Raw genomic sequence first — 61,949 nt, 5'->3', positions numbered from 1 at the left:
ATCATTCTGTCGTTTTTGAGATTGCATCCAAGTACTGCATTTTGGACTCTTTTGTTGACCATGATGGCTACTCCATTTCTTCTGAGGGATTCTTGCCCACAGTAGTAGAGATAATGGTCATCTGAGTTAAATTCAGCCCTTCCAGTCCATTTTAGTTCGCTGATTTCTAGAATGTCGATGTTCACTCTTGCCATCTCCTGTTTGACCACTTCCAATTTGCCTTGATTCATGGATGTGACATTCCAGGTTCCTATGCAATATTGCTCTTTACAGCATCAGACCTTTCTTCTATCACCAGTCACATCCACAGCTGGGTATTGTTTTTGCTTTGGCTCCATCCCTTCATTCTTTCTGGAGTTATTTCTCCACTGATCTCCAGTAGCATATTGGGCACCTACTGACCTGGGGAGTACCTCTTTCAGTATCCTATCATTTTGCCTTTGGGGTTCTCAAGGCAAGAATACTGAAGTGGTTTGCCATTCCCTTCTCCAGCGGACCACATTCTGTCAGACCTCTCCACCATGACCTGCCTGTCTTGGGTGGCCCCATGGGCATGGCTTAGTTTCATTGAGTTAGACAAGGCTGTGGTCCTAGTGTGATTAGATTGACTAGTTTTCTGTGATTATCGTTTCAGTGTGTTTGCCCTCTGATGCCCTCTTGCAACACCTACCATCTTACTTGGGTTTCTCTTACCTTGGACGTGGGGTATCTCTTCATGGCTGCTCCAGCAAAGCGCAGCCGCTGCTGTTTACCTTGGACAAGGGGTATCTCCTCACCGCTGCCCCTCCTGACCTTGAAGGTGGAATAGCTCCTCTAGGCCCTCCTGTGCCAGGGCAGCCACCGCTCCTTGGACGTGGGGTTGCTCCTCCAGGCCACCGCCCCTGGCAAGTCATGGAAAGCGATCAAGTGGAGAAACACGTATACCAATCTTTTCAAGTTTTGGTGTGAAAGAGAACTGAAAATTGGGGTAGTAGGAAGAGAAAGTGGGAGCATACAATAGAAGTGGAGTTAAATGTGAGTTGAAGGGGATAATCCAGAAGAAAGAAAATTGTGATTCAGGAGATTTAGAAAAGAATAATAACAAGAGTAGAATCCCTGAAGAGACTAAGAAGATGAAATTCAATGAAAAAGTAAAGTGGTTGGCCTTCGATGACTGGCACCTGTCCCACACATTAACAGAAGTGAGGTTGAATACATCATTCATTACATAATTTGCGGGGACCAGTGCAAAATGACAATGTGGGCTCTCTTGTTCAAAAATTTCAGATTGCAGCAGAAGAGGATTAATCCAATCACAGAGTCCTTCTAAGTCCGGGGCCCCTGCGACTGCACAATTTATATAGAGCATGTGATGATGACGGAGGTAGACCGCTCTCTGCGCGAGTCCATTCTCCTTTTTTGGGGTCTCGATTGACTCGTGGGAGCGTTAGAGTAGATAACTAAGAACATTTCCCACTTCACCCTTCTACAAGCTGGGAAGTCACGGCCAAGGCGTAAGAACAAAGTCTGTGCCTTTTTTTCAGTTCCAACCTAGCCGGATTTGTGCCCAGACCTTTCTGGAAGGCTCCAAAAAGCGTCTGGTGACCATAGCAACTCACACCAAACTCTGGGGCCTTCCGTTCCGCCCACCGCTTCAGGAACGTGCTCTTTGATTGGCTCAGCAGGTCGACCAATGGCCGACAAAGCGGGCTATCTGCCCCGTGGTCAATGGCCGCAGGCTCGAAGCGGGGCGGGACGTGAGAGTGAGCGGGTGGGCCTGGGCGGCGCGGCGCCTGCGTGTTTCCGGCTCCGCTGCGGAAGGCGGAGGACTGGAGCCGTTGGACCGGACGCGATCCGAAGGGTCGGGGAGCGCGGGACGCCAGTGCGGAGCTCGGGTTTCGGAGCGTGGTTAGCAGCTGGCACGATGGGCGGGGAGCAGGAGGAAGATCGGTTCGACGGCATGTTGCTGGCCATGGCGCAGCAGCACGAGGGCGGCGTGCAGGAGGTAACGGCCCGCGCGGACTTGGCTGGGCCCGGCCTATCCGGGGGAAGGCCCCAGCCACGCTCTCTCCGTCCTTCTCTGCCTTCGAGAAGCCGAGATACACCCCTGGGCCTCACGGGCTCTGGGATTCCCCTCCACATTCTTACTGCACTCGAGCTTCCGGTCTGGCCTAGTCGTACCAGGGCTTTCACTCGTACCAGGCCTGGTCCCCCCTGAGACCTCTCAGTAGTTTCTGCCTTTGCAGCTCCGGCGTCGCTGCACCCGCCTCCGGAAAAGCCCCAGAGTTTGGGGATTTACCCCCCTATCCACCACCCCCCTCGCCCCCGCCACATGCTTTCGGCTCCGTTTCTTCGTTGGTGGCCGCCCCCAAAGAGCATCCCTTGGGATGAATCTTTCTAAACATTACGACTTGCCTGTACGGAGACTTGTAGCTAGCGGAAGAATGTGAGAGTGGGAGGCGATATTAACACGTGGTCTTTGAATGGGGGAACAGGAGGCCTATGTTCACGATTGTTCTACAGCGCACCTACCAACTTGGGACCCTTCGACGTCTCCCAGCCTCAGTTTCTTTGTTTGAGACACAGCTAGGAATCCTTATATTTCCTGAATTTGTAGGAGAGTAGTGTCTTGAAGGGAGGGACAGCGAGGAATTCTCAGTAACCAGGCTTGGGCAGTCAACAGGTATTTGTTCGAATGATTGATGTGTGCAGGAACATAATTTCCTGCATAGTGACCAGACCCAGTAACAGAGTGGGTGAAGGATAAGGACCAACTTAGAAGAGGTCCTGGAATTGTTTTGAGCCATGGAAAAGTTCAAAAGGTAGAAAAGCCTGTCAAGATCTGTCTTCTTATTAAAGACACTGAAGGAACTTGCCCAGGATCATCCAACAGGCTCCTGACCTGGAGGGGACCAGCATCCTTAGGCCAGTGTGTGCTTTCCACAGACCATTTCAGGTTCTGTGTCTCTCTGGGATAAAAGTTTGGAGCTTTCCATTCTGGTTCTCATTCAGGTGGGTACCCGTGGTGACCAAGGACTCCTAAGCCCTTTGAGGTCGGAAGAGTACTATTTGAGGATGTGAAAGGCTCCCTCTTCCCGCCCCTCCCCAAATTGTTGACACAACTGGATTTGGAGGGTATTCATTTTTGAGCAAACTGAAAAAATTGTTTAGAAGCAGGAATTGAAGCCATTGAGATAAAATCTAGCATCGGATTTAGAACCACTCTCTTGGGCAAATAAAAGGGCTTAGTTGTAGATGCTAACCTTAGGTCACCACTAGATCGTTTCGTTCATCAGAATGTTTATTGAGCATGTACTCGGAGTCAGGTCTGGTGCTGGGCGCTGAGGATGTTCATGGTGCATGCAATATGTACTTCAGTCTCCCACAGAGTGTCTGTTGCTCTGGACCAGACACTGCTAGGGACCTCACCCCCTTTACTTCCTTTGGTTCTCACAAAGGATCCTCACGTATATCCCTGGAAATAGGTCCTGCTGCTGTTTCTCCTTTGTGGAGTTAAGAAACTTTCCTAAGGTCACAGAGCTCATGTCTGTCAGTCTTGATACCCAGACTGATGTTCTTAAACCACTTGGCTACCCAGCCATAATTAGTTGGTCTGAACTTTCTTTCAAATGGCTTCATTTGTTCCCTTTCTTCTAGCTCTGCCCTAGTAACTCAGCCAGTGCCACTCTGGATGGGTTTTTTACCATGTGAAGAGGAAGGGTGGGCCCCAAGTGTTTCAAACCCTAGATGCCCATATCCTCAGGCTGCCTGCAGCACCACAAAAAAATGTGAAGTATATATACACGTGCACACGAGACAGTGAGAAATCTGGGACTTCCTGGTGGTCCAGTGGTTAAGAATCGGCCTGCCAGTGCAGAGGACATGGGTTCGATCCCTTGTCTGGGAAGGCCCCACGTGTCATGGAGTGCCTAAGGTTAAGCCTGTGTGCCACAGCTACTGAGTCCATGCCTGAGAGTCTGTGCTCCCCAAGAGAAGCTGCTGCAGTGAGAAGCCTGTGCACCACAATGAAGAGCAGCCCTTGCTCACCACAGCTTGGAGAAAGCCTGTGTGTCACAATGAAGACCCTGTGCAGCCAAAAATAAAAAGAAATGAGAAATCTGCCTTTCAGGTGATCTGGGTAAAGTTAGTTTAGGCTTCCTGGCAGGAGTGACAAAGCCTGGGCCTGTAGGGGGATGTGTCCTCAGTTGAGAGGCCAGGGGTGAAACAGTCTAGTCCAGGTTCCCTCCTAGCCTAAGAGAGTTCGCTTCTGTGCAGTTGAAGGGCCCCCAATATGGCATCTCTCCAGCCTCTGTCTTTGTCTCCTTTCAGCTGGTGAACACTTTCTTCAGCTTCCTTCGACGCAAAACAGACTTCTTTGTTGGAGGAGAAGAAGGCATGGCAGAAAAGGTGAGTGATGGGGGCCAGTGTCCTTTGGGCAGCTCTGTTTCTCCAGAAGAGCTGACCTGGCCTTCTTTGGCATACTAATAACTGTTAGCAGAAGTAAAATGCCAGGGGCAAAAAGTCGGGGAAGGGAAGCAAGCCATCCTTTATTAAAGCCCCTCACCTCGCCAACTGCATTACCTACTCTATTCCACATGGTCCTTGAACTGTTTGAGGGGCAGGTGTTACTGTCCCCATTTACAAATGAGGAAATCGGTGTGAGTTATAGGAAAGCCAGGGTTGTCCAGATTCTTGAGCTGAGTTATGGGAGAGCCAGGGTTGGAACCAGAGTCTCTTGTAAAACTGCTTTCTGCCCCTTACACAACGCTTCTTGGTTCCTTTTCTCCATTGAGGAAAGTGAAAGCGTTAGTCTCTCAGTTGTGTCCAACTCTTTGTGACCCCATGGACTGTAGCCCTCGGGCTCTTCTGTAAATTCTCCAGGCGAGCATACAGAGTGGGTAGCCATTCCCTTCTCCAGGGGATCTTCCCAACCCAGGGATCGAAGCCCGGTCTCCTGCATTGCAGGCAGATTCTTTACTGTGTGAGCCACCAGGGAAGCCCAGGTTTTATCTAATTACCTCACTGAGAGATGAGAGTAGGCAAATGTTAGTAATTGAGCTTAAAAGACAGAGGTATAGGAAAACTCAAAGCCAGCCAATCCTAGTCTTCTTGGATTCTGTGACCCAAAGTTCAGGGTCATATTTGAGAATAGTGGTGGTGGTTTTTTTTTTAATTGTCTATCATATATATATATGTATGTATGTATGTATCTTTTCTAGGTTCTTTTCCATTATAGGTTATTATAAGAAATTGAATATAGTCCCCTGTACTATACAGTAGGTCCTTGTTTTTTTGTTTTTTTTGTATTTTGTATATAGTAGTGTGTATCTGTTAATCCCGAATTCCCAATTTACCCCCCCCCCCTTGGTAACCATAAGTTTATTTTCTATGTTTGTGAATCTAGTTCTGTTTTGTAAATAAATTCACTTGTATCATTTTTTTTTTTTAGATTCCACATATAAGTGATATCATACAATATTTGTCTTTCTCTGACTTACTTTACTTAGTATGATAATCTCCAGGTCCATCCATGTTGTTGCAAATGGTATTATTTCATTTTTTTGAATAGCTGAGTGATATTCCTCTGTGTGTGTGTGTGTGTACACCACATCTTTGTGCATTCATCTGTCATTGGACATTTAGATTGCTTTCATGTCTTAGCTATTGTAAGTAGTGCTATTGTGAACATTGGAGTGCACATGTTTTTTCAAATTAGAATTTTTGTCTTTTCTGGATACATGCCTAGGAGTGGGATGGCTGGATCATATGGTAGCTCTACTTTTAGTTTTCTAAGGAACCCCCATACTGTTCTTCACGGTGGCTGCGCCAATTTACGTTTGCATCAACAGTGTTGGAGGGTTCCCTTTTCTCCACATCCTCTCCAGCATTTATTACTTGTAGACTTTTTGATGGTAGCCATTCTGACTGCTGTTAGGTGATCCCTGAGGATTGTGCTTTATGGTACAGGTTCCGAGAGTCTGAATGTCTTCTGATTCCCTAGGTTGTAATTATATTTTTGAAGATTCATAAATAATGAAGAAGATGTCATTTCACTGAACTGTGAAAACTGACAGTTGTTTTCAGTTAAACAGGAGACATAATAACCAAAAGGAGACATTTTAAAAACTGCTTTCTATGGCCTCAGAGTTCTAACCAGCTGAAATGCTTGATAATGTGCCTCATCTGAGGCTACTCTGTAGTAAGGACATGGTCCTGGAGTAGGAGTCCTGGGTTCTTGGTCTAGTTGTGGGATCTGGCTGATTTCCCACCAATTCTCTGGTCCTTTTCATCTTCACACCCGTCAAGCAGAAGCAGGTGGACTCACTGACCTTTAGGACCCTTTCTGGCTCAAATATGCTTTCTGTATTAGCGCTAGCACCTCCTGTTTTTCTGTGGGCCAGACTTCACCATAAAATATCAGCATTCATTCATTTAATTAATATGTATAAGACTGTGAGGAAGTGGTGGGTGTTTGGGCAGAAGTCCTAGGAGCGTAAAATGGTGACTAACCTAGGTTGAGCGCTCAGGGAGGACGCTGCGGAAGAGCTGCCTGCGGTATGCGGGTTGAGTGAGGTAGCAGGCAGAAGGGAGAGAGGTGAACAGCATTGAGCAGTGCTGTCTCGGGCGTATCACAAGGATGATGGTAGCTGTTCTGTGCTGGACGTCTGCTGGTTCCTCTGTTATGCTCCTTGCCTCTTTGTTCCCTTAGTCAGCTCTTTCCCAAGAGGTTGGTTGGAACTCTCAGGCAGGCAGAAATCTATCCAGCCCTCCCAACTGGTCTCCAGTTGTAACACCAGTAACTCCTTTGTGTTGACCTGCTGTGCACCAGGCTACCAGATGAATCCTTTCCAAGTGTGTTGGTTGAGAGCATGTTCTCTGGAGCTAGGCAGATGTGGCTGAATCCTAGTGTGCCCCTCTCCCTGCTTGACAGCTGCTTTGGATGAATCACATTCTGAGCCTCATTCCCCTCTGCCGCCCCCGGAAGAGGGGATAATCTTTCTCTCACAAGGCTGTTGTGAGGATAAAAAGAGTTAGGGTTAAATATGCACTGTATTGCCTCCTAAAATCCAAAAGAATTCTAATCCCAAAACACATCTGGCCCCAACAGGTTCAAAAAAGGGACTGTGAACTTGAATTCTTGGGCTTCTCTGGTGGCTCAGACGATAAATAATCTGCCTGCAATGCAGGACACCCTGGGTTGGATCCCTGGTCTGGAAGATCCCTCAGAAAAGGGAATCACTACCCACTACCTCCAGTATTCTCGCCTGCAGAATTCCATGGACAGAGGAACCTGGCGGGTTACAGTCCATGGGATTGCAAAAAGTCAGACACCACTGAGTGACTAACACTTTCACAGTGCATATACTGTATATAATATACTCTACTCCAGTCCAGGGGTCAGGAGCAGCATAATGTAATGAAACATTGATATTTCTGCAGAGAAGTGTATATCCATGTTTATGCCAAGATAGGAAGACTGTAAATACCTTCATGCTTCAAACTTAGAGAAACAGAAAAACACTAGTTTTTATAGCTTTTGAAGCTAGGCATTGTGGATTTGCATAAAGGCCATAATGATCAAATCAGTATGTTATTGACATAGGAAGAGACAAACAGACTAGTGAAACAGGGAACCCAGAAAAAGTCTAACTTTAAGATGTGTCCAGTATGGTAATTCAGTTCATAGGCAAAAGATGAGTTAATAAGTTGTGCTATTACAACTGTCTCTTTGTAAAGCACCAAAAGTGTAAAACCATCTGTTTCTTTCATATGTGCATGCTTGCTAAGTCACTTCAGTTGTGTCCGACTCTTTGCGACCCTATGGACTGTAGTCTGCTAGGCTCCTCTGTCCATGGGATTCTCCAGGCACCAATCCTGGAGTGGGTTGCCATGCCCTCCTCCAAGGGATCTTCCTGGCTCAGAGATAGAACCTGTGTGTCTTACGTCTCGTGTATTGCCAACTAGTGCCACCTGGGAAGCCTGTTGTACTCATATCTAAAAATAAATTGGCAGATCAAGAAGAGCTTAGTAAGGAAAGCTAGGAAACTGTATAACCTTGTGTGGAAGAGACCTAGCAAGGATAGAAACCTGGAAGCTATAGAATAAAAGATAGCTGTCTGTCTCTTCAGATATAGAAAATGTGGCAGAAGAGACGCAGTGACATAGAGTCATTTGAAAAACAATAGATCTGGGGAAAATGCAATGCAGAGGACAGATAAAATTTAGGAGTCAGTTTAATATGCAGGAACTCTTGTAAGTTGACAAAAAAAGGATAAATGGAAAAATGGGCCATTCCACGAGGAGCATATGAAAAGATGCTTACATTCAGTAGTAATCGAGGAAATGTAGATGAGCTAAACAGTAAGATGCCCTTTTTTTCTGGTCAAACTGACAAAAATATATATTTTTAATTGCTTACAGGGATGTGGGAAAAAAAAGGGTACTCTTCAGACATTGCTGGTAAAAGTGAATTATAGTTCTTTTTTGTTGTAAAAGACGCTCAATATCACTTGTCATTAGAGAAAGGCAAAAAAAACCACAGTGAAATGTTGTCACCTCACACTCGCTAGGATGGATTCTGTTGGAAACCCCCAGAAACACCAAGTGTTGGATAAGGTTGTAGAGAAACTGGGACTTGTGTGCACTACCAGTGGGAATTTAAAATAGTGCAGCTGCTGTGGAAACGGTATGGCAGTGCCTCAGAAAATTGAAAAACAGAGCTACCATGTGATCTAGCAATCCCATTACCCCCTGAAATCGGAGGCAAGATCTCTTTTTTTTTTTTAAGTTTTGGCTGTGCTGGGTCTTAATTACTGTGTGGACTTTCCTCTCGTTCGGCGAGTGGGGGCTACTCTCTAGTTGTGGAGCATGGGCTTCTCGTGGTGGGGGCTTTTCTTTCTGCGGAGCGTGGTCTCTAGGACAAGTGGGCTTCAATAGTTGCAGCACGTGGGCTCAGTAATTGCAGTGCCTAGGCTCTGGCGCCCAGGCTCAGTGGTTGTGGTGCATGGCCTGAGTTGCTACGCAGCATGTGGGATCTTCTTGGATCAGGGGTCAAACCTGTGTCTCCTGCCTTGGCAGGTGGGTTCTTTACCACTGAGCCAGCAGGGAAGCCCTGGAAGCAGGATCTTGAAGAGAGATTTGCACACCCATAGCAGCACTGTTCAAAAGAGCCGAAAACTGGGAGCAGTCCAAGCATTCATTGATAGATGAATCAACAAAATGTCATATATCCATGTAGTATAATATTTGGGCTTCCCCGATGGCTCAGCAGGTAAAGAATCTGCAGGAGACACAGGAGATGCAGGTTCAATCCCTGGGTCAGGAAGATCCCCTGGAGGAGGAAGTGGCAACCCACTCCAGTGTTCCTGCCTGGAAAATTCCAAGGACAGAGGAGTCTGGCAGGCTACAGTCCATGGAGTTGCAGAGTCGGGCATGACTGAGCACACACATACATACATATTATTCAGCCTGCTAAAGGAAGACAGACAAGAGCACATACTGAGTTAGTCCATTTATATGAAGTTCTAGAACAGGAATGGGTCTTCTCCCTCAGACGTGTTCCCCCCACTCCATGGTCAGGTCCAGGACCTCGTGCCTTTGGGTTTAGCTTAAATATCTCAAGAGTCTTCCTTGGCCAGTCTGGTGGCACCCACTCTTTACTCTCCTGTCACCCACGCTAGGTCAGGGAAAGCTGTGTTCAGGTATGCCCACCGAACACTCTGGGGGCCTCCCAGCCCTCCTCACCCATTCCTCACTCTGCTGGGCTCTGGTTCCCAAAGACATGTCCAGTGACAGAAGCTTGACTCTGACAGCCTGCCAGTTGGCACCCTGAGTAATCTCGTGGGGGTCTCTGCCTGGGCCTGGGCCCGGGTAAAGCCGGTGGGAGGAGACTGGGAGGAGGGGTCAGAGGCTGCTGTGACTGGCCTTGACTCTGCCTGGTGGTTCAGCTCTGCCCTCATCTGCCCTCCAGGAGCTGGGAAGGAACAGGACGAATGGGACGTGGTTCACTGGAGCTGGGAGAGGGGGCGGCCCGCTGCTGCCTCCCTTGGCCACTGGTTAGCAGATGGCCTGAGTTCAAGGTCTCCCTGATTAGAGTGGAACAGCCTCTGCTGGCGCAATTGGGCCATGACCAACCCCTTCTGTTGACAGCACAGTGGCCTTCAGGTGGCTCATTTCTTTCTTAGACACACCTCATTTTGTTAACCCATTTGGTTTCGGGGTGCCTTTGGTGCCCTTTAGCCTTGAAGAGTGTGGAGCTACTGTAATGTGGCATGAAGTTGGAGGTTTGAGGGTAACAGGAAGCATTGGCACCCAGTGAATGAAAGGCCGCAGGGCATTTGGCAGAACCCTAGGCCTAGGAGCCCATGGCTGACTTCGGTGACTCTGGCCCCACGTGGTTCCCCTCAACTCTTGCAGATCCATTTCCCTCTAGCTCTGGCTCAGAGATTCTTGAAAGATGGTTTGTTGACCACTGATCATGTGGCGGGTGTCCTGTGAGGGCTCCTCCAGGTGTGTGGGTTGACACAGAGTTGGGTTTCTTAAGTTGGGTAAATTCCTGAGTCTGCCAAAGGAGAAGAGGTGAAATTGAACAGACACTTGAGCTGGTCCTGGAGGATAAGAAGCTGTTTGTGAGGTGACCTGAGAGTAGAGGCAAGGATATTCTAGGCAAAGAACAGCTATGTAAGACTGCTTTTAGAAATAATACGATAGAAGCACAGAGAGATGACCTCAGGGTCGCGCAGGCAGAAGGAGTAGGCCAGGATCTCAGATGTAGGTGTGACTCAAGTATGCATGAGAATTGGCCAGGAGGGCCTGTCAAAAGTGCAAATTGCTGGGCCACACCCCTGGGATTTCTGACTCAGTAGGCCTGGAGTAGAGCCTGAGAGTCAGCATTTCTAACAAATTCTGGGTGATGCCAACATATTCTAGGGATCAGGGAACCACACTTCAGGAGTTTCTGATGTAAAACATGAGGTGTAACCATTCCTCCGGTCATTATCTTCATAGCAGAGAAGGTGCTTCTCCACCAGTTGACCCTGGGTTAGCCTCCACCAGGCAGGGGGTGTTGGGAAGCCAGCAGTTTATGTGCAGTTGGTTTGTGGCTAGGACTGTGCCAATCTCTTGACAAGTGTCATGTGCAGTCTTCGTGACAGCTGATGAAACTGAGGCTTAGAAAGGTCAAAGTTGTTTCCTTGTCCAAGGCCACAGAGCCAGACCCTGTGGTAACAGTATTGGGGTCGCTTTTGGGCCACAGAGGCAGGCAGCTAGCACAAAGCAGGTTAGAAGCATCCTAGGAAGGCGTCGTGGGAGAGGATGGATTTGAAATTGATAGCTTACAGGCCGAGGGGAGGAAGACGCTGACCTTTTCCCTCCAGAACGCTCTTTCTGGCCTGAGAGCTGAGGAAAAGCTTCTCAGAGGGGCTGAGGCTGGAGTTCTCCTGACAGCTTCACTCTGCTATGAAGGACTTTCAAAGCACTTATCATTTGGTCTGCCCGACATTCCTGCGAGGTAGGGACTCACCCTCGCTGATAAGGGCTCTGAAGCTTCCCGGGGATCTTCCCATCCCAGGGATCAAACCTGCATCCCTTACAGTGGCAGGTGGATTGTTTAACCACTGAGCCACCAGGGAAGCCCATTAACACCATTAATAGGTTAAGTAATTTGCCAAAAATAAAATAGCTAGTGTGTGACAAAGCTGGATTAGAATGCAGGTTGTCTAACTTCAGTGTTGGCTCTTATTCCCTGGACTGCCTTTTTTTTTTAAGTGATTGCTATTTATTGAAGCAGATACTTTGCAGGTATTCTCATTACAACTCAATGAGATAGATGTGTATTAAATCCCATTTTAAAGATGTGGAAACTGAGGTTCTAAGTGCAGTGCCTTGCCCAGGCACTCAGAGATGGGACTGGCTTCATGTCTTGGAACGTGTCTTCTCCCTCGATGCCTCTTAGTCTTCTCTTCCTTCCTCAGCTTATCACACAGACCTTCAACCACCACAACCAGCTGGCACAGAAGGCCCGGCGGGAGAAGCGAGCTCGGCAGGAGACTGAGCGGCGGGAGAAGGCGGAGCGGGCAGCCAGGTTGGCCAAGGAGGCCAAGTCAGAGACCTCCGGGCCCCAGATCAAGGAACTGACTGATGAGGAGGCTGAGAGGCTACAGCTGGAAATTGACCAGGTAGGAATGGGCTTCCCTCCCCTGCCTCCTGACCCCCATGGACACTAGAAGTGGGGCCCCTCTTGCCAGCTGTTTTCCCATTTGCCACAGAAAAAGGATGCCGAGAATCAGGAGGCCCAGCTCAAGAATGGCAGTCTTGGCTCACCAGGGAAGCAGGTGAGATGGACTGGAGGGGTTTGGGAACTTCTGGAGCTCTTGACCCACTCCCTTTCTCTGGAAAGCCCACCCTACCGTTCCCTTAGCTTTGGGGATCCTCCTCATACTCCAGGATCCCACATTGGACCAAAGGGGGTTAAAAAAAAGACTCCAAAGCTCATTGGCTTAATTTAAGCCTTGGCAGGAAAGCCAGAGAGACAGAGATGGGCAGTGCTGCACGGACACCATGAGGGTGGGCTCGGGTCTGCAGTGGGTTTCTCTGACACGCCCAGGGCATGTTCTCCTCAGGGCTCCTCCCGCTCCCACGGAATCCTTGGGGACATTCCTTTAGCTCTTCAGAAGTTCTAGTCTGAGGCTGGGTCCCCACCTTCCGAACGAAGCTGACCATTTGGCAGGCTGGTTTTCCTTTAGAGCAGCTCTGCTGGCGGCCGCCTGCTGACCTGCTCTGGGCTGGGCTTCCTTCCAGGTCCCTTGGCTGGGTCCCCGGGGTCTGTCTCTGACTGCCGCCTCCCCTCAGCTGCCCCACACTCTCCCCATCTGAGCCCCTCTCAGCAGAGCCGGCAGAGAGCCAGACAGGTTTTACCTCTGCCTCGCAGTGGGCCGTGGGCTGTGCAGGGACCTGGTCTGCTGTGTTGTCTGTGGCTGTATGTGCCGTGCCAGCCAGTGGGGTTCAGTCTGGGTCTGTCAGGGAAGTAGCTGAGCTCCCCAATTGTGAGCAGGAGGCCGAGGAGGACGAGGAGGAGGAGGATGAGAAGGACAAAGGGAAACTGAAGCCCAACCTCGGCAATGGGGCGGACCTGCCCAGTTACCGCTGGACCCAGACCCTGTCGGAGCTGGATGTGAGTGTGGGGGCTGGGGCGGCAGGGAGGGCGCTGGCCTGGGGCGCCCCCTGACTGCTCCTGCCCTGTGCAGCTGGCCGTGCCCTTCCGCGTGAACTTCCGGCTGAAGGGGAAGGACGTGGTGGTGGACATCCAGCGGCGGCATCTCCGGGTAGGGCTCAAGGGACAGCCAGCGATCGTGGACGGGGAGCTCTACAACGAGGTGAAGGTGGAGGAGAGCTCGTGGCTCATCGAGGACGGCAAGGTGGTGACGGTGCACCTGGAGAAGGTGCGAAAGGCCCCGCCCTCTGTCCTGATTGGCTGTTTCTGAACTTGGGGGCCCTGCTGGGGGCCTGCTGAGCATATCTTGTTTCATCCCCACAATAAGACTTTGATAGTAGGTCTGCCACATTTTAGAATCAGAAAAAGGGCAGCCCAAGAGATCTGCCCAACTTCTGCCTCTAGAAGAGGGTGGAGTTAAAGATCCGGGTTGTCTTTAGTACCAAAGCCTTTTCCTTTCCCTTAGGTTTCTGTTGTTGTTCTACCAGCTTATTCGTACCAGCCCATCTCCCTCCACCCTCATGCACGCATGCTCAGTCATGTAACCCCATGGACTGCAGCCCGCCAGGTTCCTCTGTCCATGGACTTTTCCAGGCAGGAATACACGGGTGGGTTGCCATTTCCTTCTCCAGGTCCATTAGGTTCTTTTCTGGTTTTTATTTTGGGTCTGAATTTTTATTATGGGTCTTAGTTGCCATGTGCGGGATCTTCCTTGTGGCATGTGGGATCTTTAGTTGCAGCACATTGGACCTAGTTCCCTGATTAGGGATCGAACCTGGCCCCCCTGCCTTGGGAGTTCAGAGTCTTAACCACTGGACCCACCAGGGAAGTCCCTCCATTAGGTTTGTATCAATACAAGCATTCAGTTCAGCAAATACTTGAACACCTACTCATGCCAGAGACTGTTCTAAGTGCTGGAGGGAAAACAGTGAACCAGACGTAGAAAGCTATGCCCCTCCGGAAGCCCGCGTTCTCCCCTCTCAGAGAACTGGGATGCAGACCCCAGTAAGTGAACATGGGCTCTGTGAAGCGCCAGGGTCCAAGGAAAGAGTCCCATGGCATGTACTGCCTGGCCCAGCCTACCTGACCCCCTTGGCTGCCTCTCACTCACCCCTCTGTGCCCTTGCCCTTGCATTTCCTCCCACCTGGAATGTCCTTCCCTGCTTTTTAACGTGGTTCACGCGTGTCGTTTAAGGCCCAGCCCTGTGTGTCATCCGAACCTCTCCCTCCACCTGATGAGTATCTCCCTCTGTACTTTATTCTTTCCGTTATCATGCTGACTGTCTCCGTGTCTGTCTCCCCCAGCCACCGGGGAGGGCAGAGGTCTTGCCTCTCCGCCCCTAGGTCCCAGTTCAGGCCTCTAAGTCCCTGATGCAGGATGTGGCTGGGAGAGAGTTTGGTTCTGGAAGAGCTGGGGGGTGGTCACCAGGGTCCAGAGTGAGCCACCACCCGTCCCCGGGTGGCCCTCCTCTTCCTCTCAGATTAACAAGATGGAGTGGTGGAGCCGCTTGGTATCCAGTGACCCCGAGATCAATACTAAGAAGATAAACCCCGAGAACTCCAAGGTGAGCCCAGGCTGCTTGGAGGAGCTGCGGTCGGGAGGTTTGGGGCCTGGGTGGCCCCAGGCCTTCACCCACCCTGTCACTGTCTGCCCCCAGCTGTCAGACCTGGACAGTGAGACCCGTAGCATGGTGGAGAAGATGATGTACGACCAGAGACAGAAGTCTATGGGGCTGCCTACCTCCGATGAGCAGAAGAAACAGGAGATTCTGAAGAAGTGAGCGATGCAGAGATGGGGGTTTGGGGGAGGTGTCTGCGGCTGGGACCTGGGTGACAGTGGCAAGTGTTTACTGAGCAGAACACAGGAGCTGCCCCGCCCCTTCCAGGATGAGCCAGCCAAGTTTATGGCTTTATAGCCTTGGCTTGCCTCCCCTAATCACTTACTGAGGTCATCTTGAGGGCAAGGCCACCACAGGATAGGAAAGGGTAACAGGCGGTCACAGTTTCCAACAGAAAAAGCAGTGCTGGTGTTGGCACCTCAGCATCCAGCCTTGGGGAGACCTTGGGGGCCCCACTCCTGTCTGGCATGGCTCCGGGTTGCTGAGAGTTGTAAACAGATGAGACCTCATGTTGGAGGCTGAGAGAAAGGGACAAATTTAGGGAGACGGATGGCCTGTCTCACCTTCCTGCTTTGTCTCTGCAGGTTCATGGATCAGCATCCAGAGATGGACTTTTCCAAGGCCAGATTCAACTAGCCCCTGTGTTTGCTCCCCTGAACTCTCTAGGCTGAGCTCCCGGCTCCCCACTTTCCTCTCCCACCCTCCCTGGGACTGGTGGGCCACAGGGCCAGGGCAGGCACGGGGCTGGCTGGCACACACAGGTCCCAGGCCATCATGGGAGAAGGGCTGGGGCCTTGGGGGGGGGGGGGGTCTTGTCCTCCCCAGCTGGCCTGCTGTTACACATTAAAACCATTTACCCAATTCCACTCACGTCTTCTCTTCCCTCTGGCCTTTCTCTGGGGTTCAGGCCTCTTAGGACTGCTGCTGTGACCTGGGGGCTTGACTGCTCACCCAGGCTCTGCTGTGTGATCTAGGGCAAGTCTTTGCCTCTCCCTGGGCTCAGTTTCTCATTACTTAAATAGAGGATCCCGACAAGGCTTTTAGTCTGTGTATGATTTTGAACAAAAGGGGTTGGTTATAGGCACCAAACAATGTCAGATTCTCCAAGGGGCCCATGACTCAGCAGCACTTAAGACCAGCCTGACTTGATTTCCGTTTTCATCTCTGAGACAATTTCCCACTGCACTGGGTCTGTCCTCTAGTCCTGGAGCAAGTGTTTCTAAAACTATACACTACTTCCCAGAGGCAGAGAGCAAGCAGCAAAGCCTAGGGGCACCGCCTAGGCCTCAGATGGGCTTTGTGTGTGGTGGGGATCTGGCTGGGAAGGCAGGGGGAAGCCCAACGGAGCCTGTTGTGTGTCTTTGACCTGGACCCTTGCAGATTTTAGGGCTTCTCAGGAGTGAGCCACTGAGGCTGGAGAGGTGTTCTCTTTTGCCCCAGTCCAGCCACCAGAGCTGACCCTTGCCCCGCTTTGGCAGGAAGTACAGGTCACAGTGCAGAGTGCCATAGAGGTTATGGTAACAAGACGAATGGGTTCACTTGCCCAGGGTGCTATGCCCTATGAGCCACGGGTGACTCCTGAATTTCTGGGACACAGCGTATGTGTCCTTTTGGCATCTCAGAATAGCTTGTTAAAGACTTCAGCTATGCAGTATTTGGCTTTGTCTGTTTATCAAACTTACCCCTTTTTCTGGGAATGCCAGTAGTGGTTCCCAAGGCTGAGCTTAGATAATGGGGCTCAAAAAAACTTTGGCCCCAGAGGCCCATTTTCTAAGCTCTCAGATTGCTTCTTGGCAGGAAAGCTGTGACAAACCTAGACAGTGTATTAAGGAGCAGAGGCATCGCTTTGCTGACAAAGGTCTGTATACTCAAGGCCACGTTCTTTCCAGTAGTCATGTATGGATATGAGAGGGGCACCATAACAAAGGCAGAGAACCAAACTTAGGTGCTGGAAACAACCCTTGAGAGGTCCCTTGGAAAGCAAGGAGATCAAAACAGTCAATCTTAAGGGAAATCAACCCTGAATATTCTCTGGAAGGACTGATGCTGAAGCTGCAATACGATGGCCAGCTGATGTAAACAGCTGACTCACTGGAAAAGACCCTGATGCTGGGAAAGATTGAGGGCAGGAGGAGAAGGGGACAACATGGATGGTGTCACCGATGCAATGGACATGAACTTGGGCAAACTGGGAGATGGTGAGGGACAGTGAGGCCTGTCGTGCTGCAGTCCGGGGAGGCAAACAGTCGGACACACTGAACAACAATAAGGGCCAAGGCTAAGGTGGAGGGGCTGTAGCATGACTCTGCTCTGTCCAGTGATATCCCTGGGCTCCAGTGCCCCACAGTCATTTTCCTCACCATTAAAAAAATTTTTTTTGGTGGCCACACTATGCAGCATGGCATGTGGAATCTTAGCTCCCTGATAGGAATTAACCCGTGCCCCTTGTAGTGAAAGTTGCTCCGTCATGTCTGACTCTGTGACCCCATGGACTGTAGCCCGTCAGGCTACTCTGTCCATGGAATTCTCCAGGCAAGAATACTGGAGTGGGTTGCCTTTCCCTTCTCCAGGGGATCTTCCTGACTCAGGGATTGAACCCTGGTCTCCCGCTTTGCAGATAGGTTCAGCCACCAGGGAAGCAGTGGAAGTGCAGAGTTCTAACTACTGGGCTGCCAGGGGATTCCTGGGCTGTGGTTATTTTCAATCACAGAGGGCCATGACCTGGATGGAACAGCAGAGCCTAAGGAGGGGGCAGCTGTGTCACCGGTACTGAGCCTGCGGTCATGGCCACAGGGACCATCCAGTGTGTCCAGTAGGAAACTGAACAGACACACAGTTTGTCTAGTCAGCTTCCAAGGGTGTCCCTGAGGATAGGAGAAAGGGTGATGGGGGCGGCTGCAGGTGAAGTGGGGCAGAGAGGGGCCCCGGACACCTAGCTTTATCAGTGGGACTTGGCCATCGGGCCTGCTCTGGTCTCACTGAGGACAGACACACCCCTGTGTGTGAGGAGTGGCAGGAGCCTAAAGAATCCGCCTGCAATGCAGGAGACCCTGGTTTGATCCCTGGGCTGGGAAGATTCCCCTGGAGAAGGGATAGGCTACCCACTCCAGTATTCTTGGGTTTCCCTTGTGGCTCAGCTGGTAAAGAATTCGCCTGCAGTGTGGGAGACCTGGGTTCGATCCCTGGGTTGGGAAGATCTGAAGAAGGGAAAGGCTACCCACTCCAGTATTCTGGCCTGCCGAGGTCCCAAAGAGTCGGACACGACTGAGTGACTTTCACTTTTCTGAACCCAGCTGAGCACTGATGTCCATACAGGGGATCTGGCTTCTACCCCACGTGGGTCAGTTTGCCAGCTTGGGGGCAAAAGTGCCAAGAGGCCAGCTTCTGGGTACAGAGCCACAGTTACTAGTATGTGACCCTCTTAACTCCTTAATGCACCTGAGCCTCAGCCCCTGTGAAATAATGACCCCACCCTAAGAAGACACCAGGGATGCTCGGTGCTGTTGGCTCCAGGGAGAGACGGAGGGAGCCGCAGGCCTGAGGCGGGGTGGGTGGGGGCCGGGTTTGAGGAAGCTGCAAGGATGGCCAGAAGCGGCCACATGTGGGCAGTGTATTGGGGCAAAAGGCTTGCCTAGACGGACCTCTCAACCATGACAGAAGCCACTTGATAAATCCTTCTAAGGTACAGACCCTGCACTTGTCTCGATCTGGAACTCAAGGTGAGGAGTCTGAGAGACGGGCCTTACCGCTCTCAGTTTAGCCTTCTGACCTCAACCCCACGATACTAAGCCAGGCTGGATGCTCTGCATGGTCTGCTCCAGACAGCAGTCAGGCAAATGCGACAGAAAGGACAGCATGACGGCCAAGATGAGCAGACAGATATCTATTAAGTTTGTACTATGGTCACGTTAGTATGTAGAACAACCAGCCAAGAACCTAACTGCTCAACAGAACATAACGTGGAGTGGGCACTGCCCACAGAGTTCCAGACAGAGGCCCTGCCTGCCCTCAAACCCAATACATGTAAGACAAGCTTCTTTGAGCTGTTACCCCCTCTGTCCTGGGGACGGGGAGGACTGCATGATAGATTATGGGTTGTATGTTACAGGGGAAGCATGCTATGGGGGTGGAGTCGGGATTCAATCCCAGAAGTCCCCTCCTCAGCTTTTGCCTTCCATGACCCAGGCCTCCTGAAGACTGGGCAGGAAGGAACAGGCCCAGGCAGGGGCCAGGCCAGCGGGGGACCCCGGGGGAACGTGGACACCTCAGCCCAGTGAAATGCATGTGGCTCGGGAACCATTCAGCCAAGGCGGGAGGAGCCAGAGTGGGCACTGCTTCTGGGCTCACGGCTTTGCCTCCCACAAAGCGGGGCTCTGGTCCCTCTCTTCATGCTGTAGACTATACTTCTCTTGGATGGGGTGGCAGCACTGGGCCTGGCGAGGGTTAGCAGTACACCTGGAGCAGGGGTGCCCCTGAAGAGTCTGTGTCGGTGCCCTGGAAGGATGAGTCGTGGCTGGCAGGGTATCCTAGGGGGGGAGGAAGGAGGAAACAGGGGCTCAGAGATGGGGAGGAGCTCATGCAAAGCACTCGGGCAGGGAACACCTGCTGAAAAGAAACAGAGGGGGACTTGAGCCTGGGTCAGGCTCATCCTGGCTGGGTGAGCCACTCAGCTTCTTCACCTCTCTCAACCCGTCTTGCTCCCTGTAAAGGGGAATGACCCTGTTTCCAGGGGCTTGTGAAAGCCAAGAAGATAGCAGTAGGGACCACACAGGGTGCCTTTTCAGCATCGGTGGGTGCCCGCCTCCCCTGCCCTCCACTTTCCTCTCCAGCGACTGGGGTTTCAATTCAGGCTCTGGGCACCTGCCCGCCTCCTGGCTCAGGGGCATCCCCCTGAATCTCTCCCAGCGGAATCTTGGAGCCAGCCTGCAGGATGGGGATAGGGTAAGAGGCTGCTCGGGCCTCTCCTCCCTTTCTGATCCCATCCTCACCCACCCCAGGAGGAAGCTGGGAGAGGGGCAGGTTGGGGGCCGCGAGGGCTGTCCCCTCTCCTCTCTGCACTCCTCATCACGTCAGGACCAAACCTGGGGCTCCATAGGGTCTCAGCTTCCTGGCAATGGCATCTGCGGTCGTCTCCTGGGAGATCTGCACTGTGAGTTCTAGGGAGGGAACACGAGGGGCAGTGGTCATTATCACGTCCCTTCAATCTCACTCCCCACACTTCTTGCCCTGGACTGGGCTAGAGAAACATCGTGTGTGTGTGTGTGTGTGTGTGTGTGTGTGTGTAGAGAAATGAAGTTTACAAAACAACACGGAGTGTGTGTGTGTGTGTACATGCACTGGATCAGAGAAACATCGTGTGTGTGTGTGTGTGTGCTGGGTTAGAGAAACATCATATGTGTGTGTGTAGAGAAATGATGTTTAAAAAGCAACATGGAGTGTGTGTGTGTGTGCACACATGCTGGGTTAGAGAAACATTTTGTGTGCGTGTGTGTGTGCGCACACACGTGTTGGGTTAGGGAAATGTGTGTGTCTGTGTGAGTGTGTAGAAAAACGTTTAAAAAAACGACACGGAGTATGTGTTTGTGTGTGCATGTGCGCTGGGTTAGAGAAACATCATGTATGTGTGTGTGTGTGTGTGTGTGTGTGTATAGAGAAATGATGTTTAAAAAGTGACACAGAGGGTATGTGTGTCTGTCTGTCTGTACAATGGTGGATGGGGGGTTTGGTTAGGCCAGCACAGGTCAGAGGTCCAAATTCATATGGGTACCTGGGTCCTGTTAATCAGACTAGCTGGCTAGGCCTGGAAGCCCCTCTGGCAGGTAGCAGCGGGGGACAGAAGGAGCCTGTGAGGGAATGTAGAGAGCTGGAGAACCAGGTGGAGAAAGAGCTGGGACCAGCTGAGGGGTGGATCCACAGTGGCCAAAGAGCCCAGTGTAACCCTCCCTGGCGAAAGCCTCTTCCACTCCGCCCCTCGGGCCGTGCACCCCACCTACCATCCTGGCTGAGCCCTGAGGCCACCATGGTCTCGTGGCCGCTGTCTGGGGGAGCCGCAGCTGGGGCGGCCACCCGGCTTGAGCGCCCCTCTGCCGTCTGCGGTCGGGCGCGGCTCTTGCGGGTACTGATGCGAATGATGCCGCGCACCAGGCGGCCCTCAGCGTCCTGCTCATCCAGGTGGTAGTCCTGGGTGATGCTGCTGATAAGGTCCGAGATCTTACTGGTCTTCTCCAGGAACACAGTGTCTGAGGTGCACTTGGCCAGCTCGTCGATCTGGTGTACGCTGAACAGCTCTGTCAGCTTCTTGAAGATGAGCACGTCGATCTCTCGGCTGGACATGGAGCCACTGCCTATCTCAGGCAGGTCCAGGTCCGACTCGTGGAAGGAGTAGTACTCCTCAGAGCCCCGGGGACTGCTGGCGAGGGTGCTGGGCAGGCTGTGCCGCATGGGCGGGGGGTCAGCCAGTGGCTCCTTGCAGCAGGAGTCCGCGTCGGGGGCGGGGGAGGTGGTGCTGCGGTAGGGGTACACCGGGATGCCTTTGAGCTTGACGTCGGGGTAGCTGAAGCTGCTCCCCATGGCCGACTTGAGCCGCTGGCCATCCCGCCGGCTGGGAGGTGCACGGTCAGGGCTGGGGGGCACGCCGTTGTGCTCCTTGACCCAGTTGGCTTCGGCAGCCCCTTCAGGGGAGTCCCCCGAGGACAAGCAGGGGCTGCAGCCGCGTGCACAGGCCCCGCAGCGCTGGAGGCAGTCCCGGCAGCGGCGGAAGCAGAAGGCCGCCCGGCACCAGTCCCATACCCACGGTCGCCAGAGCAGGCAGCAGGCAGGGGGCTCGGGAGCCTGCTCGGCAGAACCAGAGATAAACGTAAGGCTCTCGGGCCCGTGGTGCCCGGGGTCCTTGGGGTCTGGTCTGCGGGTGCGGCGGCTCGGTGGGGCCCGGGGTGGCTCATCGTAGGTCTCCAGGCATAGTTCTGTGGGCCGCTCCCAAGGTCCCAAGCGTGGGGGCCCGGATGATGGGCGGGGGTGTCCGGGGCGGGGCATGGCTCACTGCATGGTCTGCTGAAGCCAGACGCCTGTGAGGGAGAGGCCAGGAGGGAGACAGGGTCAGAGGCTGTGACACGTGCCTGCGCTGAGACCTAAGGAGCTTCCCACTTCTGGCTTCTGAGGTCTGTGATGTGGATGGGCCCAAGTATGGTCACGAATCCTGTCCCCTTGCTTCCCCAAACAGGAAATTCTCTCTGGGCTCTAACCTATATATCAAAATCTCCTGGGATTTCACACGCATTGGGATGGCTACTATTAAAAACAGAAAATGACAAGCCCTGGAGAAGATATGGAGAGGGTGGAACCTTTGTGCATTGCTGGTGGGAATGCAGAGTGGCACAGCTGCTCTGAAAAATAGCATGGTACTTCCTTGGAAAGTTAAATATAAAATTATCATATAATCCAGCTGGGTTACACCCAAAAGGATGGAAAAACAGGCACTCAAGCAGATATTTGTATACCAGTGTTCTAGCAGCATTACTCACAATAGGCAGAGATGGAAACAACCCAGTGCCGATTGATGGATGAATGAATAAAAAAAAAAGAAGAAGAAGAAGCTGTATACACACAATGGAATATTATTCAGCCCTGAAAAGGAATGAAATTCTGATACATGCTATAACAAGGAACAACTGCTTCAAAATTGAGAAAAGAGTAAAACAAGACTGTATATTGTCACCCTGCTTATTTAACTTATATGCAGAGTGTGTGTGCTCAATCACTCAGTTGTGTCTGACTCTTTACCACCCCTGTAGCCTGCCAGGCTCCTCTGTCCATAGAATTTTTCCAGCAAGAGTACTGGAGTGGGTTGCCATTGCCTCCTCCAGGGGATATTCTCGACCCAGGGATTGAATTGTCTCCTGCATCTCCTGCATTAGCAGGTGGATTCTTTACCATTGCACCAGTAGAGTACATCATGCAAAATGCTGGGCTGGATGAATAACAAGCTGAAATCAAGACTGCTGGGAGAAATATCAACAAGCTCAGATATGCAGATGATACCATTCTAATGGCAGAAAGTGAAAAAGGACCGAAGAGCCTCTTGATGAAGGTGAAAGAGGAGAATGAAAAAGCTGGCTTAAAACTCAACACTCAAAACACTAAGATCATAGCATCCAGTCCCATCACTTCATGGCAAATAGAAGGGGAAAAAGTGGAAGCAGTGACAGATTACAGAGAAGGCAATGGCACCCCACTCCAGTACTCTTGCCTGGAAAATCCCATGGACGGAGGAGCCTGGTGGACTACAGACCATGGGTTCCGAAGAGTTGGACACGACTGAGCGACTTCACTTTCACTTTTCACTTTCCTGCACTGGAGAAGGAAATGGCAACCCACTCCAGTGTTCTTGCCTGGAGAATCCCAGGGGCGGGGGAGCCTGGTGGGCTGCCGTCTATGGGATCGCAGAGTCGGACACGACTGAAGCGACCTAGCAGCAGCAGCAGCAGTAGCAGTGACAGATTTCATTTTCTTGAACTCCAAAAGCACTGTGGACAGTGACTGCAGCCATGAAATTAAAAGTTCCTTGCTCCTTGGAAGGAAAGCTATGACAAACCTAGACAGCATATTATAAAGCAGAGACATCACTTTGCAGACAAAGGTCTGTACAGTCAAAGTTATGGTCTTTGCAGTAGTCATGTATGGATGTGAGAGTTGGACCATAAAGAAAGCTGAGGGCCAAAGAACTGATGCGTTCGAATTGTGGTGCTGGAGAAGACTCTTGAGAGTCCCTTGGACGGCAAGGAGATCAAACCAGTCAATGCTAAAGGATATCAGTCCTGAATATTCATTGGAAGGACTGATGCTGAAGCTCCAATATTTTGGCCACCTGATGTGAAGAACCAACTCATTGGAAAAGACCCTAATGCTGAGAAAGACTGAAGGCAAAAGGAGAAAGGGGCTGCAGAAAGTTAGATGGTTAGATAGCATCACCAACTCAGTGGACATGAATCTGAGCAAACTGGGAGATAGTGAAGGACAGGGGAGCCTGGAATACTGTAGTCCATAGGGTCACAAAGAGTCAGACATGACTTAGCAACTAAACAGCAAATAACGTAGATGAGCCTTGAGACATTATGCTAGGTGAAATCAGCATGACACAAAAGGACAAACATTTTATGGTGCCACTTATAGGAAATATCCAGAATAGTAAAAACGTACACTGGTGGTGGCTGGAGGCAGGGGGAGAGTGGGAAGTTAGTATATAATGGGCAGTTTCAGTTTGGGAAAATGAAAACGTTCTGGAGATGGACGGTGGTGATGATTACACAACAATGTAAATGTATTTAATGTCACATACAGGCCTGTAACATCAAAACCACTTAAAAATTAAAATGGCATATTTTATCTTAGATATATTTTACAAAGAAAAAGTTCCTGGGATCTCACTTTTGGGGTAACGGTCTCCCTGAGTTTCTTCCTACTGTTGGTAAGCCCACCAGCACAGAGCCTGAGGCTGCTCAACAAATGCCTTTCCATCTGACTTGCTACAGAACCTGATCCTCACCACTTTCCCTTTCTTCCCCTCCTCCTTCAGATCAGACTTGGGAATCAACAGGTCCCCTGTCCATGTTTCAGTATGACTCAGACTGGCTCTCCTATCAACATTTAACATCAAGCACTGTTTTGCTGCCTTTGATTAGACAAGAAAGCAAGCCTCAAAATGCATCTTCTTTCCCGTTTTGACTTGGTTGCTAGCAAGCTCAGATTTCACTGAAACTGGCCCTGTGTTAGGCACAATAGAACCAAAAATGAGTGAACTATAGATGATATTCCTGTAATTCACACATGTTTTGTAGGGAAAACAGATGCTTAAAAGCTAGAACACACAGGATATACGCAGTATTATGGGAGAAAATAACTCTGTCTGTGGGAACATTATGTCATGATGTATTTGGGAAGGTCCCTGATCACATTTCTGGCTCTAGGTGAGTGATCACACCAAGATTATCACGACCAAGATAATCACAATGGTGTGATCACTCACCTAGAGCCAGACATCCTGGAATGTGAAGCCAAGTGGGCCTTAGAAAGCATCACTTCGAACAAAGCTAGTGGAGGTGATGGAATTCCAGTTGAGCTATTTCAAACCCTGGAAGATGATGCTGTGAAACTGCTGCACTCAATATGCCAGCAAATTTGGAAAACTCAGCAGTGGCCACAGGACTGGAAAAGGTCAGTTTTCATTCCAATCCCAAAGAAAGGCAATGCCAAAGAATGCTCAAACTACCGCACAATTGCACTCATCTCACATGCTAGTAAAGTAATGCTCAAAATTCTCCAAGCCAGGCTTCAGCAGTACATGAACCATGAACTTCCTGATGTTGAAGCTGGTTTTCGAAAAGGCAGAGGAACCAGAGATCAAATTGCCAACATCTGCTGGATCATGGAAAAAGCAAGAGAGTTCCAGAAAAACATCTATTTTTGCTTTATTGACTATGCCAAAGCCTTTGACTGTGTGGATCACAATAAACTGTGGAAAATTCTGAGAGAGGTGGGAATACCAGACCACCTGACCTGCCTCGAGAAACCTATATGCAGGTCAGGAAGCAACAGTTAGAACTGGACATGGAACAACAGACTGGTTCCAAATAGGAAAAGGAATCTGTCAAGGCTGTATATTGTCACCCTGTTTATTTAACTTCTATGCAGAGTACATCATGAGAAATGCTGGGCTGGAATCAAGATTGCCGGGAGAAATATCAATAACCTCAGATATGCAGATGACACCACCCTTATGGCAGAAAGTGAAGAGGAACTAAAAAGCCTCTTGAAAGTGAGAATGGAGAGTGAAAAAGTTGGCTTAAAGCTCAACATTCAGAAAACAAAGATCGTGGCATCTGATCCCATCACTTCATGGGAATTAGATGGAGTAACAGTGGAAACAGGGTCAAGACTTTATTTTCTTGGGCTCCAAAATCACTGCAGATGGTGACTGCAGCCATGAAATTAAAAGATGTTTACTCCTTGGAAGGAAAGTTATGACCAACCTAGATAGCATATTCAAAAGCAGAGACATTACTTTGCTGACTAAGGTCCGTCTAGTCAAGGCTATGGTTTTTCCAGTAGTCACATATGGATGTGAGAGTTGGACTGTGAAGAAAGCTGAGGGCCGAAGAATTGATGCTTTTGAACTGTGGTGTTGGAGAAGACTCTTGAGAGTCTCTTGAACTGCAAGGAGATCCAACCAGTCCATCCTAAAGGAGGTCAGTCCTGGGTGCTCTTTGGAAGGATTGATGCTAAAGCTGAAACTCCAATATTTTGGCCACCTCACACGAACAGCTGACCCATTGCAAAAGACTCTGATGCTGGGAGAGATTGGGGGCAGGAGGAGAAGGGGATGACAGAGGATGAGATGGTTGGATGGCATCACTGACTCGATGGACATGAGTCTGAGTGAACTCCTGGAGTTGGTGATGGACAGGGAGGCCTGGCGTGCTGCAATTCATGGGGTCACAAAGAGTCGGACACGACTGAGTGACTGAACTGAACTGAACTGATCACATGGAGGACTTCCCTGGTGGCTTAGACAGTAAAGCGTCCACCTACAATGTGGGAGACCCAGGTTCAATCCCTGGATCAGGAAGATCTGGAGAAAGAAATGGCAACCTACTCCAGTACTCTTGCCTGGAAAATCCCATGGATGGAGGAGCCTGGTAGGCTACAGTCCACGGGATCGCAAAGAGTTGGACATGACTGAGTGACTTCACGTTCTTTCTTTCTCTCTGATCACATGGAAGGGTTTGCTGGGCAGTAACTATCCTTGGCCTAGATTTTCTGAGACATTAATCTTTTACTAATGTCCTAGAACTGGTGATGTGAAGGGAACCTGGGACTGAATCTCAGGCTATCTGTATTCAAGTCCCAATTCTGGCTTTAACAGATGATGTTTTTTGGTCAGATCAATGCTACCTCCCTACAAACAGCTGCTATTATCTCTCACCCAGATACTATCAAGGCCCCCATTCTGGCCACCTCTATTCTCTTCTACTCACTGCAGCCAGTGACAATTTAAAAAGCAGCAACAATGACAAACAATCATGAATCTGGAGGAACTAAGCAGACACCACTTTAATCAAGTGATCAAAGTTAACATTATTAATAATGGGACAAACCAACAGGATGTGTCTCCTGTCGGTTAAAGGATACAGCATCGCTTATGGAGTATTCCTGCCAAAAATGTATAACCTGAATCTAGTCATGAAAAGATATCAGACAAGCCCAAATTAAGAGACATGATAAGTATATGGAATGTGCAATCCTGGATTGAATCTTGGATTCAATCTAGATAATCGGTAAAATTTAAAACTAGACTGCATATTATTTAATACCATTATGTCAATGTTAAATCACCAATGTTAAATTCACTGTGAAATAAGACAGTGTTCTGATTCTTAGGCAGTGTACACTGAAGCATTTAGGGGTAAAGACGCATGGTGTCTGCAACCTAATCTCAAAGGGTTCCTCCCAAAAGGAAAGGTATGCGTAGACAGAGAAAGGGAGGGAATGTTAGGTGTGATGAATGCGGATGAGCAGGATACAGGAGTTCTTTATTCCTGCAACTCTTCAACCCATTCCCCCAGCTCCACTCAGCGCTCCTTCTCCAAGGACTCTCCAGAACCTCAAGTCAGATGGGAGCCCCTCCCCCCACAGCATTCTGCTTGGCTCTGAGTCAGCTGAGTTGGCCTTGAACCCATTGTTTGAAGATAAGCCTATATGACCCAAGGGGACAGGGACTGTGTCTGACTCCTTTCCGCATCAGTGTCCAGAACAGGGTTGGCACAGTAAGTATTTCAGGAGACTGATACATTCTGCATGACCTCTGGGTAGAACCAAGTCCATTAGGTAGAAAGAGAAAGGGCTTGGGCTCCAGGCTGACCGGAGTGGGGGAAACAGCAGTCTGGTCACAGTAAGGTGAAGTCCCCCTCCAAAGGTTCCCAAACTGAAACTGTAATAGGTGGCTTGAAAGTCCCTCACAGTCCAGAGAGGCAAGTGGTTAAAAACCCTCTGCCTTGGTTTGAGCAATGCTGGGGTGGGTATGGATTTATTCATTCACTCAATTAATGAATATTTACTGAGAGCCTACTGTATGGCAGACACTTCTAAATTCTGTGGATGAAGTGGTAAAACAGATAAAATTTCCAAACCTCAGGAGTTTGATTCTAGTGAAAGAGTTAATTATTGTAGCTTACCTTGTTTTCAATGCTTAAATGTACTCAACCAATTAATTCTCAGAACCCTATTTGTAGGTATTATTGTTGTCATTATACTGAGGCTAAAGAGAGGTTAAATAAATTGTCAAAGCCACACATCTGTTTGAACGCAAGTGGCCCACTTCAATTCATATGCAACCCCATCTATTATTTGAGAGGAAAGGGGCAGTTAGAGTGGTCAGCTGCCAATTCCATGGATGAACCTGTGCCCAAGGAGTGCTTGCATGGGGAGAGCCTTGAGTCTTGGGCTTAGCCCTTGGATCAAGAGGGTAGGCATATCTACCCTGTTTGAACTACACTGATCTCTGGGGTACCCAGGATTTGTAAGAACAAGAGGTTTCTATTCATGGTTTCGGTTACTGTCTTTTTCTCTACCTCCAAGGTTTTTTGAGTTGTCAGAGCTAGTGGAAGTGATGGAATTCCAGCTGAGCTATTTCAAATCCTAAAAGATGCTGCTGTGAAAGTGCTGCACTTGGTATGGCAACAAATTTGGAAAACTCAGCAGTGGCCCTGGGACTGGAAAAGGTCAGTTTTCATTTGAATCCCAAAGAAGGACAATGCCAAAGAATGTTCAAACTACTGCACAACTGCACTCATTTCACATGCTAGCAAGGTAAAGCTCAAAATCCTTAGGCTAGGCTTCAACAATATATGAACTGAGAACTTCCAGATGTATAAGCTGGGCTTGGAAAAGGCAGAGGAACAAGAGATCAAATTGCCAACATCCATTGGATCATAAAAAAAGCAAGGGAATTCCAGAAAAGCATCTAATTATCCTTCATTGACTATGCTAAAACCTTTGACTGTGTGGATCACAACAAACTGTAGAAAATTCTTAAAGAGATGGGGATACCAGACCATTTTACCTGCCTCCTGAGAAATCTGTATGCAGGTCAAGAAACAACAGTTAGAACTGGACATGGGAAAAAAAAAAAAAAGAACTGGACATGGAACAACAAACTGGTTCCAAATTGGGAAAGGAGATCGTCAAGGATGTATATTGTCACCCTGCTTATTTAACTTAGATGCAGAGTGAAATACTAGGCTGGATAAAGTTCAAGCTGGAATCAAGACTGCAGAGAGAAATGTCAATAATCTCAGATATGTAGATGACACCACTGGTATGGAAGAAAGCAGAGGAACAAAAGAGCCTCTTGATGAAGGTGAAAGAGGAGAGTAAAAAATTTGGCTTAAAAGTCAACATTCTCCAGACCCATGAATTCCTTGGCAGTCTAGTAGTTAAGACTTCACTTTCCAGTACAGGGGGTGTGGGTCACATCCCTGGTCAGGGAGCTAAGATCCCTCATGCCTCAAAAAACCAAACCATAAAACATAAACAATATTGTAACAAATTCAATAAAGACCAAAAAAAAAAAAAAAACAAAAACCACTCAACATTCACGAAACTAAGATCATGGCATTTGGTCCTATCACTTCATAGCAAATAGATGGGGGGAAAAATGGAAACAGTGACAGACTCTATTTTCCTGGTCTCCAAAATCACTATGGACAGTGACCGCAGCCATGAAATTAAAAGACGCTTGCTTCTTGGAAGGAAAGCTACGACAAACCTAGACTGCATATTAAAAAGCAGAGACATCACTTTGCCAACAAAGATCCGTATAGTCAACACTATGGTTTCTCCGCTAGTCATGTATGGATGTGAGAGTTGGACAATAAAGAAGGATGATCGCTGAACAATCAATGCTTTTGAGTTATGGTGTTGGAGAAGACTCTTGAGAATCCCTTGGACAGCAAGATCAAACCAATCAATCCTATGGGAAATCAACCTTGAATATTCACTGGAAGGACTGATGGTGAAACTGAAGCTCCAATACTTTGGCCATCTGATTCGAAGAGCCAACTCAGTGGAAAACACTCTGATGCTGGGAAAGATTGAGGGGAGGAGAAGGGGACGACAGAGGGTGAGATGGTTGGATGGCATCGCTGACTCAATGGACATGGGTTTGAGCAAGCTCCAGGAGATCATGAAGGACAGGGGAGCCTGGCATGATGCAGTTCATGGGGTTGCAAAGAGCTGGCCATGACTGAGCGACTGAATAGCACCACCACCATTCATCAAATTCATCCAACAAATATTTACTGAGCACCTACCATGTGCCCAAGGCTGGGCTAAATGGGCCAGAAACAGGCTCTAGCTCAAGAGAATTTCTGCTTTCTTTAAGTGCTCATAATTGCCCTGTAAGTATTATATCTCCACTTTATAGATCAGGACTCTGAAGCTCAGAGAGGTGAAGTGACTTTCCCAGAGACCAGGGAGGGGATGGAGCTGGATTTGTACTGTGGTCTCTCAGACTCTGGAGCCCCTGTAGTTTGTTCCACACCACACATCTAGAAGGGAGAGTGGGATGGAGGAAAGGGGACAAGACCTGGGGTAAGGACAGTGCCTGGCTTCAGTTTCCCACTTCTTTCTAGACCCTGAACCCTCCTGAAGTCAATCTCAGGCCGTTTCGTCCTGGCTCTATTTCCCCCTTGCTGCTTTCGCCCCCACCTCCAAAATCCTAGGAACATCAGTCTCTTGCTTCAGTAGGAGTTCCTGCTGTGCCTGGGGTAAGGCTTCTGGCCTCAGTTTTCTCATCTTTACCAAGGGGAGAGAAGAATACCTTCAGGGGCCACCTTCAGGTTTAAATGAGATATTGCGTTCAGGGGCCTTAGAGTTTGTGCCTGGCACCTGGGAGGGGCTGGGTCTCTGGGCACCTCCAGGCACTGCAGGGATGGTCCTCAGGGTCAGAAGCCCCCAGACCCTGGCACGCCCTCCCCAAACTTCTAACTGGGGCTCTCCCACTCCCCCTTAATCCTTGAGAACACACACATCGGAGGTCTCTCTCTGTTCCATCCCCTTCCTCCGAAGGTGACCAGGAGAGGCCCGGCCGCACCAGCCCAGCTTCGTCTGGCACACCCAACCGGCCGAGAGGGTCTCCCCAACCCTGCTCACCAAAACAGCCGTCGACTCGCGTGCCCGGGCATCCGTGCACCCTTGATCTCCGGCCCCAAAGTCTCAGCCCCCGACTCCCGCCCCCTCGGGCACCTAGTCCTGGGGGCAAGGGAGAACCAGATCCCGGCTCTGCCGCTCGGGCTAGCACAGCCCCTACACCAGCGGTGCCCTCGGGGCAAGCACCACACTCTCCGGCTGCAGGGGCCCTCCGCCCGCGGGAGGATCCAGCCTATAGACAGGGCCCCTCGGGGTGTGCATGGCCCCCGCTCCCCGCCCGCCCCCGCCTCCCCAGCAAGCACGGCTCCCACCTCAAGCCAGCGCCACCCTAAGGGCGAACCCGGCCCCCTCACCCCCCAGTCTGCCCGCCCAGCCTAGGCGCCCGCTCAGGCCGCTCCCTGGCCGGGCCCGGCCCGCGCACCCCGGAAGTGGGAGGGTGGCCCCGGAGGAACCGGCCCCGGGACCCTCGCCCGCCCGGCCGTAGCCTCGGGAGGGGGTCTTCCCACACTGGGGCCGCCCTGATTCGCGCCCCCTCGGGCCCGCGCGGGGCTTACCTGTCCCGCCAGGTGAGCCGCCTCCAGCTCAGCCCCTCCCCCCGCCCCCCCTCGCTGCTCACCTGGGGCGCAGGTGAGCGTCTCGCGGGAGCGCTGCACGGGCCGCCGCTGGGGACACACTTCCTGCCTCCGCGAAGCGTCTCCGCCGCGCACCTGGGCCGAGGCCCCGCCCTGGGAGCTGGGCGGGCAAGTTGGCCGGGCTCTGGCGCTCGACCTGCGGTCTCGGAGAGCAGCGCTCGGCCTACTCCGGTTAAATGAGGCCTGGAGGGCACCGTGGACAGACACTGGGCTCAGTCTTCTTTTCTGTTAAATGGGCAGATGGGCCTAGCAGTCTCTAGCGCCTGCCAGGCCTTAAAGGCTCAGCCCAAAGGGCATGTCTCCAAAGACGCCTTCCTTTTGGCCTGCGTGCTAACTCGCTTCAGTGTCCAACTCTGCAACCCAGTGTACTGTAGCCCCGCCAGGCTCATCTGAAAATGGGATTCTCCAGGCAAGAATACTGGAGTGGGTTGCCATGCCCTTTTTCAGGGGATCTTCCCAACCCAGGAATCGAACCCACGTCTTTTATGTCTCCTGCATTGGCATGCGTGTTCTTTACCACTCTGGCCACCTGGGAAGCCTCCTCTTTTACAACTGTGCCCGTCTGGTTTTCTGTTATATAGAGCAGTTCTCTGCAGTCCTTATCAAAATATTCAGCACACTATTCTCTTCTGTCTCCTCCTTTAGCCTCTGACTAGGGTATAGTCCTGTTCCCCAATGTTCTGGGTGTCCAGAGCAGGACCGGATACATAGTAGATGCTGAGCAGATATTAGGGGCTTCCCTTGTGGCTCAACTGGTAAAGAATCTGCCCTCAGTGCTGGAGACCTGTGCTCAATCCCTGGGTTGAGAAGATCCCCTGGAGAAGGGAAAGGATACCTACTCCAGTATTCTGGCCTGGAGAATTCCACGGACAGTCCATGGAGTTGCAAAGAGTTGGACATGACTGAGTGACTTACACTTTCAGCAGATATTCTCTGCTGAGTGAACCGCTGGGCTCTGATGTCTCCCTTTGTCCTGAGGGGGCCTGGTTCGCCTGTTCTGATCAGTTCACTTTCTCTGTTCCAGGAAATCTGCAGAGGAAGACAAGGGCCTCTGCTCTGGGGCCTAGGAGCAGGATGGAAGAGCAGGCTGGGGTGTGCAGTCATGAAATACATCCCAGATAAGCAGAAGTGGCCAAAATGGGCCATGATCACTGCATCCCACGGGGTCTCTGTAAGAGGCAATGTCATTGGGCAGCAGATGTCAGGGGTCGGATTATTCTAGGTTCCTACTCCTCTTAATACCAACTTCATAGCAACAATAGCAGCAGTGAACAAGTGACTTTTAGGGAGCATCTCCAGGATCCATGCTTAACCCTTTACTTGCATAGTATTATTTAATCCTTCCACCTGAGAATAACACCTCAGGTGTTATCATTTTCATTTTACAAGTGAGGAAACTGAGGCTTAGGAGGGGGAAATTATTTGCTCAGGCATTTGACCCAAATGGTGTAACTTTGGGCAAGACTTCCTTCTCCAAATCTCATCTGTGGAAATAATAGTAGCTCTCTCCAACTGGGAGAATTTCAAAAGGGTACAGATGCAAAGTGAGATAAAGGCTATGGGAAGAGACCACTGAGGTAATATGAGTAAGTGGAATTCAGTACCACTGAGCCCCTTCCTCTCCAGATACACCAAAGATACACAACCTCCTAATCCCAGATGGAGATACTGCCAAATAGGAGAGAACCCTTTGTCTGCCTGCTTTGGTTTGCCAAGTCCTCCTCTTCCCCAGCCAGGGGGGACACTCCTTGGAAGCATGGTGACTGGGGGTGGTTTCCTTCCCTGTCTCACCTCTCAGGGCACCGTGGTCTATTCTGTAGGTGCCCTGCCATGTGCAGAGAGTAGTTGCTCAATTTCCACCACAGACCCTCCATGAGAGTCCTTCTCAGTACATCTTGTCCACATTCTCAGCTGGGGCAAGTGGCCACTGTAACTTCATTTGGGCCTCAGCAAGTGAGTCATATCGTGTACAGTTGAACATCTGTGTACCGTAAGACCCAATAAGTGTATTTCTGGGATACAGCCACGAGAATTTCACATATATACCAAGAGACATGTACAAGAACGGTGGCAGAAACATTGTTCACAGCTACCTCAAACCAAAAACATCCAAATGCTGTTGATAGGAGATAAAGAAATGTGAAATAATTATATAGCAGTAGAAAATGAATGGAAGATAGCAGTATGGCTAGATCACAGTGATATAATACTGAGTGAAAAAACTGCAAGTCAGAGAAGAGTGCGTGTGGAATGGTATCCTTTTCATAAAGTTCATAAAGTTCAAATACAACTGCAAGTACTATATTTAGGCATAATATTGAGTTGAACCATGTTGCATAGCTATTTTTTGACCAGTTTTTAAAAATTAGTTGATTGATTAATTTTTGGCTCTGCTGGAGCTTTATTGCTGCCCGGGCTTTCTCTAGCTGCAGAGAGCAGGGGCTATTCTCTAGCTGTGGTGTTCAGCCTTCTCCTTGTGGTGGCTTCTACTGTTGCAGAACACAGGCTCCAGAACCCTGTTGTGGTGCATGGGCTTAGCTGCCCCCTGGCATATGGGATCTTCCTGGATCGAGGACTGAACTCATGTCCCCTGCATTGTAAGGCGAATTCTTAACCACTGGACGGCCGGGGAAGCCCCTTTTGATCTAAAATATATATATATGTATACACACATACATATATATATATATATATATATATATATATATATATATATATATATATAATTCATAAGGTTAAGCCCATGGACAGAGGAACCTGATAGGCTACAGTCCTTGGGGTGACAAAGAGTTGAACACAACTGAGTAACTTTCACTTTCAGCCTAATTTATGTGTGGAAAAAAATTTTTTTTTTTTAAAAAGCAAGATAATGAGGAACACAAAATTCAGAATAATGATTATCTGGGGGTGGGGTAGTTGAGGGATCAGAAATGACAGGGACCCTGGAGAAGGAAATGGCAATCCCCTCTTGTGTTCTTGCCTGGGAAATCCCATGGACAGAGAAGCCTGGCGGGCCACAATCCATGGGGTCGCAAAACAGTTGGACGCCATCTAGCAACTAAACAATACTGCATGTTGCTCTTATTTCTATGCATGATGAAATATTTACTTGACTAAATAAAGTCTTGGGGGAAAAAAAAGAAATGATAGGGAAATCCATAAGCAGACTTCACTTTTAGTGGTATTCTGATTCTTGGATTGGACTCTAGGGCTTTCATTTTTATCATAAGTGAATGCATACATGAAAAAATAGCAATTTATGCTGTAACTAAATGATTAAGGACATTGTTACTTGTCAAGATTTCTTTCTTTTTTAAAAAACAATTTTTAGCCACACCCCAGGTAGCACATGGGACCTTACTTCCTCAATCAGGGATCAAACCCATGCCTCCTGAATTGGAAGGCAGTCTTAACCAGGGAAGTCCCTTGCCAAGATTTCAAGGTACCAAAAAAATCTAAGCGTCTAGAATCTTATTCAGTTTTCCCCCATTCGTTTATTCATTCAAAGATTAAGGTATAATTTACATACAGTGAAATTTATCCATTTTAGTGTACAGCTCTGTGAATTTTGAAAAATACATACATCGGCATAACCACTGCCACAATCAAAATTTAGATCAGTTTCATCACCACCACCCCCCGCAAATTTCCCTAAACTTTTCTGCAAGCTGTTCCTCCCCCCATCTCAGCCCCTGGCAACCACTGATCTTTTTTCTGTCTCCATAGTTTTGCTTTTTCCAGAACATGCTTAGTAAATGTGCACTACAAAATTCTGATTCTGTCCTACCTAAAACACGGCAGATTAATAAGTAGCAACATGAAGATTGAAGCAGCTCAGAACTACCTTCTCTGCCTAGAAAGGGAAAAAGCAGGGAGGGAAGGAAGGGAAATATAATCTCTGAACCTCTGGCCGCATTGTCTGATGTGTGAGGGGATCCTTTCTCTGGAGGTGCTGCCTTTCACCAGCTGTGTGGCCCTGGAGAAGCCACTTCCCTTCTCCTCATCTGTAAAATGGAGATGATAACATTTCTTCCTCTAGTGTGTTTTGTGGAGTACTTTGCAAAAAGCACAAGTTAGCTGGCATTCTAATCATGTGTGTGTATGTGTTCAGTTGTGTCCAATTCTTTGCAACCCCGTGGACTAAAGCCTGCCAGGCCCCTCTGTCCATGGAATTTTCCATTCCAGGAAAATTCTTACCTGGGATTTTCCAGGCAAGCAAGAATACTAGAGTGGGTTGCCATTTCCTCTTCCAGGGAATCTTCCTGACCCAGGGATCAAACCCGTGTCTCTTGCATCTCTGCACTGGCAGGCAGATTCTTTACTACTACGTGGGAAGCATGGCCACACTGAAACCTCTCTCGTCCTCTGCCCTTCTACCTCCCGCACTCAAACACACAGGGCCCTGTTCCCAAGGGCCCATTCCCCTGCCGTAGTGCATACTGAAAAACTTTGTCAAAAACTGATGACATTATAGACATTAATATATACCCCCCAAATTGAAACCAGGGACTCAAATAGGTACTTATACACCAGTATTCATTGCAGCGCTATTCACAAGAGCAGAAAGGTGGAAAACTCAAGTGTCTATCAACAGATGAATGGATAAACAAAATATGGTATATATGCACAATGGAGTGTTATTTAGCCATGAAAAGAATGAAATTTTTGTGATACATGCTACAACATAGATGAACCTTGAAGACATCATGCTAAGTAAAACAAGCCAGACACAGAAGAACAAATATTGTGATTCCACTTATATTCAGAACAAACAAATTCACAGAGACAGGGATTAGAGGTTTCCAGGGGCTGGAGAGAGGGAGGAGTTGGGAGTTACTGCTTAATGGGTACAGAGTTTCTATTTGGAATGATGAAAAATTTTGGAACTAGATAATGGTGATGGTTGCACAATAGTGTGAATGTAAATAATGGTGCTGAACTGTAACTTACAAATAGATAAAATGGCAAATTTTCTGTGTGTGTGTGTATATATATATATACCACAATTTAAAAATCATATATATTTTATATATATATATAAACCACAATTTAAAAACCCTCAAGCTGATGACATTCTTTGAGAACAAAACAAGTCACCGTACAGGTCCAGCATTCAACGTAACAAAGGAGAGAGAAGTCTATTGGAATGAAATTTCCAGATAATAACCCACTTCTGCTGTGCAGTTTACAAAGCAAACACTTAAATTTGATCCTTACAGAAGTACTAGACATAACTGTGGTCATATTCATTTTGCAGATGGGGGAACCGAGGCACATCAAGGACCCAAGGCCATATTGTCACTAAATAGTGGAGCTAGGTAGGAATCCAGTCCTTTTGGCTCAAATGGCAACCCACTCCAGTACTCTTGCCTGAAAAATTCCACGGACAGAGGAGCCTGGTGGGCTAGAGTCCATGGACTCGCCAAGTCAGACACGACTGAGCGACTTCACTTTCTCTTCTTTTCTTGCACAGTTTCTTACTGAGCCATTCTTCTGGCCCTTAAAGCTGTGTTCGGGCTTCTTTCTGTGCCTTTCTAACCACCTGCTGCTGCTGCTGCTGCTGCAAGTCGTGTCAGTCGTGTCCGACCCTGTGCGACCCCATAGATGGCAGCCCACCAGGCTCCGCCGTCCCTGGGATTCTCCAGGCAAGAGTACTGGAGTGGGTTGCCATTTCCTTCTCCAATGCATGAAAGTGAAAAGTGAAAGTGAAGTCGCTCAGTCGTGTCCGACTCTTCGCGACCGCATGGACTGCAGCCCACCAGGCTCCTCCATCCATGAGATTTTCCAGGCAAGAGGACTGGAGTGGGTTGCCATTGCTTTCTCTCTAACCACCTGAGCTCAGTTTTTCCTCTTGGCCACAATAGGAGACCGTTGTTCTGATTCCGCTTCCACATTTTTGCTCTGTTCTGATTGATGTTTATTTTTCGGGTCTGCTTCCTCGGCCGCCATTTTGCCCCTGGGATGGAGACAGAATGAGGAGGAGAGGGAGGTGTTGAGGACGGCTGGGGTTCTGGCTTGTGCTGCTGGGATGGATGGAGATGACTGGGCAGGGCAGGTTTGGGGTATGAAAGTGTAAACTTGGTATTGTCTCTCTCCTTAGTCGCTAAGTCATGTCCGACTCTTGCGACCCCTTGGACAGTAGCCTGCCAGGCTCCTCTGTCCACGGGATTCTCCAGGCAAGAATACTGGATCAGCTGAATTTAAGGATTTGTGAGACAACCAAGAAATGTCACGATTGTATATATGGATGACGTTCAGAATGATATTTAGAAGCTCTAAGACCTGCAGCTCTGGGGATGGGGAGAAGCAGTGGTTCAGAGGAGTGTGGGCAATGGACTGTGGGTCCGGGGTATCTGCGGCTTGCCTCTGGTGTGCTTCTCCCATGGAGGGCACTAGAGGGCAGCACTCAACAGCAGAAATTGCCAGAACTTGAGTCGCTGCTGCTGCTGCTGTTAAGTCGCTTCAGTCGTGTCCCACTCTGTGCGACCCCATAGAGGGCAGCCCACCAGGCTCCCCCGTCCCTGGGATTCTCCAGGCAAGAACACTGGAATAGGTTGCCATTTCCTTCTCCAAGGCATGAAAGTGAAAAGTGAAAGTGAAGTCGCTCAGTCGTGTCCGACTCTTCGCAACCCCATGGAATGCAGCCTACCAGGCTCCTCTGCCCATGGGATTTTCCAGGCAAGAATACTGGAGTGGGTTGCCATTGCCTTCTCCGAGTCACAGGATCCATCTATTAATCAAATGAAGTCCCAAATGCACCCCTGTTGAGCAGCATCAAGAACTTATTTCTCTGAACCTCAGCCTTTCTCATCCTAAAATGGGATTAACATGATGTAGGATAGAGCAGTGGTTCAGAGTTTGAACTCTGGAGTGAGAGCCTGAATTTATGCCCCAACTCTGCCACTTACTAGCTGTGTGACTTTGGCCAAGTTACAGAACTTCTTTGTGCTTCGGATGCGCCTTGTTCATAAAGTTAAATTAGTAATAGTTTCATACGGTGATCACTACAGGGGCTGGCACATGGTAGTTAGATGGTGGCTATTTTATTTTAACCTCTTCTTCTTGCCCCTTCTCTACCTCCCCTGCCATTATGAGGCCAGGACTCTTAGAGGCCAGATCACTGCCTCTGAGAATAAGCAGAACAAATTGCTATGACTACTATGATCGCCTACTATGTCTTAGATATATTATGAGCCTTATTCCCATATAATCCTCACAGTAACTCAGTGAATAGATCCCAAATCCTTATTTTGTAGCTAAGAAAACAGAGGTTCAGAGATTTAAGACTCTTGCCCAAAGTCACGCAACTAGTAAGGGGCAAAGCCCGGAACTGAGCCCAAGTTCTTCCTGTTCAGAGCCTGAGCTCTTTGCAGTGGCTCCTCTGGGTACCACTGAAATCCGGCCCCAGAGGATGCCCCAGGCTGCAGCAGAATGGGGGAATCCTCCTGCTGTAATCAGCTCTAATCCTACTCACCATACTTCTCTTTCCCAGATATAATTTCCTGGAATTCTGAATGTAGTAAATGGGATGGAACCACCTGAAAGGGAACCCTGTGGGCACAGAATGGTGGAGGATGAGCAGAACTGGAACATGGAAGTTGAGGCTATCTTGGATCCACCCAGTCCATCCTAAAGGAAATCAGTCCTGAATATTCTTTGGAAAGACTGATGCTGAAGATGAAACTCCAATACTTTGGCCACATGATGCGAAGAACTGACTCATTTGAAAAGACCTTTATGCTGGGAAAGATGGAAGGCAGGAGGAGAAGGGGACGACAGAAGATGAGAGGGTTGGATGGCATCACTGACACAATGGATATGAGTTTGAGTAAACTCGGGGTGTCGGCGATGGACAGGGGAGCCTGGCATGCTGCAGTCCATGGGGTTGTAACAGTCAGACACGACTGAGCGACTGAACTGAACTGGTTCTTCTGATTGGTCAGGTTTATCTGTATTGGTCAGACAATGGGCCAATGATCATTCAGAGCTGCCTATCCCCTTTCCTTCATTGGCTAAAGGATGGTGTTTCCTGGAGGCTGGAGAGAACCAGGGGAGTCCCAGAGTTACCCTGGAGAATGGTGGATAGATAAGCTGGGATCCAGGCTGGGCTAATAATGAAGTCGAGGTGTACTAGGAGCTTCGGAATTCTAAGGAGCTGCGCTGTATGGATTCTGGAACTGTAGACTGGGCTGTTGAAAGAGAGACCCCAGGGGGTCTGACACAGGGGCAATTACTGGGGCTCCCTGACTTTAGCTTGTATGATGCCCAGTTTAGGCCTGGAGGGAGCTGCAGGCTGAGAAACCATCCTGTACTGGTTGAGGCAGGTTCTGAATTTGGTTCCAAGTTCTAGTAGTGATATTTTCTGCAGAATCTTCATGCTGAAGGAAACTTGATCCAACTCCTTCAGTTTACTGATGAGGAAATAAGGCCCCTGAGGAGAATGGCTTTAGCTGAGGTCACATAGTGAAGAAGCAGTGGGCCCTGGAGGAGGTGGTGTCAGGATAGGCTTGGTTCAAATTCTGCCTTTATGGTGAACTGGGCAAGTGACTCAGCCTTTCTGGGCTTTAGATTCCACATCAGTAAATTCTATTCACTCAGCTTTCTCCTGCCTAAAGTCCACCTTACCCCTCATACTCTCCCTTACTCTCTTATACACACACACACACACACTCACAGCAGCTTGGACACACATGTCTGATGCTAAGTCTCCTGGTCACTTGCAGGGGACAATAGGCAGCTCTGACCCCTGAACAAACACCCCCACTTTCTGCCCCCCATGCTCCTCCCCCCAGCCAGCCTCATACTCCATGGGATGCCTTCCCAAAAGGCTGTCTGAGCCCCTCTGATGGCCTTGACCTCCTCTGCTTCTTTCCCTGTCCCTAGACTGGAGCTCCCAGAGAGAAAAATCTAGTCCAATTCATCTCTCTGAGTCCCCAGCACGCAGCCCAGGGCAGGGTCCAAAGGCTACCGCTGGGAGTGTTTGTGGAAGGAGTCAGTGAAAGAAGCCCCTCCAACCCCTCTCCTTTTTAGAAGCCCATGTCCTTCACCTTCCCAAACCACTGATGTGGCAGAAAGAGCCCTGGAGGGGAGACTCACACAAACCTAGGGTGAAAACTCAGCCCAGACTCTCCCTAATTGTGTGTACTTGGGAAATGACCTCACTTCTCCAAGCCTCAGTCCTCTCTTCTGTAAATAGCCTTTTAGGGGAGGGGACATGTAAGCTAAGAACTGGAAGACTTAGATGGAAAGACCTAGAGGAAGAGTCTTCTGGGCAGAGTAAAGAACTGATGCGAAGGCCCCAAGATGGAGATAAGCCTGGCATGTTCAAGAAACAGAAAGGAAACCAGAGTGGCTGGAGCACACTGAGCAAGGGGTGACTGGAGGTGGGGGTGGAGATGTGCAGGCCCTGGGCTGCACAGGGCCTCAAGGAGTCTGGGGTTTATTTTATTAATTATGTATGGCTACGCCGGCTCTTGGTTGCTGTGTGTGGGCTTTCTCTGGTTGCGGCAGGTGGTGGCTACTCTTCAGCAGTGGTGCATGGGCTTCTCCTTGTGGTGGCTTCTCTTGTTGGAGAGCGTGGGCTTTAGGGTGCGTGAACTCAGAAGTTGTGGCACATGGGCTTAGTCACCCCCCTGCCCTGCATGTGGAATCTTCCCGGACCAAGAATAGAACCCGGGTCCCCTGCAGGTGGACTTCTAACCACTAGACCACCAGAGAATTCTTGGGTCTTTCTTTTAATCTAAGTGATGTAGGAGGTCCCTGGAAGCTCTTAAGCAGGTGGGTGACTTGATCTGACTAATACCCTCGAAGTTTCCTTCTGGCCACTGTGTGATGAGTGCAGGAGAGTAAGAGTGAAGGCAGGGAGTCCAGTGAGGAGGCTTTGGGAATAATCCAGGGGGGACGGTGGCCTGGACTAGAGTGGTGCCTGGGAATGAGAGGAGAAGTGCTCAGATACATGATATATTCTGGAAGTGGACCCCACAAGACTGGATATGCAAGACGTGGGCAGAGAGGACTCAGGGTCGGCCCATGATTTCAGTTATCATTTGCTGAGAAATGATCATTGTTTAGTTGCTAAGTCGTGTCTGACTCTTGCAACCCCATGGACTGTAGCCTACCAGGCTCCTCTGTCCGTGGGATTTCCCAGACAAGAATACTGGAGTGAGTTGCCATTTCCTTCTCTAGGGGATCTTCTTGACCCAGGGATCGAACCTGAGTCTCCTGCATTGGCAGATTCTTTACCTCTGAGCCACCTGGGAAGCCCTTGCTGAGAAACAAACCACCCCAAAACTTAGTGGCTTAAAATGATATATTATTTCTAGAAATTCTGTGGTTCAGCTGGCGTTGGTTGGCCAGTTCTGCTGGTTTTGCCTGGTGTCTCTCGTGGGGCTGCATTCACCTGGGAGCAGTGGGGCTGGATTATCTCGATGGTGTCCCCTCTCCCTGGGCCCCTCTCCCTGGGCCCCTCTCCACCTGGCCTCTCATCTCGTTCAGAAGTCTCGATGCAGAGCCTCGTGAGTACACGCCTCAGGATGGCCCATAGCATGGATCCACTGGCAAAGAACATGTTTAAAGAAGTTTTAGTAGGTGAACACGTGGCCATTTTCTGGAGCATATTTTTTGTTTAAAAAGATGAACACAAGATTTCAAGCAAAAAATGAGCAAGAAATTCCCCTTCATCTTGGAAGTTTATTACAAATCCATTGAACACTGTGGAATATAATCAGAAAGCAAGATCAAAAAAGTGGCTAAACGGAGAAAGTTAGGAATTTGACTATCGGTCAAGGTTTGCTCTATTTCATAGTATTAGGTGAGATCAAAATTCCAGAGTTGACATGGATGAATTTTAGAATATTTAAGGTTAAATGTAAATTCTGATTAAGCCAGAGGTTTTGTTCTTTGGACTTAACTGAAGAAGTTGATGGAAATTTTGTTTACTATGTCATAAATAGAGTTTTGTTTACTATTCAATATAAAGTGGTTCTCCTTAAGGAAAAAAAAATCTCCCCTATAATTCTGAATATATAAACCTTTCAAAATACATAAAATAGTAAAACATCTATTCTTAATATTCTTTGCATTTTTTCTTTTCCATTATAATTTACTTCAAAATATTGAATATAGTACCCTGTGCTAAATATATGGTAGGACCTTGTTTATCTGATTTTTTCCCCCTCTGGTAATCATGGGTTTGCTTTTTATGTCCATGAGTCTGTTTCTGTTTCATAAATAAGTTCATTAATGTTTATTATAACTGACACATTGAAAATCCTATCATCTAAAAATATATTAACTAGAAATATTACTTTTACCCATTTTCACTTTACCTGAAACAATATTCAAACTCTACATCAATGACTCCAGTACTACTAGAGCCACTTTGGAATAAAATTCTTTCATAAAATTAGAGGAAAAAAAAAGACTAAAAAAAAGAAGTCTAGCTGACCTTCACAGCGAAGCAGCGGACTTCCAAGAGGACAGGGCCCACTGTGCAAGTGCTTATTGAACCTTTGCTTGCTTCACACTTCTTGACATCCCACTGGAGAGAGCAAGTCATATAGCCAAGGCCAGAGTCAGCACGGAGGAGATGCACGGGGCATGGATGTCTGGAGGCCTGCTTCGTTGGAGGCTGCCAGCATAACAGTTCAGCACAAACCCCTGGGTCTGTGGTCTGAGGATATGGGTGAAATTCAAGGGTAGAAGGCAAAGAGCAGGGTTTTCTGGAAGTGGTGGGGTGGTGGTACAGTGTCCTGCTCCTGGATTTTCCAAGTGAGCCCCTGAGGAGGCTCGGGAGAACCGGCAGCAGTGAACACTCAAAGTCCCTGGCAAGTATGGTGAGGGCGGGTAGGAGGCAGTAATCAAGGCAGAGGTCCTGGGAAGTCTCCAGGCCATCCCCTCATTTGGCAGCCTCACTGAGCCCCTCTGTGCCTGGTCCTGGTCTGACTGCTGCAGAACACAGAGAGGAAGAAGACTCGGTGTGTGACCTTGGGGGACCCAAAGGGTTTGAGGAAGACAGACCATACCCACAGGTTCCAACCCAGTGTGCGAGATGGCAGCTTAGTGCTGCAGTGGAAAGTTGTCCAGGGCCTTCGGGGGGCCCCAGGGGAGGAGTACTTGGGAGTAAATAGACAAGAGGGTGGAGCTGGAGCAGGTAGAGGTCAGCCAGGGCCCCAGCCCGGGCCTTGTAGCTGCCTTCCAGCCCTGACAGTGCAGAGATGAAAGCAGCTCCACCAGCAGGTGCTGGGAAGACCAGCTGCAGACGTTATTCTTCCCATTGTATGGATGAGCAAACTGAAAGTCAGGTGGGTAGGCTGTTCAAGCCAGATCCAGCTCATCACATCCTGGGCTTCTTTCCACCCTCTTCAGTTCTTGCTGAAATCTTAAGGACGGTGGAGGAGGGGAGGGCTCGCTCTCTCCCTTGCAGGGATGTGCCTTGTGGCTGGCCTGAGAGCTGCTGTGGATGGAACGCCCCTCCCTGGATCCTGGGTCTGTATCGCCTCCCCTAAGGAAGGCAGAGCCCTGTGAGGAGACATTAAGGGGAGTGGTGACACGGATGGGGGTTGGCCAGATCCAGACTTGAAGCCCCCAGTCTGAGCCGTCTGGCCCTCAGGCCCTTCCTGTGGAGTCCCACTCTCAGGGGCCCCTGTCTAAGGGATGAAAGATGGAGGGTAATTGTGGGGACAACAGAGGATGAGATGGTTGGATGGCATCACCGACTCAATGGACATGAGTTTGAGCAAGCTCCGGGAGTTGGTGATGGACAGGGAAGCCTGGAGTGCTGTAGTCTGTGGGAAAGCCCGGAGTGCTGTAGTCCATGGGATCGCAAAGAGTCGAACACAACTGAGCTGAACTGACTGAATTGTGTGGAGGTCAGAGGTCAGGGCCAGGGGAGAGAGCTTGGGGTACTTCTGACTAGGGCTGGGCTGTTGTTTAATCGCTAAGTCATGTCTGACTCTTGGCGAGCCCATGGACTTGTAGCCCAACCAGGCTCCATGATCCATGGGAGATCCATGATTTCCCGGGCGAGAATACTGGAGTGGGTTTCTATTTCCTTCTCTAGGGCGTCTTCCCGACCCAGGGATCGAACTCGGGTCTGCTGCATTGCAGGCAGACTCTTTGTGGTCTGAGCCACCAGGGCAATCCTAGGGCTGGGCTGGGTTCCCTATAAAGTGAGTAAGGGTGGAGTTGCCAGGTTTAGCCCTGGGGGCTCAGGTGAGGGGATAGGAAGGAGGCTGGGAGCTTAGGGCTTCGCCTAGCTCAGCCTGAATGACCTTGAGTTTGTCCTACTCTTCTAGACTGGTGGCGAGTGTCCCAGCACTCTGCCAAGTGGAGCCGCCAGCACAGGAGCTCAATAATTCATGAGCCATCTGAGCTCTGGCCTCCCCTCCAAAAGGAAAGGCAGCCCCACATCCAAGCTGATCCAGTCCAGCCGGAGTTCTATTCTTCCTCCCGTCCGGCTTGTCTGGGGGTGGCGGTGGGGGTGAGGGTGGCTGCTGAGTTCAGGTCTCAGATACAGCAGGAAGGGGGCATGGAAATGATGGAGGGAGTGGCAAGGGGAGGTCCTGGCATCTGATGCACTCACAGCAAAAGCTTCTTTTCTTGGAACCAGAGCTCTCTGTAGTAGGTGGGAGGCTGGGGAAGGGGAAGGCAGAATCAGAGAAAGACCTGGAAATGGAGATAGAGACAGACCCAGGGAAAGTCAGAAAGAGACAGAAGTGAGAAAAAAAGGCAGAAGCAGGTGTGGGTATGAATATGGGCGCACACAGACAGGTAGGGAAGATACAGGCTGCTTTTTAAAAACCCACTCAGAGCTCTCCTGCCATCTAGCTGGTGGGAAATCCAGTTTCCATTATTGCTGGACTCTCAACACAGAACAGCACTTAGGGTTGGGCCAAGGCCCAGGAGTATTACAGAATCAGACGTGAACAAGGTCCTTCAGTCTGGTCACCAGGCCTCCCTGGTCACCTGACCAGCATGACCCTTTCAGGTCAGGGACTGTGCCATTCAGTGCCAGCCATGCTGGGCACGCAGAATCTTTGGTCCTCTAGGGCACATTCAGTGTGGGGTCCAGTCTTCTGAATGCCACTTGTCCCCTTGAACCCAGGGCCTAGATCTATCCTTTTCCTGGGTTCAGGAAGCCTGAACTGACACCCTCACCCCTTATCTAAGAGGTTGGGAAAGAGCCTCTGACTGTGGTCCCTAGAAGATCTGGCTGGTTTTCTGTCCCAGAGCCAGACCCTTGTATCCCTCTGGATCTGGGAATCCATCCCTTAGCAGAGTCCTTGTTCCTTAGCATCCTACAGCTGAGCAGCTGGGGCCAACCCTGCATCCTTCTGGAGCCTGGAGGAGGATCCCCAGAACCTCCACCAGCCATGCCTGTGATGGTGGGGGGTGGTGGCAGACAGGCAGGCAGAGCTGGAGCTTCAGTGTGAGCACGAGGGTCTTGATCCAGAACCAGATGGTCGTTAAATGATTCAGAGCGAATTTCTGTGTGCTGTGGTGGGTGAGGCCCTACCCTGATCTTTAAGACGGACTCCCCCTCCCTCCCCGCATGACCTGGTCCATACATTGTTTTAAAATTATTTATTTATTTATTTGGGTGTGCTGGGTCTTACTTGTGACACTTGGGATCTTTAGTTGTGGCATGTGGGATCTAGTTCACTGACCAAGGATTGAACCCAGGCCCCCTGCGTTGGGAGCATGGAGTCTTAGCCACTGGACTACCAGGGAAGTCCTTGTCCTTACATTTTTTGTTGTAAAATCTTTACTGTGAAATGTCTTATATGTATAGAAGAATATATTGCGCATATCCATGTACATATACACATATAAAAATATATGTATTGTTTACAGAGTGAAAATGAAGATACTTACTACTAGTTTAATGGGACATTTTAGTACTTTTGAAGCCCTCTGTATCCCTCTGTATGATCCTCCTCCGTGGCCTCCCTTTTCCTCATCCTTCCAGAGAAAAATATTCTGAAAATGGTGTTAATCGTTTCTTTCAGTTCAGTCATTCAGTTGTGTCTGACTCTTTCTGACCCCATGGACTGCAGCATGCCAGGCTTCCCTGTCCTTCACTGTCTCCTGAAGCTTGCTCAAACTCACGTCCATGGAGTCAGTGATGCCATCCAACCATCTCATCCTCTGTTGTCCCCTTCTCCTGCCTTCATTCTTGCCTAACATCAGAGTATTTTCCAATGAGTCAGTTCTTTGCATCAGATGGCCAAAGTATTGGAGTTTCAGCTTCAGCATCAGTCCTTCCAATGAATAATCAGGACTGATTTCCTTTAGGACTGACTGGTTTGATCTCCTTGCAGTCCAAGGGACTCTCAAGAGTCTTCTCCAACACCACAGTTCAAAAGCATCAATTCTTCTGTGCTCAGCTTTCTCTATAGTCCAACTCTCATATGTATACATGACTACTGGAAAAACCATAGTTTTGACTAGTCAGCAAGGTAATGTCTCTGTTTTTTAGTATGATGTCTAGGTTGGTCATAGCTTTTTTTCCAAGGAGTAAGTGTCTTTTAATTTCATGGCTGCAATTACCATCTGCAGTGATTTTGGAGCCTAGAAAAATAAAGTCTCTCATTGTTTCCATTTTGTTTCCCCATCTATTTCCCATGAAGTGATGGGACTGGATGCCATGATTTTAGTATTCTGAATGTTGAATTTTAAGCCAGCTTTTTCACACTCCTCTTTCACTTATATCAAGAGGCTCTTCAGTTCCTCTTCACTTTCTGCTGTAAGGTTGATGTCATCTGCATATCTGAGGTTATTGATATTTCTCCCAGCAATCTTGATTCCAGCTTGTGCTTCATCCAGCCTGGCACATCGCATGATGTACTTTGCATATAAGTTAAATAAGCAGGGTGACAATATACAGCCTTGACGTACTCCTTTCCCAATTTGGAACCAGTCTGTTGTTCCATGTCTGCTTCTAACCGTCGCTTCTTGACCTGCATTAGATTTCTCAGGAGGCAGGTAAGGTGGTGTGGTATTCCCATCTCTTGAAGAATTTTCCACAGTCATTCCTTTAATGGTGTTAATCATTTGGGCTGATTTATCCACTGGGCACAAGAAGCATAGTACCTAGGGGTCTCAGTACTTTTCAGTTCAGTTCAGTCACTCAGTTGTGTCCGACTCTTTGCGACCCCATGAAGCGCAGCATGCCAGGCCTCCCTGTCCATCACCAACTCCCAGAGTTCACTCAGACTCACATCCATCGAGTCCGTGATGCCATCCAACCATCTCATCCTCTGTCGTCCCTTCACCTCCTGCCCCCAATCCCTCCCAGCATCAGAGTCTTTTCCAATGAGTCAACTCTTCGCATGAGGTGGCCAAAGTACTGAAGTTTCAGCTTTAGCATCATTCCTTCCAAAGAAATCCCAGGGCTGATCTCCTTCAGAATGGACCGATTGGATCTCCTTGCAGTCCAAGGGACTCTCAAGAGTCTTCTCCAACACCACAGTTCAAAAGCATCAATTCTGCGGCACTCAGCCTTCTTCACAGTCCAACTCTCACATCCATACATGACCACAGGAAAAACCATAGCCTTGACTAGACAGACCTTAGTCGGCAAAGTAATGTCTCTGCTTTTGAATATGCTATCTAGGTTGGTCATAACTTTCCTTCCAAGGAATAAGTGTCTTTTAATTTCATGACTGCAGTCACCATCTGCAGTGATTTTGGAGCCCCCCAAAATAAAGTCTGACACTGTTTCCACTGTTTCCCCATCTATTTCCCATGAATTGATGGGACTGGATGCCATGATCTTCATTTTCTGAATGTTGAGCTTTAAGCCAACTTTTTCACTCTCCACTTTCACTTTCATCAAGAGGCTTTTGAGTTCCTCTTCACTTTCTGCCATAAGGGTGGTGTCATCTGCATATCTGAGGTTATTGCTATTTCTCCCGGCAATCTTGATTCCAGCTTGTGTTTCTTCCAGTCCAGTGTTTCTCATGATGTACTCTGCATAGAAGTTAAATAAGCAGGGTGACAATATACAGCCTTGATGCACTCCTTTTCCTATTTGGAACCAGTCTGTTTTTCCATGTCCAGTTCTAACTGTGCTTCCTGACCTGCATACAGGTTTCTCAAGAGGCACGTCAGGTGGTCTGGTATTCCCATCTCTCTCAATACTTTTAGGGGTCCACAAAAATGTTTTAATTTATTTTATACATAGAGTTGATTTATTCTATACTCTTTAAACTTACACATGTATGTTAGTTATATCTCAATGAAGCAAAAAAATATATCAGAAATGACTGAATTAATAGGGAGAGCAGGCATTTTCCTTACAAAATTCCAAAATATGTAGAAACTCTCTCCTCCAGGAGGGGGCACTTTATCAGGTTAATGGTGCTTTATACCTAACTTGGGTGGCCCAGATGGTGACGAATCTGCCTGCAATGTGGGAGACCTAGGTTCAGTCCCTGGGTCTGGAAGACCCCCTGGAGAAGGAACTGACAACCCACTCCAGCATTCTTGCCTGGAGAATCCCCATGGACAGAGGAACCTGGCAGGTTACAGTCCATGGTGCCGCGAAGAGTCAGACACGCCTGAGCGACTAACCACAGCACAGCACTTCTAAGCCTGGCTCCTTTGCTCTTTTGTTTTCTCCATCAATCAGGACTTGTTCAATTATAAGTTCAAAATAGCCCAGAATAGCTTAAGAAACACAGGAGAATTGCTGGCTCACTTAACAGAGAAGTCCAAGGGTACCTTTAGGTGCAACTGGAATCAGCTGATTCAAGTGACTTCCACACTCACTAGGTCCCTGTTTCTGGGCTCTCCTGCCAGGCAGTAGGCACGCACTTCCTTTGTAGTGGCAAGATGACTGCCTGCAGCTCCAGGTTTATAATCTACTTAGTCAACAATTCCTGGACAAAGAAAGTTTCTCTTTCTCGGTAGTTCCGGGAAACTTCCTAGGGTTGAGTTTCCTTAGCCAGCCCAGGATCATAAACCCATTCCTGGAGATAGGCTGGGCTCAGCCCCACAAGAAACGTGCACTGAGCTTGTAGCAGCAGTGGTTTCCCCTGAAATATAAAGACATTGTTACTAAAAGTGGGACAAATGAATGGTGGGAAGGCAAAACCCACAGCTACCCCCCCCCCCCCCCCCCCCCCCCCGTCATCCTAGAGTTATCTATCTAAGGCATAGGCCCAAGCTACTCTCTATCACATCACCCTGTTTTCTTTCTTCAAAACATGTAACACAATCTGAAATGATCTTAATTGTTTTGATTCTTTATGGCCTTCCTCTCTTCCTTTGGATTGAAAGTGCTCAGAGGACAGGGATCTTGCTTATCTTGATCACCGCTATATTTCTAGCACATGAAAGTGTCTGGTACACAGTAAGTATTTGATAAAGGCTTGTGGTAGGAATGAACTTGCTGGAGAGCTCATCTTCTCTTGCTTTTTCAAGAATCTCCTACAAAAGAAAAAGAAAGAATTCCTACACGGGAACCTCCCTGGTGGTCCAGTGGTTAAGACCCCACAGTTTCACTGCAGAGGACTTGGGTTTGATTCTGGTCGGGGGACAAAGATTCCACAAGCTGCACAGGGTGGCCAAAAAAAAAAGAATCTCCCACATGAAGTTGATAATGCCAGGCAGCCTTATTTTCCCTTCTACTAGATCAACCCCATCAGCATACAAAGGTGCTCCTAGCAGCTCCCATCTTACAGAATCCCTATTCCACTCCACCTGGAGGAGGAAATGACAACCCACTTCAGTATTCTTGCCTGGAGAATCCCAAGGACAGGGGAGCCTGGCAGGCTGCAGTCCATGGGGTCACAAAGAATCAGACGTGACTTAGCAACTACACACATTCGACCCCACTTTCTTCCCAGCTACCACTCCATATTTCTCTGCTTTTCAAAACAAAGCTTACACAGAAGAATGGTCTGCATTTGCCATAACTGCTTCCTTAATTTCAACTTACTGCTCAGCTCTCTTTTCTGTTTCCCTCCTCTACTGACAACCGTCCCTGCTCAGGCTCCTTGGCTGGTCCCTCTCCATCATCACCACTTCTAAGCATGGTGTCTCTGACTTATGTCCACTTCTCCATCAACACCTTCTCCCAAGGCCATTCATCCTGTCCCATGGCTTTAAGTACCATCTATGGATGACTCCGCAGATTTAAGTCTCCAGCTGTGACTCTCCAGTGCTGACTTCCAGAAGCCTCTGTACACTTGCCTACTTATCATGGATATCCAGCATGGGTGTTGTGAAATAACGGGTTATATAGATGCCCCCAGTTCCTGACATAGAGTTCCTAAAACCCTTGGAAATTTCTGGGTCATAGGAACATCTTTTGTTCTAATGAGGTGACTCTTGGTGGGCACCTGAATAGCTTCAGAATGAGAGCTGGTCACCAGAAAGACCAAACCATGATTAGAAGTTTGGAACTTTCAGCCCCTGCCCCTACCCCATCCTTGGGGAAGGTGGTTGGAGATTGAGTTGATCATGTTCAAGTGATGAAGACTTCATAAAAATTCCCCAAAGTACAGAGTTTGGAGAGCTTCTAGGTTGGTGAACATACCCAACGCTGGCAGGGTGGTGCACCCCAACTCAGTGGGACAGAAACTCCTGTGCCCAGGACCTGCCCAGATCACACTCCTTACATCTTTTTAGGTGGTTGTTCAACTGTATCATTTATTATATAATAAACTGGTAAGTGTGTTGCCCTGAATTTTCTAGCTGTTCTAGCAAATTATTGAATCCTAGGGCTCAGAGGTTAAAGCATCTGCCTGCAGTGCGGGAGAGCTGGGTTCGATCCCTGGGTTGGGAAGATCCCCTGGAGAAGGAAATGGCAACCCACTCCAGTATTCTTGCCTGGAAAATCCCATGGACAGAGGAGACTGGTGGGCTATACTCCACGGGGTAGCAAAGAGTCGGACATGATTGAGTGACTTCACTTTCTTTCTTTCTTTCGGGGGGATTGTGGGAACCTCTGATTTCTAGGTGAGTTGAGAAACCTGTATGCAGGTCAGGAAGCAACAGTTAGAACTGGGCATGGAACAACAGACTGGTTCCAAATAGGGAAAGGAGTACATCAAGGCTGTATATTGTCACCCTGCGATTTCACTTATATGCAGAGTACATAATAAGAAACGCTGGGCTGGAAGAAGCACAAGCTGGAATCAAGACTGCCGGGAGAAATATCAATAACCTCAGATATGCAGATGACACCACCCTTATGGCAGAAAGTGAAGAACTAAAGAGCCTCTTGATGAAAGTGAAAGAGGAAAGTGAAAAGCTGGCTTAAAGCTCAACATTCAGAAAACTAAAATCATGGCATCCGGTCCCATCACTTCATGGCAAATAGATGGGGAAACAGTGCAAACAGTGGCTGACTTTGTTTTTCTGGGCTCCAAAATCACTGCAGATGGTGTCTGCAGCCATGAAATTAAAAGATGCTCACTCCTTGGAAGAAAAGTTATGACCAACCTAGATAGCGTATTCAAAAGCAGAGACATTGCTTTGCCAACAAAGGTCTGTCTAGTCAAGGCTATGGTTTTTCCAGTGGGCATGTATGGATGTAAGAGGTGGACTATAAAGAAAGCTGAGCACAGAAGAATTGATGCTTTTGAACTGTGGTGTTGGAGAAGACTCTTGAGAGTCCCTTGGACTGCAAGGAGATTCAACCAGTCCATCCTAAAGAAGATCAGTCCTGGGTGTTCATTGGAAGGACTGATGTTGAAGCTGAAACTCCAAAACTTTCACCACCTGATGAGAAGAGCTGACTCATTTGAAAAGACCCTGATTCTGGGAAAGATTGAGGGCAGGAGGAGAAGGGGACAACAGAGGATGAGATGGTTGGATGGCATCACCCAGTCGATGGACATGGGTTTGGGTGGACTCCGGGAGTTGGTGATGGACAGGGAGGCCTGGCGTGCTGTGGTTCATGGGGTTGCAAAGAGTTGGACTGAGCGACTGAACTGAACTGAACTGGACAGACAAAGTTGTGGTAACTTCGGGATCTACCACTTGTGACTGGTGTCTGAAGTGAAGGGCAGTCTTGTGGGAATAGGCCCTTTACCTGCGGGGTCTGCGTTAGTGTCAGAATCAAATTACACTGAATCACAGGACACCCAGCTAGTGTAGAATTGCTTGGAATAGGAAAACGCACGCACACATTTGGTGACCAAAAGCATCAGAAGTATTCTGTGAGTATTGAGAGGAAAGAAGAAAAACAGAAGACAGTTTCCAAAATAGGTATCCACAGCAAGATTGTTTCCAAAGGTTTCCTTATTCCGTATGTGTGTAGAGCTTTACTATCTAGTAAAATACGCTTTTCCGTTCTGTGTTACTTCTTTTTTAAACTGAGTTTTGCCTTTCTGTGTTAGATGGATGCAGAGAGCATGATTTTACAAGTCAGACTTTCATTTTCTAACACACAGTAACTCAAGCATAACATCTGAATGCTGCTGTGCTAATGTCAGTTATTTTAAAAAATCATTTCACCTTTGAACTGAACGTATACACCTTGCAAGGTATACTGTTCCTTGTCCATGGGTGCCCAGTCACTCAGTCCTGTCCGACCCTACGGACTCTAGCCCATTGGGTTCCTCTGTCCATGGAATTTTCCAGCCAAGAATACTGAAGTGGGTTGCCATTTTCTTCTCTAGAAGATCTTCCCGACCCAGGGATCGAACCTTCGTCTCTGTGTTTCCTGCACTGGCAGGGGGATTCTTTACCACTGACCCCCCCTGGGAAACCTTAGTTAGACTTAAAAAAAAGGGAAGATACATGGACCATTACTATAGATATTTCGATCCTTATTTTTGTAGTGAAGCAATTATCATGTAGGGGGTAAAAAAAATCCAAATACAAAAAAACCCTCTTAACCTTGATTTCTTTATTAAACCTGCTCTGCCCTTGGTCTTTTCCATCTCAGTCAAGGGCACCACAATTCAGTCTGCAGCTCTATCCGCAAAACCAGAGAGCATTCCCTCGCCCCCACACTAATCCATCCACAAGTCCTCTCAGTTCATCTCCAAATAAAATCCAAATCCATCCCTCCTCCCACCTCCTGCCATCACTCGGGGCCTGGCCTCCATCCTCTCTCGGCTGGATTACGGCAGTAATCTCCTAACCCATCCTCCTCTTGCTGCCTTTCAGTTTATCCCCTACACAGCTAACAGCAAAATCAGATCCCCACTTAAACCTTTCAAAAGCTTCCCCTGGCCTTAAGGTAAAACCCCAAATCCTCACCCTGACTCCCAGGCCCAGCTCCTCTGACTTCAGTTGTCCCCATTTTCCTGCTGGCTTAGTAGGCACTGAACACCCTGATCTTTCTGTCTCAGGACCTTTGCACATCCTATTTTTTCTACTGGGAAATCTCTCTCTCCAATTCCACATAACTGACTCCTGCTCCTCTTTCAGGTCTCAGCTCAAATGTCACCTCTTAAAAGAGAAGCCGTCCCTGACTCCCCTTTCTATCATGTCACCAGATTAGTCCTTGTTCATGATTTCTCGGGAAGCACTATGACCTCATGGTTGAAAACAGGCTCTGGAGGCAGATTGCCTGGGAGTTGAATCCTAGCTTTGCTGCTCCTGTACCATGTCACCTTGACCACAGTTGCTTAACCAATCTGTCCTTTGGATTCCTTATCTGTAAAATGGGAGTATGTTAATAATAGTACCTCAAAAGATAGGCACTCTGTGCCATGCAGAGAGTAAGCATTCAATAAATATCGACAGGTATTTTATTGTTCCTTCATGGCACATTTCTTGGGATTTAATTATTTTGGTTTCTGAAATGTAAGCTTTTGTGGGAACAGGAATTGTGCTTTTCTTATTCACTGCTGTACTCCCAGCACTTTGCACAGTGGCTGGTACACGGCATATGCTTAATTACATTGCTGAACGTAGGAAGGCAGATTCCAACTCATCCCTTTTGGAACTTACAATCTAGAAAGCATAGACTCTAACCTTGTCCTTCTTACCCTTCGACACTTTGCCATCTTTTTTTTTTTTAAGATTTTTTGAAGCGGACCATTTTTAAATTCTTTACTGAATTGGCTATAGTATTGCTTCTGTTTTATGTTGTGGGTTTTTGGCTGCCAGGCATGTGGAATCTTAGCTCCCCTACGAGGGACTGAAGCCACACCCTGCACTGAAAGGTGAAGTCTAAACCACTGGACCGCTAGGGAAGTCCCACCTGGCCGCTTTAGAGCTGTGAAAACAGAGACCCATAAAGGTGGGGTGATTTGAGCAAAGCTTCCAGGGGCAAGGGGCATTGCTCTTTCCAACATCCCACAGGGAAGTAAAATTGTTACTTTTCAGAAACGTGTTGGAGCCCTAAAAGCACATGAAACCTGCTACATCCATTGTGAACACAAGTCACAGCTGTTTATTCTAGGAATAAGATCCAGGGCAAAATTTTCATCACAAGAGGAGAAAAAAAAAAAAAAAGAAAACCTGTGAGGTCTCTGGATGGAGTGTGACTGAGATGGTTGACACTGCGCCTGTGCCTTCCTGGGGAAGGTATCCAGTCCCCATCCAAGTCACTGCCCTCCCTCTACCCAGGCATGTTGTTCATGCCACCTTTAGGAATCCAGGGGTCTCATTTAACAAATACGGGAACAGAGGCTTAGTGAGGAGAAGGGACTTGCTCAACACAGGTCCACATAATGAATTAAACCCAAATCTTCTGACTTCTAGCACAAGATTCCTTTAAGCCCTAATTAATACAAAAGCTCTTACTATGAGGTGAGAGGGAGGAGGAAGTTAGAAAAAGGAAGAGATTGTTGAATGAGGTGCCCACTGGCAGACAGGGACACTGACAGGTGTGCGGGGAGACCAGAGACCCTTGTGGAGAGGGCAGGGGAGTCTGTTGAGGAAAGAGGAGATGCAGGCTGAGGCCGAGCTGGGTTATTTTCAGAGCTGCTATCTTTATCTGCATCTGCTAAATTATTAAACTGATATCACATCCTAGAGGGTGCCAGGCCAGGTTGCCAGGAAGAGACTGAAATGGAGGTGTTGGATCTCTTAGCCGAGGCCTTGAATCTTCTAGCTGGGATGGAAGTCGACTTTTCAAGCCTTGACTTCCTACCCCAGCCCCCTCTCAGCTGACAGAGGGGATCCTGCTTTGGGCCGCATCTGCACTTGCCATTCCCTTTGGAAGGTCCTGTGTCCGCAGCTGCTGTCCTGAAAGGGGTGTGTATATAATGGATAAGACTCTGAAACCAGGTCCCCCCCCCCCCCCCCACCACCACCACCTCACCTCGCCGCCAGCCTGCCTCTTCTCTTTCAAGGTCTCTGACTCAGACCACAGACAGACATGACTAGCTGTGAAACCTTGGAGGAATCCTTGATCTTTGTATGTCTTTGTGCCATAGGTATTAATGGTTCCATTCCTCAGACCCCGAAGTTCACAGAAAAAGCACCTCTCTCAGGGTTATGCAGCTTGGAAAGAACTAAGCTTCAATTCAAATTCAGGTCTTGCCAATTCCAGCTGCCTTTCCTCTCTATCCTTTAAAAAATATATATTTTAGTATTTTCTCTATTTCCTGCAAAGAGAATGTACAACTTTGATAAGATCAGAAAGAAAAGAATAATCATTAGTTTAAAAATGTCTTTTCTAATTCCAAATGTTGTGTTAGCTGGGCTGGCTGTACCCTAAGAGATGGTTGGCTGTGGCCCTTGGCCACTCCTGGGAGCATGGAGCTCAGGGCAGTTAAGGAAGCTGGCAGATGCCAAAGGTCTCTCACCTCTGGTCCTGTACACGTGGTGTCCCCATCCTGAATCCTTCTCCCTTCTTGTCCCCCATCCCCTTCTGTGCATCTTGCACTTTGATTCATCCTTCAGACCTCTGTGTAAATGTCTTCTTCTTTGGGGAACTCTCCCTGATCCCCTCTCCATCTAGCTGGACTCAGTGTTGGCTCTGTGTTCCCACTGCCACTCTCTTTCTCCTATCCCAGGAGATAACTGCAGTCACCTGTGTCCCCCCTGGACTGTGTGCTCTCTGAGGGCAGGGCCCCATCTGATCACCCCTTTACCGCCAGCAGCCAGCTCAACAGAGAAGGTAATGATCAGATTTGTCAAGTGAGTGAAATAAAGGGTGAATGAACAAATGAATGAAGAAGAGGACCTCTCCACTCTTGATTAGCTCTGAATACCCTTGTATTATTTTTCAATTCAAACGAACACTATGTGAGCGACCTTATGGAGACAGGCACTTGAAGGACTCTCATGAAAAGCAAAAGCAGTCTGGGAAGAGACTATTAAGTAACTAAACAATAAACACACACACACACACACACACACACACACACATATATATATATATATATATATATATATATATATATAACTAGTGGGAAATGCCATAGAGGGTAGGAACAGGACGTATCAGAAAACAGCAGGGAGCAGAGCTATGCCTTCGGGGTGGGTCAGATCTGTGTTTGAATCTTTGTCTTGTCACTGATCTGTGGTGTGACCTTGAGCAATTATCTTCACTTCTCTGGGCTTCGGTTTCCCAGGAACAAAGGATCCTGATGCCCCTCCCTTAGGGATGCTGTGGAAAGATGAGAATGTTCATCTATTCGATAAATGTAGGCTGAATTCAGAGAAACAACTTGCCCAGAGTCACCCAGATGGGCAGTGTGTGTGGAATTCGAACTCAGATCTGACTGGTTCGCTGGATCTGGCCGATGGTGGAAGGTGGAGGTAAGTCCTAATATTTCCCCCCTTGATTCATCCCCCAGAAGTGGGGAGCTGTGATCTGCGTGATTATCACCTGTAGATCTCCCCACAGTGATGGGGGAGGGGTCTTCTGCACAGAGGACACAGGTTTGATGACACAAAGGAGACCATTCAAAGGGATGACACCAAGCAGCAGGGCATTCCGTCATCTCTTGAGCGCCTCTGACTCCCCAGGCCCCATCCTCCCCGCTGAACTTCCCTTCTCCTTCTTCCTCTGTGAGCCTCTAGCACCAATGCGCCCCCTAGACCCCTCTTGCCTCACTGAGTCCACCACATTGACTGAGTCCCTCCCCTCGCCCTCCTCCGCGCCTCCACCACTCCTGGTCACTGAACACCCTTCCCCTCACGCCCTCCTCCTGAGTCTTCCTCCCTTTCCGTTCACGGAGCTTGGCAGCCCCCTCATGGACCTCTCCTTCCTCTCCCAGCCCCTGCGGAGCTGCTTCTTGGGAGCCAAGCTGTCTCGCCCACGCCCACGAGTTCCCATCACTCAGTCAAAGGCACTTAAAAGCACTTAGAGAACATGACGGTGCGGGGGTGGGGCGGGGTGCAGTGTGTGGAGGCGGTGTGCCCCCAACCTCCTCTTCCTTCTCCACATCAAGGCAGCGCAGCGTCCCCTTCAGCCTCCTCTTCAGGCTGAGGCGGTAGTCACACCGGCCACACTTTGGGCACGTCCCCCCCATCCACCCCCACCCCCAGCCCCCGCCTGATCCCTCCTGTGAGCCCAGTGTCTGCTGCAGTTCTTCTCATTCGCTCTCAGCTGGTTTCCAGCCCTCCAGCCCCTGCCACCACTTAACACAGAGCCTTTTTATTTCTGATGGCACTTTCCAGTGGATGGCAGTGCCATGGTGTCTGGTCAATGCTTGGAGGGGGTATGGCAGGATCCACTGCGGCTGTGGAAAAAAAAACTAGAGCTCAGTTCTATCATTTTGCCAGTATGACTAAAGTCCCAGTTAAGCAAAGTCCCCTCAGTGACAGTGAGCCCAGGTTATCTGAGCTTCCCAAGGACATGAGTGGCTGAGCTGGTCCCATTCAGTGGTCCAGAATGAACCATGGACCACGGGCAAGGCTCCACTACACCTTCTGGGCCTGTTTGCTCCTCTCTGTGAAAGGTGTGGGGCTTGGAAAGAATTTTGCCCACTGAAGGGTGGGCTCCTCTGGGGGGAAGGGGGTGGGCGGGCACTAAGGTTTGCGAAAGCTGCGCCAAGTTCCGCAGCAAGTGCTGAGGTTTGCTCTGCAAGTGCAGGGCCTGGCTGGTGATTAGTCAGTCCTGCCAGATCTCCACCAGGAGGGGCCAGTTGCCCCTCTGCGTTAATCTCTCCATGGCCTCCGGGAGACTGGAGAAGGGTGTCCTGGTGAAGTTTCCGGCTGGGGAGGCCAGGTAGAGCCGATTCAGCGGCGCGGCAGCGTTCGGTACTGTGCCAGGAAACAAGCCTCCTGAGTTCTATTTGAAGCTTTCAACTGTCACATAGTGTGGCTTCAGGCAAAACTCTCCCGCATGTGGGGCCCGGGGTCCGTGATTTCTAAGCCCCAGCTACCAAAGCTTATGACTCAGGGGTCAGACCGGAAACGATGCGGCGGCCCCCTTTTCACCCAAAATGTGGAGGAGGTGGATGGGTACTGGATGCCGGTGGGTCGAAGGACGAGGGGACCAGAAGGGTTCCGGCAGTGTCCTGACGGGGCGGGGCATGGGAAGCGGGTTCAGGGCATGCACGTCTCTGATTGGCTGTGCTGCCCTTCGCTCCGCCCCCTGCTCTATAAGACGTGCGCGCGCGGCTCGCCTAGCGCTTGTGGGGGCTGCGGCTGCATCCTCACCCTTGTTTGCTGCGTCCATCCTCCCCCGCGTGGGGGAAACAGCCGGCCAGACCAGCGGACCTACAGCGGGGGCCGCCAGGGGTTGGGGGCGGGGGATGCCGGGCTGCCGCATCAGCGCCTGCGGCCCGGGGGCCCAGGAAGGGTCGGCGGAACCGGGGTCCCCGCCGCCGCCGCTGCCCCGGGAGCCCCTGTCGTGCCCTCAGCCCCCATCCCCAAGTCCGACCTTGGCCCCGACCCGGGCTCAAGCCTTATCGCAGCCCGAAGCGGCCCAGGAGTCGGGGGGCTCCGCTGAGGGGCTGGAGCTGCAGCGCTGGCGCCAGGGCGCTAGCGGGGGCGCGGGGGGCCCCGGGCCGGCAGGGGGCGCGGGCGGCGGCCCGGGTGCCGCGGGGGCGGCGGCGGCGGCGGGCGTCCGCGCGCTGGAGCTGGCCGAAGCGCGGCGGCGACTGCTGGAGGTGGAGGGCCGCCGGCGCCTGGTGTCGGAGCTGGAGAGCCGCGTGCTGCAGTTGCACCGCGTCTTTCTGGCGGCCGAGCTGCGCCTGGCGCACCGCGCCGAGAGCCTGGGCCGCCTGGGTGGCGGCGTGGCGCAGGCCGAGCTCTACCTGGCGGCGCACGGGCCGCGCCTCAAGAAGGGCTCGCGCCGCGGCCGCCGCGCCCGCCCGCCCGCGCTGCTCGCCTCGGCGCTGGGTCTGGGCGGCTGCGTGCCCTGGGGCGCCGGGCGCCTACGGCGGGGCCACGGCCCCGAGCCGGAGTCGCCCTTCCGCCGGAGCCCGCCCCGCGGCCCCGCCTCACCCCAGCGCTGACCTCCGGCGCCGGGACCCCTGGCCACCCCGAGAGACCACCGCCCGGGTGCCGACCGATAGACTGCGGACGCCGGCTGGGTGGAACGACGTCACCGACGCGGATGGACAGATTGGCCGACCACAGGAAGAGACAGTCGAGGGGCCGGGGGCCCAGTAAAGAAGGCGAAACCGAGGTGCGGTCTTAGAGGCTGGCGCATCCGAAGGGCGGGGCGGGGAGACCTCCCTTCCTTAGAGCTTCTAGAGTTCGCTGGGTCGTTAAATAAAGCTGTCCACTTTCTGCTGCCGCCTCTCCCAGAACTCCTGGGGAATGAGGTAGTGGCACTAAGTCCCCATTATAGAGTTGGACACATTGAGGCCGCTCAGATGCCAGGAAGGGTTTGTCAGCAAACTTTTACCGGTTGGAGCAACCCCACTCTCACCTCCTCCAGCGTTGCCTTTCCTGGGTCCCTTGGGGCTGTAAGAAGAGTCTTGCCCTTGAGGCTGCTACTCTGGCACGCCCTTCGCAGGGCAGAATAATGAGGCCCCAGGATGGGGTGGCGGCTGGCACAGCGATGTGGCTTTGAGTTGTCTCCTAAGGCCCTGTTTCCCATTTGGGGAGATGGAATCGCAGAGAGGTTAAGGAATTGCTCCCATCATACTATGCTTAGGCCCTTCCACTTCTGGGGGACAGGTCTTTCCTCAGGCCCTCATGCAGCTTCGCTGACAGCTGACTCAGACGACCAGAGATGTTTGGTGACTGCCTGAAGGTTTGCAGGTTCTCCTAGGGGCTCCCAACCTGTCGCTAAGATGGCTCTGCCAGGGATGGAGCCAGGTGACATCCTGTAATGGGCCCCAGGGGATCAGGTATGTCATCGGCTTCTAGATTCTAGAAAGTGGGGCCTTAAAGGGCCAGACCTGAAATGAGATCCACTTTCCTTCCACATGCCCTTCAGGCCCACTCCCCTGCTCCACGCAGCTGTGAATGGCCTGGCTGATGCTTTGCTGCCTACCAGCTGAGCTGACTGCAGTCTCACTTGTTGGTCTGTGAACTGGGTGTCTTCACCTCCTGGAAGGTTTGTTGGGAGGTTAACACAGGGCAGAAGTCTGTCCTCTCCCATAAATCATGGAAGAATGTCTTATTCTCTTACATCACACCTAGAAACAGGCACTGCTTTTGCTGCTGGAGCCCTGGAGCTGATCTGAAGTCCTTATTTTACAGAGTGGCAAGGTCACCTGCCAGCTAGGGACAGATCTAGGTTCCAGGGTGTATGTGTGTCCTTCTTGCTGTATCTCTGCTGGCCAGGGGGTGGGGCTAGGTAGAACTGGTGTCAGCTTGTCTTCCGTGTGACCTAGAACAGCGGTCTCCAACCTTTTTGGTTCCAGGGATCAGTTTCTGGGAAGACAGTTTTTCTACCGACTGGGGCTGGGTGGGTGGGTGGGGGGATGGTTTGGGGATGATTCAAGCACATTGCATGTATTGTACACTTTATTTCTATATTATTATGGCAGCTCCACAGCAGATCATCAGTCATTAGATCCCAGAGATTGGGGACCCTTGACCTAGAACAACTGCATCCCCGATATGGGCTGGTTTCCTCAGTCCCTCTCTGAACATAGCTGTCCCTTCTCATGTCAGAGCTTTCAGGGGAGAAGGGGGTAGAACGAGGCAGCTAAGAGTCACGGGAATCTGGTTTAATCCTAGGGTCCTTGGGGTCAGGCGCACTGCTCTGAAAGCCAGAGCCCCAGGGGCCCTCACCTATCCCTTCTCCAGCTAGCTCTTCCTCTTCCCAGGTACCAAACTTTTTTTCCTGGTTTCTCAGCTCACAGCCAGGCCTTCCTGAACCCATTTTTAGCTGGGGAGGGGAGGTCCAGGAGGAGGGCTCAGAGACTCTGAGAGCTTGGGGACCGAGAGGGCAGTGAGGAGCCCTGGCATCCTCCGGTCTCCCGAGGGAAAGGACCTTCCAAAGCCACTTGGGTCACTTTGGGTCTAGAGGCCCAGAGAGGA

At 49.6% G+C, this 61,949-nt stretch overlaps 3 protein-coding genes across 4 annotated transcripts in view; 2 read left to right on the top strand and 1 right to left on the bottom strand.

Moving 5' to 3' along the window:
• The first annotated feature begins 1,680 nt into the window (after positions 1-1,680).
• NUDC (nuclear distribution C, dynein complex regulator) lies at positions 1,681-15,674 on the top strand. The gene is made up of 9 exons (XM_069578914.1): positions 1,681-1,984; positions 4,309-4,386; positions 11,952-12,155; positions 12,246-12,311; positions 13,031-13,150; positions 13,224-13,418; positions 14,671-14,754; positions 14,848-14,966; positions 15,393-15,674. The coding sequence occupies exons 1-9, from the start codon at positions 1,904-1,906 to the stop codon at positions 15,442-15,444; spliced, it is 999 nt and encodes a 332-aa protein (XP_069435015.1). The 5' UTR covers positions 1,681-1,903; the 3' UTR covers positions 15,445-15,674.
• Positions 15,675-18,676: 3,002 nt separating this feature from the next.
• On the bottom strand, positions 18,677-31,810 carry KDF1 (keratinocyte differentiation factor 1). Of its 2 annotated transcripts, none has more exons than XM_069578913.1 (4): positions 31,625-31,810; positions 20,802-21,872; positions 19,890-19,964; positions 18,677-19,334 (listed from the first exon to the last, which is right to left on the bottom strand). In XM_069578913.1, exons 2-4 carry the CDS (start codon positions 21,838-21,840, stop codon positions 19,252-19,254), a joined length of 1,197 nt encoding a protein of 398 aa, XP_069435014.1. In that variant the 5' UTR covers positions 21,841-21,872; positions 31,625-31,810; the 3' UTR covers positions 18,677-19,251. The 2 variants fall into 2 exon arrangements, with proteins under 2 accessions (XP_069435014.1, XP_069435013.1); XM_069578912.1 differs by having other exon boundaries at positions 31,563-31,672.
• A 27,392-nt stretch (positions 31,811-59,202) lies between these two features.
• TRNP1 (TMF1 regulated nuclear protein 1) overlaps positions 59,203-61,949 on the top strand; it is a 6,428-nt gene continuing 3,681 nt past the window's right edge. Inside the window, exon 1 of the mRNA XM_069574908.1 lies at positions 59,203-60,138. Within this exon, the coding sequence (XP_069431009.1) occupies positions 59,261-59,965 (705 nt within the window). The 5' untranslated portion in view covers positions 59,203-59,260 and the 3' untranslated portion in view covers positions 59,966-60,138. The remainder of the gene's footprint in view (positions 60,139-61,949) is intronic.

Source organism: Ovis canadensis, chromosome 2, assembly GCF_042477335.2.
Source record: "Ovis canadensis isolate MfBH-ARS-UI-01 breed Bighorn chromosome 2, ARS-UI_OviCan_v2, whole genome shotgun sequence".
NCBI lineage: Eukaryota > Metazoa > Chordata > Mammalia > Artiodactyla > Bovidae > Ovis > Ovis canadensis.
The sequence above is the reverse complement of the archived record's forward strand: the minus strand, read 5'-3'. Positions and strand labels throughout refer to the sequence as shown.

Bases quoted from the DNA above. Each gene is read 5' to 3' on its own strand.
- KDF1 (XM_069578913.1), bottom strand. From the start codon at position 21,840: ATGCCCCGCCCCGGACACCCCCGCCCATCATCCGGGCCCCCACGCTTG. The intron at 19,965-20,801 runs GTAGGTGGGGTG...TTCCCTCCCTAG, and splicing joins CTCAGGGCTCAGCCAGGATG to AACTCACAGTGCAGATCTCC. The intron at 19,335-19,889 runs GTTTGGTCCTGA...CTCCCCCCCTAG, and splicing joins GAGACCCTATGGAGCCCCAG to GATACCCTGCCAGCCACGAC.
- NUDC (XM_069578914.1), top strand. From the start codon at position 1,904: ATGGGCGGGGAGCAGGAGGAAGATCGGTTCGACGGCATGTTGCTGGCC. The intron at 13,151-13,223 runs GTGAGTGTGGGG...TGCCCTGTGCAG, and splicing joins AGACCCTGTCGGAGCTGGAT to CTGGCCGTGCCCTTCCGCGT. The intron at 14,755-14,847 runs GTGAGCCCAGGC...GTCTGCCCCCAG, and splicing joins TAAACCCCGAGAACTCCAAG to CTGTCAGACCTGGACAGTGA.